General features: G+C 43.9%; 1 protein-coding gene and 3 long non-coding RNA genes across 5 annotated transcripts; 3 read left to right on the top strand and 1 right to left on the bottom strand.

The window, feature by feature from the left end:
* Window positions 1-17,880: 17,880 nt before the first annotated feature.
* LOC143273959 (uncharacterized) lies at window positions 17,881-25,745 on the top strand. The gene is made up of 3 exons (XR_013052318.1): window positions 17,881-18,021; window positions 23,596-23,686; window positions 25,378-25,745. It is a non-coding gene; the product is annotated as an uncharacterized LOC143273959 (long non-coding RNA).
* A 2,500-nt stretch (window positions 25,746-28,245) lies between these two features.
* On the bottom strand, window positions 28,246-31,055 carry LOC121830503 (uncharacterized). The gene is made up of 3 exons (XR_006073722.2): window positions 30,655-31,055; window positions 29,649-29,867; window positions 28,246-28,507 (listed from the first exon to the last, which is right to left on the bottom strand). It is a non-coding gene; the product is annotated as an uncharacterized LOC121830503 (long non-coding RNA).
* Window positions 31,056-33,387: 2,332 nt separating this feature from the next.
* LOC143273960 (uncharacterized) lies at window positions 33,388-36,465 on the top strand. Its single transcript, XR_013052319.1, has 2 exons — window positions 33,388-34,226; window positions 35,611-36,465. It is a non-coding gene; the product is annotated as an uncharacterized LOC143273960 (long non-coding RNA).
* An 8,393-nt stretch (window positions 36,466-44,858) lies between these two features.
* S1pr1 (sphingosine-1-phosphate receptor 1) lies at window positions 44,859-50,796 on the top strand. Of its 2 annotated transcripts, none has more exons than XM_006977815.4 (2): window positions 44,859-46,197; window positions 47,915-50,796. In XM_006977815.4, the coding sequence occupies exon 2, from the start codon at window positions 48,077-48,079 to the stop codon at window positions 49,223-49,225; it is 1,149 nt and encodes a 382-aa protein (XP_006977877.1). In that variant the 5' UTR covers window positions 44,859-46,197; window positions 47,915-48,076; the 3' UTR covers window positions 49,226-50,796. The 2 variants fall into 2 exon arrangements, with proteins under 2 accessions (XP_006977877.1, XP_042135719.1); XM_042279785.2 differs by lacking the exon at window positions 44,859-46,197 and adding an exon at window positions 47,327-47,348.
* The last annotated feature ends 20,998 nt before the right edge of the window (window positions 50,797-71,794 follow it).

Raw genomic sequence — 71,794 nt, 5'->3', positions numbered from 1 at the left:
GGATGCTGGGAACTGAACCAGAGTCCTCTGCGAGAACGGTAAGTGCTCTTAACCGATGAGGCATCTTTCCAGACCCCACTGCCCAACTTTTAAAGGATACTTATTCATTGTGTCTCAGACTGAAACTTCACTTTTACAACCAAAACAAAATTTTCTTCTGTAACTATAAATCTTTGATAAATCAGAGAAACCCTATCACAAAAAACAAAACAAACAAACAAAAAAAATCCCTGATAAGTGATCTATGACCCCCTCTGCTAAACCTTGTTTTTAAGAGAACACCAAAGATTTAATAGGACACTGTCCTCTCACCAAAACCTGTGCCTAATAATGGAGAAAAGTCAATGCTAAAGAGTGGCTGAATAGGTGTCTGTATAGAAGCCAGAGCAGTATGTGGTGACAACACCTGTGAGCCCAGCACCAGCGAGACCAAGGAAGGAGGCTGTGAACTTCAGGCTGGCCTGAGGTACAGAGCAAAATCCTTTCTCAAAATAATTTAATTGTAAAAAGTTTTTCTTAAAAAAAGGAAGTATAGACATTAGAAAACAAGAGCTAATATGCTCAGTGCTTTGAAACAACAGGTTAACATGGAAGCTGACCCGTTCAGCACACACATGTGACTGCTCATATTCTCCTTCCTGACTTTTATATCGATCTATCTATCTATCTATCTATCTATCTATCTATCTATCTATCTATCTATCTATCTATCTATCTATCTATCTCTAACACACACACACACACACACACACACACACACACACACACACACACACACCTCCCTTTCCTAAATTACTTTTGGCTGATACATATTCAATAATTGCTTTAACATTCCCATCCTATCTCTAAAAGGGTGGAAATCAAAGATGGTTTCCGGAATATTGCTGTTCAATCACGCCTATGAACATGCAAACTGGGGGCTGGAAATGCAAGTCAGTAGCAGGGTTTGTCTTGCATATGGGGTCAATGCCTTAGATTTGATCCCTAACACCAAAAGGGGAGGGGGAGAAGAAAAGGAATGAAGAAAAAAAATGATAGGAAAAAACCAAATGTCTTATAACCATGTGCATATGGTTCTACAAAGGCCAGAAGACAGTGTCAGATCCCCTAGAACTGGAGTTACACATGGTTGGTTGTGAGCAAACCTAAAGGTATTGAGAATCAAACCCATGTCCTCTGCAAGAGAGGCCGGTGCTCTTAACTGCTGAGCCATCTCTGCCCCATGTTATAACCTTTTAAAACTGCATACAGCACTGGAATAGGTATGTGAGAGGCCATCAGTACTTTTTTTTTGGTGACTTAGCGCTATCATTTTCAAGACAGCATACTTTTAGACTGATAGCAACTTCTGTGAAGTTTACTATTACATTTTAATGCATATGTTAGACTTTTTATTTTACTTGACATAATATAGAACTTTTCATATTCTTTTGGAGAAAGGATTGGGTGGGAGTTTTGTTTGGTTTGTTTTTTATGCTGCTTAAGTTTTAAAAATAGTTTATTTTTATGTGCATTGGTGTTTTGCCTGCATGTATGTCTGTGCGAGGGTGTCAGAAGCCCTGGAACTGGAGTTACAGACAGGTGTGAGCTGCCCTATGGATGCTGGGGATTGAACCCGGGTCCTCTGGAAGAGCAGCCAGTGTTCTTAACTCTTAATGGTTGAGCAGTCTTTCCTGCTTTCTCCCTACTTGCTTAACTTTTGACAAACTTGTTAGCCCAGTTAACACAATCTAGGAGGGGCATCTTAATCCTTTGATCCCATAGGATATAGGACAATGTATCTTACGGTTAATTCACAGTGGATGAAACCTGGCGAGCTATTTATCTGCTAGTGATGATGCAATGTGTAAATTTTCACACCTTGCCTTCACTAATCCCAATTTATTTCTGCATATTAACTCCCACATACCACACAGCAAGAACACAATCCTCTTGTCTTGGGGTGGCTGAGAATCTTGCGGCAGCTAGGAGTTTTGTGTGGATTATAGCTCAAGTTTTCTTTCTCTTCACAAAGGTTTTGTCTCATTTCACCCTTAGAACAATGTTTTCTAAGGTTCTTTCTATGTGTATTATCTTGTATCTAATAATTTTTCAGAGAATTAAAAAAATCTAAGCCTCAGAATAATTTGTGGTGTACTTCTGAATTTGTGTATCAGCATGCAAAACTTCTCATCTGCTGGAGAAATGTGCTGGGACTCTTCAAAACTTTAATGTGGAAAACAGCTATAGTGAAATGAATTCAGTTTCCACATTGCCATACAAAAATAGTGTCTGAGTAATGCTGATTTTCTTCTAGACACTTTAATATTAATGTTATTTGCATACAGAAAGTAAAAGAAAGAAAATAGAGAGGCAATTTCTTCCTGAGATTTCCTCACAGGTTGTAGTTAGGGAACAATAGAGCTTAGTATCATGGTATGGTGACGGCTGAGCATTGTGCTTAAGTACTAATTAGGTCGAGATAATGATACAGTTCATGCAGGTTACTCTTTCTTTTGGGTAGTTCAAAGAGCTATCTTGCCCAACTCTGTCATATCAACTATCACAAAGGTCCTAGGACACAATGCTGGTGGTTCTTCTCCACACTACAAAGGTGGACCACAGAGAACCCGCGTCCTTCTGTGATCTCTCACCCACCCACACCAAGCCCTTAGAGCTCCACTGAATTCTTTCTACCCTACCTTATGTGTATTAAACAATTCCTGACAGGAAAGCTGATAACTCAGTATTTTGTGTATGAACTGAATTTCCTAAGGTTGCTTAGGACGTAGTGCTCAACGGAGCAATAGAAAGTCAATTTAACACAATAAACAGGGAAGAAAGAGTAAACAAAACGTGGAAGGGTGAGGCTCGTCCTGATGAGGCAGCTTCCTGTCAGCCCCTTAAAGACCTGAGTTTTTGAAAAACCTCCCCTACTCATTTGGGTTTTTTCCACAGTCCATTACATAGTTATTTTTACACATTTACAGAAAAAAAAAAACTATGAAAAAAGATGTAACTAAAAATGAAATAATTCACAAGTGGAATACAAATTATTTCATTAATTGTGGTGTGTGTGTGTGTGTGTGTGTGTGTGTAAAAGTGTGTGTGTGTGTGTGTGTGTGGGTGTGTGTGTGTGTGAGAGAGAGAGAGAGAGAGAGAGAGAGAGAGAGAGAGAGAGAGAGAGAGAGAGAGAGAGAGAGAGAGAGCATGTGTGCCCTCTGTGGAGGACAGAGGAAAACTTGTGGGAATCAGTTCTTTCCTTCCACTATGTGGGTCCTAGGACCTAACTCAGGTCTTCATCTGAGCCATTTTGTCAACACCACGCAGACTATTTTAAAGCTTTTTGTTTGTTTTGAAACTGGGCCTCACACAATGCTCCTGCCTCAGCGTCTCAGAGTGCTGGGTTAAGTGTCTACACCACCACCCATAGCTGTTCAAGCTCTTTTAGGCTGAAACGAACCTCTAGGAAACATCCACCATAGTTTAAGGCTAACAAAACAGCAAATACAAATTGTGTTTAAAACTTCTGGTGTGACGTCTTCGGCAGTAGAATGAGAGTAATGGTTAGAAGAGCTTCAACAGCCCCATGTGGTGGTGCACACTTTTAATCCTGGCATGGAGGAGACTGTGGGGTGGAGCAGAAGCAGGTGGGTCTCTGTGAGTTCGAGGCCAGCCTGATCTACAGCCAGGGCTCCACAGAAAGACCCTTAAAAAGAGAAGAGAACTTCAACCAGACTTCATTAGCTTATGAAATCACAAACATAACTGTACCCATGATTATTTTAAGCTAAGGCGTCTGTCTCTTTTAGAAAAGTTAGATTGAAAAAATAGCTAACTCACGTTAAGTTCCTCTCCCTACGGCTTATACATATGTAACATTTAAACTGGGTGCCAAGGGACTTGATTTCATCATTGTTAGGGGGTCATAGGCAAATCCTGTTTTTAAAAGATACTTTTATTCTGAATTGACACATAGTATTTATCATTATTTCTGGTTCTTAACTGGAAAGCAGGCCAACTTGATTGGTGGAGACACTGGTGATTAAGTAAAGCACAAGCAGGCATGGTTTACTTTTAAAATGGAAAAGAAGCCATGTTCATTTCATCACCATACTCTCTGAACTCCAGCTTCTCTGATGGTTATGAAGGTAAGAAGCTTATATTCGTTCATATAAAGATAGATTCCTCATTTAAAAATTAGAACATTCAACCAGAGCCTTTGTGCGCTGAATAAAATACAAACTGATTTCTTTCATTAAGCATAATTTAAGTTTATAATAGAATAACATCTGAGCCATGCTAAGCTATCTAACATGCTTAATATCCAAGCGCCATCTGATAGACCATCCCCTGATCTATAGCCACCCTGTTTGCTAAGTTACAGGTATATTTCTTGAGCCACATTTCTCTTTTCTCTTTCTCCTATGGTCCCTGAATTAGTAGTAGATGTAAATGCTTGATGTACTCTTGGTTGACTTTTGGGAATGAGAGGTCATGGGCTGACAAACTACAGACTTTATATACATAAAAATTCAAACTCAATAGAAAGAAAGGGAGAAGAACACTGAACTAGAGCCCTTGCTTTGACTTTGTCTTAACAGATAACAAGTGAATAAGTTCCTTAAGTTTTTGGAAAGGTTAGAGATACACAACTTAACTTTTTAAAATTTAATTAAAGTAATTTCTTTATTTTTGAGACAAGGTCTCACTGTTTAATCCTGGCTGGCCTGGAACTCAAAGAGATGCACCTACCTCTGCCTTCCTAGTGCCTACCTCCACAATGGCTTGGAGGGCATTACCTCTTAATGGCTGAGCCATCTCTCCAGCCCCCTTTCTTATCTTGACAAACACCAAGTCCAAGCCAATTGTGTGAGTGCCTATAATCTCAGTGGCAAGAAGGATTATGAGCTCAAAGACTGCCTGAGCTACATATCAAGTTTTTACAAGCCAGCCTGGGCTACATGAGATCCTGTCTCTGGAACTCTCTGTAAGTTCCAGGCCAATCTTGTCTACAAAGAGAGTTTCAGGCCAGCCAGAGTGACAATGAGACCCAAATTTAAAAAAATCAAAAACAAAAACTGTAGGCAGTTTTCTTGTTCTGTAGCCACTCTCAAATAACTCAGAGGCTTGCTATTACCCCTAACTATGAACAATAGCAATTTGTAACCAACCTTCCTTCAATGATGACAAACATCCATAACCAATCTTTTAGAAACATGGATGTCCCTCTCCAGACTACTTCCTGTTGTTTGTGGGTGCTGTTATCTTTGGAACAACCTTGAGAAAATTGGAATAATAATGAAGTCCCAGCTGGAGGAGTTTGCGAGGCTGGACCATCCTAGTTAGAAGCCTTGAAGCTGGTTTGGATGTTGGATCACTTGGATCATTTGTCTTCATTGGTGTCTGGTCTCCTTGCTCTGAAAATACATAAACTTTTAAAGGTAATTATTATGTGAAAGCTGAGAGAGTCTGTTTAAGGGATATCAAAGATTTATTCAGATATGAAATGGGGAAAAATACACTCATGGATACAGAACCAAGTAAACAGCTGTTGCTGTCTCCATTCTGCCCAGGAGCTAATGGATCTGGCTGTCCTGTCTCTGATCACCCCAAGAGAGAGACCAAGCACCCCCGTAGCATGAATCTTAAAAGTCCTCATTAATAAAACAAATCCGAGCCAGGTATTGGGGTGAAATACTGGATAGTCAGAGAGACAGAACAAGCCACAGCTAACCTCACCTGGCCAACTTCTTAGCTGATCTTGTTTTCTCAGACTGGAAGCTTCTGTGTCCTCATCCCAATGGCTCGCAGCTGAACTGCTGCTAGAAGCTTGAAAGCTTAACCAGCCAAATGCTTCTAGTTTCTGGTCCTCACGCCTTATATACCTTTCTGCTTTCTACCATCACTCCCTGGGATTAAAGGCTCACTTTCTGAGATTAAAGGTGTGAGTCACCATGCTTGGCTCTATCCTTGAACACAAGGATTTCTGCCTCTGGAATGCTAGGATTAAAGGCGTGTGCTATCACTGCCTATCTTAAGTATCTAGTGGCTTTTCTGTTCTCTGACCCCAGATAAGTTTATTAAGGTACACAATATTTTGGGGAACAAAGTACCACCACACACCCCTCCTCAGATTTTAAGCAGTAACCCACCAAGAGGCCATGCCCTAAGGCTGGAACTCCAAAGCTATTCGCAGAATGAATACCCACAACGGGTAACATACATATCTGCATTAACACAAGTATAGACCGTGTATTGTACACAAGTCAGCCAAAGATGATTTCTTGTTTTATGTTTGAGCAGGTAAAATATACATCATGTGTCTTATAGTTCTTTTAGGTTTATTTCTTTGTGTTTGTAGTCAGATTTTTTAGGGGGTCTTCCTTGATCAAACCTGATTTTCCTTAACCTGTAATGAATCCATAGCATCTCATTTTCTTTGGAAATAAAAGCATAACCTCTTCTCCAAAGTAACATTTTTTTAACTTAAATTTTGAAGTCAATATATTTTTAAAATATATAGATTGGCTGAAACTAGCAGTTTTATAATCCAGTATCTCTTAGAAGCCAAAAAATTCAAAGGCAACACAGTAACATACAGGATCCAGACTCTCTGTATATTTCCCATTTTTATGCATCTTATTATATATTTTTATTACTCTATTCCTTTTTTAAGGACTTTCTCTACCTTTTTTTTTTCTGTCCTGAGCCTACATATATTTTTAAACACACTGTAACCTGTTTAGAGTTTTTTTTTTCTATTTAAATCTGTCTTTACTATGTATCTGTAAACTTTTCTGTCTGCATGAGCAAAAACCCCTAACCCACCACACAGCACCTGGCTCAGAGAAGCCTCTCTGTACTACAACCTGTGTGAGAGACTGCAGGAACCTGCCATGTGGCTTAGCTCATGGTGTGTTGGCAGCTACCAGGAGATGTGTCTCTGTACTGCAACAGATATGAGAGACACAACACTAGGAAGTTGCATCAAGCTCTGTTTCTGTGCATTTACAACCTTTTTTTTTTTTTTTTTTTTTTTTTTTGCTTTCTCAGGCTTTATGTGGAGGTATGTGGCCCTGAACATTGGGTGCCATTTGTAGGCATAAGTTTCTGTCCCAGCAGCAAAAATCCCAAAAAACACATTGAGGCTTATATTACTTATAAATGCTCAGCCAATAGCTCAGTCTTGTTACTAGCTAACTCCTACATTTTAAATTAACCCATACTTCTTATCTATGTTTTGTCATATGGTTTGGTACCTTTTCTCAGTACAGCATGCCTGTCTTGCTTCTCTGTGTCTGCTCGTGACTCCTCTGACTCCGCCCTTCTTCTTCCCATCATTCTCAGTTTGGCTCTCCAGCCTAACTTTATCCTGATCAGCTATTGGCCAGTCAGCTTCTTTATTAAACCAATCTGAGTGACAAATCTTCACAGTATACAAAAGGATTATTCCACAGGAAAAATCAGGGGGTGTAGAGGGGCTACGTATAGAAGGATATGAGTTTGGTTTAGTTCCCAGCACCTCTGTTAGGACACCTACCCATGTAACTCCAGTTCCAGGTGATAACATGCCCTTTTCTGGACTTTGGAGGCACCTGTATTCTCATGTGCACATGCCTTTCTACACACACACACACACAGACACACACACACACACAGACACTATATATATATAATTAAAAACAAATTGCTTTTAAAAACAGATTCAAATGGGGTGGGGAAGTGGCAAAAATGAAGACAGAGTAGTGTGACACAGCCCACAGTAAACCCTGAATGCATAAACCACACAAAAGAGTTGAGTTCACTTCACACGCTATAGCCAGATACCTTACCTGCCATTCCATTTTTATTCCATGTTAAAATTCTGATTATAGCCATCTCAGGGAAGGGGTTGGGTAGGTGCTGGGGTACATGGGACATTGACTAACGTGTGTGTGTGTGTGTGTGTGTGTGTGTGTGTGTGTGTGTGCATGTGTGTGCCTGTATGTGCATGTGTGTGCGTGTGCTTGCCATGGTATGTCTAGAGGTGTCAGGGCAGGCACAGCTGTAGCATCTTTCTTCTTCCACCATGTGGGTCCCAAGGATTAAGCACAGGTCATTAGACCTGCTGAGCTGTCCCGTTGGCCCTGATGTCTTTTCACAGTTATGATGCATACATAAACCACAGTAGGATGGAATGAACCTTGCATTTCCCCAGGCACCACATTTCACCTAAGTGTTGTTCACTTCTCCACTGGAGGCAGATATTCCCTTGAGTCACTGAAAATATGCAAGTCCTTTGACCTTCAGCAAAAAGGAAAAGCAGCACCCCCCCCCCCCCACATACATACACACACCCTCCATGTCTCTGTGTGGCTACTTACAATGGCCCTGCTAATCTGTGGTTTGTGGATATAAATTTCCTTGAAAAACTTCTTATGAACTGCATTAATTTGGCACCTCACTAAAGATGTCATAATGTGCATTTAGAGCAAATTTAAATTGAGAGACTGGTACAGTAATCCAGACAGGAGAGGGTGGTAGGTGTATTTAACCAAAGCAGGAGCAGTGGAGGAGACAGAAACACAATTATTATCGGGGAAGCAGACTTATCCCTGAGGTTGCTGGAAGGAAACAGAGCAAGGCTGTTTCCTGCTTGAATTTACCATTCATGGGGAGCACTGCAGGAAGGGAAATTCTGATGGACAGTGGACTCTACCTTGGGAATGAAAAGTGTGTGTTGCTCTGACACCTCAGAACGGAGGTGTTTGCAGTATGAGTTGGGATGAGTAAAGGAATACGGTCCCGTGGTGCAGTCCTGTAAGAAGGTAGACTGCAGCTGAGGTCATGGTCATAGATGACTTCGTGAGGGAGCAGTGGGGAAGGTGGGTCCAGAGTGGAACTCTAGGCCCTACAAGTGGGTAGAGGTGATTGCTACCAACACAGACGATCAGAGTTCAAGTCCCGGGACCCGTGTGGAGGAAGGAGAGAGACAACTGCTGAAAGTTGACTTTGACCACCACACATGCCATGGAACATACACACTGATACTCCCCCACACACACACATACACACTCACACTAAGTAAATAGAGTGAACCCCAGAAATGGCAGAAGGGGAGGGGGGAGCAAAGATCATGACCCCAGAAGGAGGAAGAGGAAGAGAAGATACTTTGAACACTATGCCTTCAACTCCTAGGTTTCATGACTAACACATCACCAATAGCACTGGGGTCCAGTGGTGTGTCAGCAATAGAAAGCGAGTGTTCTTGTGTCATTTGTGTCGCTGTGATAAAAACACTCTGACCAAAAACAACTTAAGGGGGAAAGGGTTGCTTCTGGCTCACAATTTCATGTTACATTGTGTATTCATCACTTCTCTATTGTTATGATAAACTGCCACGTCCAGAGGCAGCTGAAGAGAGTTTATTTTGGCCTATGGTTCCAGAGTTCGAGTTGGTAGCGTAGGGGACAATACAACAGCAAGTGACAGGCATGGTGGCGGGTGCAGAGAGCTGAGAGCTCACGTCTTGGCCTGTAAGAACGGAGCAGAGAGTGCAAACACTAAGTAGCCAATGCTTCTTACTCTCAAAGCCCTCCCCCAGGGATGTACTTCCTCCAGCGAGGTCATAGAACCTAAGCCTCCCCAAGAACTACTGTCAACCCCGGAACAAGGAAGAGTTCATGTGTTCAAGGCTATGAGAAATGTTTCTCATCCAAACCACCACATTTCCACCACTGTGGAGGTCAAGGCAAGAACTCAAAAGAGCTAGTCATGTGACATCAAAAAGCAGACTGGATAAATTCGAGCATACCTAGCATTCAGTCAGCCTCCCCTTATTATTATTATTTTTTAACTCGTATAATCCAAGGCTCCAAACCAGGGAGTGGTGTTGCCTACTTTCAGACTGGGTCTTCTTCTAGCAGTTAAGGTAACCAAAACAATCTCCCCCAGGCATGCCCATAGGGCAACTTGATCCAGACAGCCTCTCACTGACACGGTCTCACTGCAATGAGAGAAAACGAGATAACAGGGAACCTGGAACAAGTGTGAGAAGTAGTCCCAAGGTAACCTTCATCCCTAGGAAGATACTCATTCCCCTATGAAATGACGGTGTTGAGCTAAATGGTGAGTAAAGAATGACAGGTAGAGACTATGGGAAGGTATGAAAATTAACTCATTCATTCATTTCTGTAACACACACGGTTACTGTTGTTCAGTTACTGTTTTAGTCACAGGGGTAGGAGGATGAGCCAGTCTGTGAAAACAGTTGTCATGGTGATGGAAGCAGACCATAAGCATGTAAATTATTTAATTCATAGTGAATTTGGGGCTGATGAGGATTATTACAAAAAAAAGTACTCTGGGTAGGTAGAGAAAGAATAGGGTAATTTGGGCAGATTCCTTTCTGTATCCACGGGAGAGTCAGATGAAGGATGTTTAGCGCAATGGTTTTTCTGTAGAGCGTTCACGGGGAGATGGTCAATTAGCACAAAGGCATGACCAGGAATGACTTGGCCTGTCTAGGAAGCAATGAGGAGGGAAAAGTGAAGAGAATCCAGTGTGGAGCATAGAGTTGTTTAAGGTGAGTCATTGTGAAAACGAGACCTGCTTGAGCTTGTCGCTGAAGTAAGAATTTGAGGTTTGCTTTACAATAGGAAGGTAATGGAGGAATTTAAGCAGGTGAATGGCTTGATCCCAGCTATACTTTTTAAGAGTTCATATTGGTAGCTGAATGCACCATTTGAAGCAAAAGGAAAAGTAGGGTGAGCGTTGGTACAGGTCAGCTCTCTTAATAATGCAGGGGGGACACTGGGGAGGCACCCCAAGCCCCTTGATATCTACAACAGACAGTTCTGAATATAAAGTGGAATACACTGGACAGCTGTCAAGCTGGCATCAACATATGTGCCTTTTAACACAGCCTTAGCTAAAGGCAGTTTCAATATGCTAACATAGCAATAACCAAATATTCAAGTATCAGCCAAGATCTCACTTCTATCGGGTCATTCAGAGAACAAAGTCTTTAAAGAAGCTTCCAGAAGCCTTGGCACCTCAGACTTTGAGCAGGAGCCCCCATGAACATACAGCACTGAACTCTCTGCAGAATGAAAGCCGACTTTGATGTCAACCCCCTGTTGGCCAGCCACCTGCTTTTACTTGTAAACCACACAGGATTGCACAACCTCAAACCCAGTCTCACTTACAAAACACTGTCCTTTTGCCCCCGGTAACCCTGACTTCAATATCTGATGTTTTACTTCATCTGACTTCATCTACCTTTCTGCGGGCCTCAAACATGTAAGTTGCTTCCCTCTTTCTGCCGAACTACCTCTGCTCCTCAGCTGTTGGGGAGGAACTGAGAGCCTGTCCAGATACTGTGTGTGAAACCCTGCTGGTCATTGTCTTTACTGAGGTCACACAGATAAATGCTTTCCAACACGCGTCAAATTACACTCAGATGCTTTTATTAAACACATCCTAATTTTAAAAAAATGAATTAGGACACCTTAGTTTTTAAAAAGTCATATTTTTAGTGACAGAATTCACAAGCCACTCAACGTTCCTATATTCCTTAACTCTGCTATTTTGATTAATGTGGCTTTTTTTTTTTTTTAAGTCTCCCCTTCCTCTGGTATTTACTTACTTATTTGCTTATGTATTTAAGACAGTGTCCGGCCATCTGGCCTTAGCTGGCCTGGTACCTACTATGTAGCCCAGTCTGTCTTCAAGCTCCTGTCCATCTTCCTACCTCAGCCCCCTGAGTGCTGAGATTGCCAGCATGCCCTCTGCTCCCAGCTTCCCACGGATCCTTTAAGGGCATGACCCTGGCTCTGCCCTTGCTTTTCCAGGTGACTTTCTCTGTCTCTCAGTAGTTTTTCTAAACTTCCAGCAGTCTCAAGATGTTCATCTCCTCTGTTTCCTAATTTCCCATCAGGCAATCATATCCATATGTACTTTTTTTTTTATTTTGGTTTTTTAACACAAGGTGTCTCTGTATAGTCCTGCCTGTCTTGGATCTTGCTTTGTAGACCAAGCTGACCTCGAATTCACAGAGATCTGCCTGTCTCTGCCTCTCAAGTGCTTTAAAGACTTACATTTGTTTTGTTCAGAAGCCTGCCTAGAAATTCAGTTCTGGAATATCGTAAAACAAATCCATTATTTTTGTTAGGTAACTTTTCTTAGTGATTTCAAACGGTTACATCACTGTTTTCTAAAAATTTACTTTTGAAAAACATTGAAGTAGTCAGTCATCTTTTTATCTACACTCCTTCCTCCTCCACCTTGTCCTTTCACTTATTTATTTGCTATTATTATTATGTATGCATGTGGGGGGGGGCTGGTGCACCCTATGGTGCGTGTGTGGAGTTGGTTCTCCTTCTACCTTTAGGTAAGTTCCAAGGATCAAATTTAGGTTTCCCACCTGCTCAGCCACCTCATCACCTCCCCTACTCCTCCTTTTCCTTCTTCTTGTCCTCCTCCTCTTCCTCCTACCCCCTCCCCTAAGGAGACAGGGCTTTGTTAGGTAACCCCAGCTGGCCTGGAATTCATGATGTAGACGAGGCTAGCCTTAAACTTGCAGCAAACATCCTGCCCTCTGCCTTCTAAATGCTAGGATTACAGCTATGAACCATCATACCAAGCCTTGCCAATCTTCTGACCTTTGTCTATGAAATTAACATGGAGTTCTACCTATTATTCCCCATCTATAAGACCCCCTCATCTCCCTCCTCTCTCTTGGATCAAGTCTTTAGCCTTCCTTCTGATAACAATTTAAGTCTAATTCACAATCCTCAAAGTCTATCCCTGGCTGCCCCGGACAGTTCCCATACTTTCCTATCGTGTCCCCTTTGGCTCACTCTATCCATCACGGTTATCTATTCCAATCAAAACCCCGCCCATAGCCCTAGATCTTGTCAAAACTCAAGTCATAGTAGCCAGAAATGAAGGAGGGACTGAGCTGACAGAAAAAAAAAAAAAGGCCCGAAATCAAGCATTGACTGGACCGTGTCCATTCTTCCCTGAGAGCAAGGGTGTCTTTTTTGCCCATCATCCTATTGCTGCGCATGGCACACAGAAAGCAGAAATGCAGCGTGAATTGAATGTGTACAGTTGATGAGTGAACTGTAGAGTCAGTCTGTTCCTCATTCCAATAGTTGAGAGTGGTGGAAGCCAGAGGGGAAGGACAGACTGAAGAGAAAAAGCTAAACTGTCTTTTTATTTTTCTAGTGCTTATTGAAGCTAGAACAGAAGAGCTTCTAATGAAAAGCAGAAACCCTTGCCCATCCCCATCCCCTCTCCCCCACTCCCACTGCAGCCGGCTCCTTCTCCGGGCACCATCACTTGAGACTTAGGTATTTTTAATGTATTCTCTACAAGAACTGAAATCACTGCCATGGCTGATGATCCCCTTTGGTTCCTTCAAGACAGGCTGAGCAACTTGAGGACAATAATTTGGTATCTACTTAAACATCCCCTAGACCTCCCCATGACTTCCAGGCTGCAGGCTGGCTCAGTGCGTCTGTTTACTGATTGGATCAATGACTAGCTTCTGTTGATAAGGTTAACCAAAAACTGCTATGTCATGAAACAGAAAGTGTGATTAATGACTGATCCAAGAATCAATAACCAACTGTTTTCAAGGTTGCTTGGCCAAGCCTTCCTGCCCAAACTTAATATTGCTAAACTGTCTGTTCCAAGAGTGGGTCAGCCTATATACTTTGTAAAAGAAATTGTTCCATTTCTTAATAAGAAATAAATAGTTGAATGTAAGCTCAATACTCCCTGTTCAGAAGCAGTTTAGGGTAACATAAATTACAGTAGGTTTATTATTACTGATTATTTACCCTAACTGAACTTTTCAAGGAAGCATCAAACACATTCTACTTTCAACAAATGTTTGAAAATACTAATTCCAGTAGCCAGACTGGCATCACATGCCTGTAATCCCAGTACTCAGGAAGTTGAAACAGGAGGATCATGAGTTCTAGGCCAGCCTGGGCTATACGGGGAAATCCAGCTCAAAGACAAAAATATGTTCATTTAAGTCTCTAGTTTGGACCTCAGAGTTAACAGGGCTGCTGTTAACTACTTTAGGAAGTGAACGTAGGTTCCTTACAGGTCTGGTCATTGTCTCTGCTTTCAACCACAGTAAATGGCATTCCCATTACCTAGGAAACCAAACCCCACTTTATTTCCTTTATTTGTCCTTCATTCCCCACATGCCCCTTAGTATCCATTAGAGAGCTGGTTGCAAAACCTTTCACAGCTACTAAAATCCAAGCTGCCCAAGCCAATGTAAATGCTACATAAACAGCGATAAGGGAAATGTCTACACAGGCCCAGCTCAGCTGTACCTTTGTTTAAACTATTTTGTCTCTGTAGCTGTTTGACTACTGTTCTGTACTGTAGAGGGTTAAACATCCATACGGAGGGTGATTACACTCCGTGCCCAGTTCCTGGGTTTTTCTTTGATATCTGTCTGCTATTGCTACACCACTGTAATTCTCTCCATTAAAGCAGCCCCTTCCTTTTTTCTAAGGCTCTGTGATAGAATCTCCACTTCGCCCCCGCCCTACATCAACAGCCCCTCCAGCATGTGCCACCGGAGTGGCCTTTCAAAACCACCAACCCTAGGCGTCTTAACTGTATCTAGGTTATTGGAGGCTCATCCCATAGCCTGGGATGCCTTCTGTTTGTTCTGGCCCGTCTCCTCCTGTCCTAGAACCCCAATTGACTTAACCACCTGCCCTGGGCTGTCCACTTGTGAGGTAACCTGTCATATCACTACATTGGACAGCAAGCCTTTGGTCAAGCTACAGTTTTCTGGTACTACTCTGCTAGAGTGGCTGGGACACAGTGCCGTGAAGTAGATGGCAAAACATGGAAATATATTTTCTCACACTTCCGGAGACCGGAAAATTCTGTTTCTCCCTGAGGCTTTCCTGGGGTTGCAGACATCTTCTTGTCGTAGCCTCGAATTGCCTGTTTTCTGAGCACGAGTTGCCTGACGTTCCTTCCTCTTCTTGGAGAGACAACAGTAATATTGCATTATGACTCCACCCTAATAGCCTGGTTTAAACTTAAATTTTTGTTTGAGAAATGTGTTTATTTACATGTTTATGATCTCTGTGTGTATACATACATGCATGTGCCACTGTGTGGGTATGGGGTTGGAAGACTTATGGGAGTTGATTTGATCCCTCCACCCCATGGATTCCTGTTACTGAACTCTGGTCATCAGGCTTGGCAGTGGGTTCCTATACTTTCTGAGCTACCTTAGTACCCCTAGCTCAATTTTTTTGATGGGGGGGTTGTTGTTGTTGTTGTTTTTCAAGACAGGGTTTCTCTGGGTAGCCTCAGCTGTCCTGGAACTGGCTTTGGAGACCAGGCTGGCCTTGAATTCAGAGATCTGCCTGCCTCTGCCTCCCAAGTGCTGGGATTAAAGGCATGTACCACCACTGCCTGGCTTCCCTACCTCAAATTATAATGTCTTTATCTACAAGCACGGTCAAATTCTGAAATACTGGTGGTCAGGGCTTCAACACATGAATTTTGTGGTGGCACATTTCCATCCACAACACTCAACTTGGGCAATCAATAGCATGAAGACACTCTGCTCTTCTTCACACCACTGTTCTACTTTCTGAAACTAGATTAATGCAGTTGAGGAGAAAGGCAGTTCTAAACGTGGGCTGGACCATGCCTCTCTGACAGTTTCTAATGGACCTCAATAGTCAAGGGCTAGAGAGAACAGGACAGGTAAGCGATAGGCAGCCTTAAGTTTCAGGTTCAGGATTGAACTCCATCATGGTGGTAAATGTTGGGGTAGCCAAGGAAAATGAGCACCTGGACCAGAATTCAGACGATGCAGCAATACAGCTGCACCCAGGATGAACTGCATCCCAGTACCCGGGATGAACCTCAGGCTCTCCTGGATGTGATAGTTCCAGGCTTCATTCCCATAGTGGAGTTGGTGCTTACCTCTTTCCAGCTCATTGATTCAGGAACAAAAATAGTCAGCACAATCAGAGATAACACTTAATTCTGAAAACTTCGCATCTATGAAATCCCGTATAACTATGAAGTGTTAGCTTCACTAACTGTACGGCTATTCCTCCTTGTCAGCTTGATTGGATTTAGGGTCACCAAGAAGCGCTCTTCTGAGTGTCTATAAGGATGCTTTTCAGAAAGGGGAAACTGAGAAGGGCAGACCTGTCCCGAGCGCAGGGGGCACTAGTCTGTGGGCTAGGCCTCAGACTGAATAAGGAGGAGAAAGCCAGCAGAGCCCAGCATTCATCTTTCCTTGGCTCCTGATTGCACACGCAGTGTGACCAGCCCCTGCCATCATGTCTTCTCTGCCCTGGGAACCCAAGGGGAACCTTCCCGGGCCAGCGAGAGAGACGGCTCATCCAGGAAAAGAGCTGGCTCCGCAAGCCTGGTGACCTCAGCTTTGTCTCCCGAACCCACACACAGGTGGAAAGATAAAAACAACCCGACAAAGTTGTTCTCTGACAACCACACGTGTGCCGCACATGTACCTTACCACCACATACATACACACTGTGCGTGTGCACAGATAGTAATAAAAAAAAATAGTCAACAAACCCTTCCTTAGGTATTTGTTTTTGACGGGAATGTTGCCATAGCAACAAGAAGAGTAACTAGTGCACTGTCACAGGAAGTAATTATTTATCTTGGGCTAAGGTACATTCGTCTCTTGCTTCCTACAGAGGAATGCTTCCCTCACTCCTCTTGCATACCAGAAGCCATGAATGAACTAGTCCCTTACCTCACATGGCTTGGGATCTCCCTGTGACCTATGAACACATTCCCATGCACTTCAAACCATCTCTGCACTACTAATAAATGCAGTTTAAAAGGCCTTGTAAATGCTCATTGTATGTTTCTGTGTAAGAAGAAAGTCTGTGCATGTTCAGCACATGTGTGATTTTTCTTCTTGAATATTTTTTCATCCTGGGAATAGTGTATTTGTGGATATAGAACCCATAGATACAGAATGCCTGCTGTGGATTCATGTGTAATAATTCACGAAGTCTGAACTATTGTGTGCTCTCATTTAAACATTTTATGTTATTGTGTGTGCTCGTGTGTGTGCTCGTGTGTGTGTGTGTGTGTGTGTGTGTGTGTGTGTGTGTGTGTGTGTGTGCTGACAGTTTTCAGGAACTGGTTCTTTCTGCTCTATGGGTCGTGGGGCTCAACTCAGGCCATTAGGCCTGGTGGTTAGCACCTTTACCCACTGAGCATCCCACCAGCTCTCTTTTGTCTGTATTTAGTTTAGTCAGCTTGTTTTTTGAGACAGGATCTCACTGTGTAGCCTTGGCTGATCTGGAACTTGATATGTAGACCAGACTGGCCTCAAACTCACCAAGACCCTCTTATCTCTGTCTCCCAAGTTCTGGGATTGAAGATGTTCACCCTCACACCTCCTTCTTCTCTGTTTTTGTCTCATTTTGTATGTTGGACTGGTCTGGAATGTGCTGTGTAGCCCAGAATGCCTTTGGTTTGCCACACTCTTACCACAGTTTCCCAGGTGCTAAGATGACAGGCACATGCACACCCTACTTTATAAAATACCACTTTCAAGATTTGCTAGAAATGAAAACACTAGGTGAGCAAAGTTTTGCTCAAAGAAAGAGAGCTGATTGCTTTATTCCTTGCACAGGATCTCCATCCATTATATGATTAGGTCCATCCATTCCAGAAGGTTCATTTGAGAGAAAAAGCAACACTAGACTTTATTTTCTTCCCACATTTGTAGTCCAGGCTGACCTTGAACTTTGACCTTGCACACCTGACCCTCTTTCTGGAAGTACACACATGTGCCACCATGGTCTTGCTAAACACTAGGCTTTGGCTCTTTAAAATCATTGTGTAAACTGGGTGCATTGACTCATACCTGTAATCCCAGGATTTGGGAAATCTGAGACAGACTGCCTACAAATTTGAGGCCAGTCTGAGCTACATAGTGAGTACCAAGGCAGCCTGGGATATAGCATGGGAACCTGCCTTAACCCAACATACAAACAAAGCAAGTGTGTAAGTCTTCAGTTTTATTGGGTTGATTGCATCAAATGCAACTTAAGCAGGTGCTGGGGTGGAGTGCAGTGAAGGATGCCTACCGTCTCAGTGCTCAGGAGGCTGCAGGAGGCAGAGGAATTGCAGATCCACAAGTTGGAAGGTACCCTGGGCTACATAGTTTTGGGAAAGCCTGAGCTATATAACAAGAGTCTGTTGGAGTAGAGAAAGGAAGAGATCGAGGGTTCTAGAAGCAGGAGGGAGTAGAAGGTAGGTGGGAAGGAGGGAGGAAAGGAAGGAAGGAGGGAGGGAGGGAAGGGGAGGAAGGAGGGAGGAAGGGAAGGAAGGGAGAGAGAGAGGCTTTTAACTGGGTAAGGTTTTGCTGTTGTTTTCCTTTTTTGTTGTTTTTTTAAGAATATGAAATAGTTATATTCAATGAGCAACAATATAAAAACCTATCCATCTTAGCTGTCCATGATAGAAAAGAAAAACAGAAAACTTTGTCTGGGCTTTACTGAAACCAGCTTCAGTAAACTAAGGACCATTTCCTACCAACTTGTTCTTTCCTTTCAAAGGACTGAAACCTCTCTTTCACGTGATCCATGTAGTGCTAAATGCCTTTCTCATCTGTATCTTTGTTATGCAGGATATTACATGTTATCAGGTTTAGTTTTTAGAATTAAAGAACTAAACCTATTTTCATTTAATTGCAATGAGATTATTTCAAGTATGAAAGGATTTATACATCTCTCTCTCTCTCTCTCTCTCTCTCTCTCTCTCTCTCTCTCTCTCTCTCTCCCCTCTCTCTCATATTTTATTTTAATGTTTTGTTCCTGGGTTCATCCCAAGACCTTGTACACAATAACTGTGTGCTCTTTGACCCTGTGATACCCCAGCCACAGAGCTTATTCTTAGCTTAGCTGCTCTAGGTAGGAAAAAAAAAAAACATTTTAGGGCCTAGGAATGTAGCTCAGTTGGTAGAGTACTTGCCTAGCATGACTGAAATACTGAGTTTGATCCCCAGTACCACACAAAACTGGCCTTGTTAGTATATGCCTATAATCCCAGCACTCTGGAGGTGGAGGCAGAAGGACCAGAAAGGTCAAGGTCATCCTTAGCTGCATAGCACATTAAAGGCTAGCCTGGATGATGAGAGACTCTATCTCAAAAACTAAAACAGAAGCAAAAATACTTTTTGAAGAGTCCCTTGTCTAACCATGGTTATGTGGAGATATGATTTTTTTAAATTTGTTTTTATTTATTGTTATTAGTGGTGTATTTTGTATATGGTTGTGTGTCTGTGTCTCTGTGCAAGCAGGCACGTGCATGACATCACACGCCTGTGAAGGTCAGGGGACAACGTTGGAGTTCTCTCTTTCTTCCTTTACCTGAGTTCTGGGACTCAAACTCATGTCAGGGTCAGGCTTGCTCAGCAAGAACCTTTACCCACGGAACCATCTCGTTGGTTTGGGAGATGTTTTACATTCAGTGACCCAACTGCTTTTGATATCAGATTGAAATCATCAATAGTGCAGGTTCTTTTGAGAGGGTTCTAGGAGTAAGGGAGAAAAACACCTTAGACAGACTGACTCTTTTGGTGGGTAGGATGATTGTGAAGAGAAATATATGGAAGGCATTCATTGTAGAAGCATTTCAAACTAGCTTACTATACATATATTTAAAAACATATTGTAAAAGATGTCTGCATGTCTCATAATGGTCAGTTCCATTGTTAGTGCAACTGGAAAGTTTGGGGAATCCCATCTGGGCTACCACAAACTCCTGGGGTGATCGGGGTCACCTCTCAGGGTCCTTAGTCTCATTAATAGAAGAATTTAAGAATGGACTCAGGAGAAAATTCTTTTTATTAGAGTATAAAGGAAAATCCCCAGGGAAGGCAGGACATAGATCTCAGTAGCTGCCCAGAGAAGGAGGATGGAACAGATAAAGAGAGAAAATCATGCCCTTTGAATGAAGGTGATATGTTTACAAGAAAAGGTCTCATGGAGATTCGCGGCTGCCATTCTGTATGTGACTTCAGGAGGGGCTGTCTCTGGGAAGGAAATTTACATTATCTCATTAAAGAGATAAGCATTTCTCCTATCTCCTTAGTGTTAGGATTTACTGAATTATTTTAAAATATATGATAGCTGGGCATAGTGGTGTTTGCTTTTATCGCCAGGACTTGGGAAATAGACACAGTTGGATTTCTGTGAGTTTCAGGTCAGCCTGGTCTACATGTAAGAAAATGTCTCAAAATCAGGAGTGGGGGAGGTTGAGGGGCCGGTGTTAAACAAAGCACTCAAGAATAAGAGCACTATCACAATTTCTGAGTCAAATTTGAAGTAAGCTTTAATTAAGTACTGCCCAGGATGATGGACTCTGGCCAGGACCATTCCTGGGTTCCCTGAAAATGATGATGAGTCACACTTTGCAGAAGCTTATAAAGATACACGCATAAGGCTTCCGTATTTCCCACGGAAGTAAGTTAAATCAAGGGCAAGCATATGTCCTGACATACTCCCCATCTACATGTGATTAAGCACGTCCAATGCAGTTGAGCCAAGCAAACTTGTGTAGGAGAGAGAAAATGCGTCAAGTCTTTTATATGTATATATGAAATTTACGTATTAACTTTGACTTTGTTTCTGTCTGTACACACTTGACCAGCTACGTTCTCTAGGCTGAACCATTGCAAAGAAATTTAATAACGTCAGGACCGTCAAAGTCAGGTGAAGGCTAAGCGGAGTGCATAATTTAACATTATCTTTTGCGTTCCTGTGGTATTTGGTAATAGATACCAGGAATCCTACTCTGTCTTTGTTCTTACTGTTGTTTGGTGTGGGTTTGAGACAGGGTCTTGTTGTATGACACTGTTATTGGCCTGTAGCCTTGTGTCACCCCGGCTGGCCTCGAACTTGCAGTTGTCCTCTTGGCTGTCTCTCCTGAGTGCTAGGATTACAGGTTGTCTTAGTTAGGGTTTCTATTGCTGTGAAGAGACACCATGATCACAACAATACTTCTTTTTTTTCTGTTTTTTGTTTTGTTTTGTTTTGAGACAGGGCTTCTTTGTGTAGTCCTGGCTGTCCTGGAACTTTGTAGACCAAGCTGGCCTCAAACTCACAGAGGTCTGCCTGCCTCTGCCTCCCAAGTACCATTTAGTTGGGCTGGCTTAGAGTTCAGGGGCTTAGTCCATTATCATCATGGTGGTGTGCAGGCAGACACGGTGCTGGAGAAGATGCTGAGAGTTCTACATCTTGATCTGTAGGCAGCAGAAGCAACTGTGTGTCACCCTGAGTGTAGCTTGAGCAAAGGAGACCTCAAAGCCCACAGTGATACACTTCCTTCAACAAGGCCACACCTACTCCATCAAAGCCACACCTGCTAATAATGCCATTCCCTTATGGGGGTCATTTTCTTTGGAACCACCACACTGGCAAATGCTATCATGTTGGGTTCAAGTTCTTATGTAAATGGAACTTTGGGGATAAAAGCCTAGGCTCTGGCAGCCCTAACAAATGACGCATTCTTGATACCAGTCGAAGAAACAATGTTAAAACACGGAGATTCTATTCAATGGAAAGAGGAAGAAATGAAGGGGTCTAGTGCCCCTCAAGTCTTTTGGGGGAGCTAACATGAGCTGTAGACTTCAATAGAGAGAGACTGGGCCAAGAAGCAGAAAGCATGCGCAGTTAAGCAGTCCTGCTCTAGGATGTGGTCTCCGCCATTATCGTCTCAGTTCTGGTCCAGGAAGGTGGACCAAACATGTCCTTATTGCTTGAGGGGCCAAGGTGGTTCTCAGGACCGAGTACTTCCATGCGGCCTCACCTTCACAAGTAATTGCCCTTGGGGCAGGGGGAGGGGACTTTGTCTTGTGGGGATTTTTTTTTTTTTGTTCCTGGAATCCAAAGCAACTTAGCAAGTAAGGTTAAGGACAAGACACGCTTCTGTGACTTCAGCCAAAGTAGAGGAGACAGCTAGCCCCTGACTAAAGACAGGGATGGCAATCCTTTATCCTGCTGTTGGTTAATGTGTGGACTTATAGGAAGAGTCAGTACTGCTTCACAAAAATAAAAATAGTAGCTTCCTGCTCCTGCCTGTTTCCTTTATCTTAATCACATGTGAAGCATGTGTAGAATCCTTTGGCAGGGAGCGGTCTACCATGCTCTTTTTGAATTTTATTTTATTTCACATTTAAGCATTTACTATGTGTGTGTACAAATGTATGTGTATTCAGGTGTATGTGGGTGGATGTGTGTATACATGCACACGTATGTACATGTGCCGAGGCCCGAGGTCATCCTCAGGCATTTTCTTCAGGAGTCCACCAACTTGTTTCTTTGAGACAGAGTCTCTCCATTTTACTTAGAGCTAACTAATTAGGCAATGATAGCTGGTCACTGAATCCCAGGGATTCCCCATCTCCACCTCTCCATCACCAGGAATACAATCACGCACCACTATACTTGTCTTTTTTACACAGATTCTGTGGATACAATGCAGGCCTTCACACTTGTGCACAATCACACACCACTAAGCTCTTTTGCACAGATTCTGTGGATACAATGCAGGCCTTCACACTTGTGCACAATCACTTTACTAACTGACCCTCTCCCTAGTCTCTATTATTGAATTAAAAATTTTTAATATAGATGTATTTTATTTATTTTTGCCATGAGTTGTAACGGACAATATACTTGGGATTTTCTTTAAAATCACTGCTTATGGAACAGCCATTGCCTTGTTCTGAGTCTGTTGAAGGAAGGGTTCAGATTCTTGCTACAGATGTTCAAGGGGCCAAATTGTGCATCTTCCCCTGCCCTGGCAAGGTGGCCCATGCTTACCTGACATCTTGGCTCAGACTGTGTGGGTTCCACCTCTCTGTCTCTAATACCCTTTTGCTGGTTTTTGGTAAAGTGACACAGAAAGGTCTGGGGCCTTATATCCACACGGGAAGGTCTGGGGCCTTATATCCACGCAGCATTTTGTCTAGGTTTCCTGCTGCCTGTCTCCCTCGGTTCCTACTGTTTCTGTACTGAGCCTGAGTTTCCAGCCTTCTCTTCTGAAAGCTTTCTATCTATCTATCTATCTATCTATCTATCTATCTATCTATCTATCTATCTATCCATCTATCATCTTTCATATGAATATAGTTTTTATTGCCTTTATTGGTACCACTTTCCTTCTCTTCAAATTATTTTTTAAATGATTGACTGTAGCCTGGGGGTTCTCATAATTATGTATCATTAACTGTGCATAAAAAATAAATCACAGGACCAGAGCAAGCATTTATTAATCCAGACTCTTAACCCCATGTACAGCTAGAGCCCAGCCAGTGACAAATGGTTCCCTAATGACAGTTGTGAGAGACTCACATTGTCTTTTGATCATCAAGGAGTGATTTATGTTTTGTTTGGGTAGTGAGGTTTTTTTTCTTAATTGATAGCACCAAATGTAGGTTTAACCCTCAAACAACCAAAACATTTGATGGACTGGAATGCTCTAGCCTTTAACCACAAAATAAATAGAAATACATTTGAACGTCTATCACATTTGCCCCATGTAAAACTATCATTTTTTTTTCTGATACAACAGATTTGGGTGTTGTTGCAAACCTTGGGAAAATATTGGGTTTGAAAACTCTTCATTATTCAAGGCAATACAGCGCTTGTGTTTCACCTCTTCAGTGAGTAATATTTTACCCGTAATACTTATTGAATGCCTGCCATGTGCTAGCCTCTTTACAAGGTGCTGGGTACAAGAATGAATAAGGATTCTGGCTCCTGTACAATGGCTGGCAGTGGCAAGAAGCACTCAATGAATGCTTTTTGAATTAATGACATAATCCCTGCCTCTAAAGAGCCCTATCCTGTGGGAAACACAGACACCTAATTGGGGCATATCATGTTCCCAAAATATCGAGTGAGCTCAAGTGAGGATGGATGGGAAGGGCTACTGCTGGCATGTTTTAGATGCCTTTGTAAGTTCCTAACATGGTGTCAAGGGCACACTATCCTGTTCAATGACACCTCCTGACTCTGTCTGAATGGTTACTCGGGCCTGTCCTCCCAGGACCTCACAGGGATGCTTGTGAAGTTGTGTTTGAACTCCTATTAATAGGCCTAGTCAGTCCGCAGCAGATTGCGTCTTAACATCAAACAACCAGAATCTCCAATGACTGCTTGGCACCAAGCCAACCATCAAGCATCAAAGCCATCTTCCTTGAAAATCAGCTCCATGTGATGATAAATAAAGGCATCGGGATTCCAAACCAATTATCTCATCCTGAAAGGCATATTCTTCAAGGGCACCCTGGGCTTTGTTTAAAAAAGAAAACAGTGGCATTGCTGATGCTAGCCCTGGAGTGTCAGCAACGACCACAGCAAAAGGACAGGAGGAATAACCAGGAAAACCAAAGAGGTAGAACTCATGCCTCACACATTGCACCACCTTGCAAAAGCTCAAGAAAAATATGCGCTTATTTCATTTTAAGTTCTTGGCTTGGGCTCCCACTAGCAAAACGGGAGTGACTCTTGTCAAACTCTTGTCCACACTGGGAAACTTCTCTGGCAGCCCCAGAGTCCACACTGGAGTGACTGTAGGAGGATAGGACAGTTACCACCACTGAACTTACCTGGTCTGTGTGACCCTATGTCTTAAGGGGCTGAATCCCACAGTAGACATGAAGCAAGTAGTCTCTTCTGAGATCCTCACTGGAATCCTCAGTGTGAAACCAAATTATATCTACTCAAGCAACATAGTACAATATTCAGCCGTTGGCAATTAAGCCCTTATCTAAAGCATAGTATGGTGGTAGGAGGAAAACCTGGCTCTGGAGAGCCTGGACACTTGTACTTCAATCCCAGGTCCCAGATCATGAGCTGTATAAATTGAATCAGGAATTTAATCTGTCTGGTATTCCAGGTTAATGTGTGTGGCTGGTTAGTGCCCATGTTTCTTGATACACACACACACACACACACACACACACACACACACACACACACACACACACACACACACCATGTGCTCTAAGGATCTACCTCCTAATAGCTGCATCCCCAGAACTCCTTAGCCATCTGGCTGCTAGCTGACTTAGCACACGCATGACCGGGTAGGAAAAGGAGGAGGTGAGTCTTGTTGTCCCCACCCCTTATCACTTCTGCATCAGGTCCTGGGCGGCAGCTGGCTGGCCTGGCCCCTGTCCCTTGACACTAGCTTTCCATGGGATCTGGGGAGCACTGCTTCCACCCCTTATCTCTCGGGAGCCTCAGCATCCTTTGTTTTCCCTTTAACCCACTCACCACCCCTGTAAGCAGCCCTTTATCAGTCCCATCATTGACACCTCCCCTACCTCCCCTTTTATTTCTCTCTCAGAACCTGGCTGGTGTGATGTACAAGACAGTTTCAAAACCACAAAGCACTAACTATAAAAAGGCAGGTCATCCGGCCACACTAGTTGAAGCCTATGAACTGTGGCTGTGGAGCCCCTATGGGACTGGACTAGGCCCTCTGGATATAGAAGATGGTTGTTTGGCTCAAACTGTTTCGGGGGCACCCAGGCAGGGGGATTGGGATCCATCCCTGGTGCATGGGCAGGCTTTTTTTGGGAGCTGGGTGCCTGCGGTGTGACACCTTGCACAGCCTTGGTGCAATGGGGAGGGACTTGGACCTGCCTAGGCTCAGTGTGCCGGGCTCTGCTGACTCCCCATGGGAGACCTTGATTTGGGGGATGTAGAGATGCGTGGTGGCTTGGGAGGGAGGGCTGGGGGGTGAGAGGAGGGAGGAGGGGCGATCTGTGGGTGGTATGTGGAGTGTGTAGAAAATTTCTTAATAAAGAAAAATGAAAAAATAATTCAGGTCATCAAATCAGTGTCATCTACTAGTATTTGGTCATATTTTTACCACCAAAACTATAGTCAGAAACTTATAACTGTCCTGTTTGTATCTAAGTATTGTGATGGCCCAGAAACAAATACAAAATGAAAGGCCAGTGAGGAAGCTGGTGTTGAATATTTCACTTGGATCTGGTTTGCCTCCTCTTGATTAATTAGGACCTGGTCAGAAAACTGGACACTTGTCAGAACAGATGGGTATCTAGTCACACTGCAACTCTTTACCCTCCAGAACGTGGGACCCGACCATAGAAAAGGAGAAATGGGGTTTGCTCAGATCTGAATAGATGTGCATATCCATCTGCACGTCCATTTCCATAGAGGGCCCCCTCCATGAAGAGATGGTGGTGTTGGACCCTTTCCTAAACAGCTGTCACGGTGACTCTTTCATTAGTGCTCCTCATGTCTCATTGTGGAGATAGGATTTATTCTCATTGTATGATTATTTGAACATTTATAGTCTTTCACAATGAAAGTCTTAGTCTATATATAATTTCTCCTTAAAATAATGGCCGTTATGAAGACATCTCTTTCTCAGCATATTAAGAAAAGTTGTTATGGTGACACATGCATGCAAACTGTTCTTTTGTGATGCCAATATTCATTTAACTAAAGTAGGAGGGTCTGAAGTTCAAAGCTAGTTAGGCTGCATGTCAGGACCCTGTCCACGTAGCTAAATATGTTTAAGAAACAAACTTAAGAATTTGTCTTGGGGAAGAAACAAAAGTAATTGCTTTGTTATTGTCAATACTTTATTTGTCTAGCCACAGTCTCATGTAACAGCAGCCTGGCCTCAAATTTGCTGTTAGTCTAGGATGGCTTTGAACTTCTGATCCTCTTCTTCCACTTCCTAAGTGCTGGGATTCTAATAGATGTGTGTCATAAAGCGTAGTATGGTGGTAAGTTTTTAGTTACTTTCCTATTGTTGTGCTAAGATACCATGACCAACACAACTTATAAAATAAAGGGTTTGATTTGGGGCTCATGGTTCCGGAGGGTTAGAGTCCATGACTGTCACAGGGGAGAATGACAGCAGGCAAACAGGAATGGTACTGGAGCAGTAGCTAAGAGTTTCCATGTTGAAACAGAGAAAGCTAACTGGGAATGGTACCAGCAGTTGTTGAAACCTCAAAGCCCATCCCCAGTGAAACACCTTCTCCAACAAGGATACACTTCCTAATCCTTCCCAAACAGTTCCACCAAATGGGAACTAAGTATTCAAATACATGAGCCTATGGGAGGAATTCTCACTCAAACCACCACACCATACCCTGTATATTTGGTGGTAGAAAATCAAACTCAGGGCCTGTGGTGGTTTGAATGAAAATGGCCCCCATAGGCTCATAAGGAATGGCACTATTAGGAGGTGCAGCCTTGTTGGAGTAGGTGTGGTCTTAGTAGAGGAAGCATGTCACTAGGGGTGGGCTTTGAGTTTACAGAAGCTCAAGCCAAGCCCAGTATGAATCTCTCTTCCTGCTGCCTTTGGATCCAGATGTAGAACTCTCAGTTACCTCTCCAGTACCATGTCTGCGTGCATGCCTCCATGCTTCCTGTCATGATGACAATGGACTAAACCTCTCAACTGTAAGCCAGCCTCCAGTTAAATGCTTTCCTTTATAAGAGTTGCCATGATCATAGTGTCTTTTCACAGTAATGGAAACCCTAACTAAGACAGAGTCCCTTTCATGCAAGCCAAACACTTGACCAACTGAGCCACATCTCTAGATATAGGCATACATTTAAAAGTCTAAGCTGGGAGGTGGTGACTCACACCTTTAATCCCAGCACTTGGGAGGCAGAGGCAGGTAGAACTCTGAGTTTGAGGCTAACCTGGTCTACAAAGTGAGTTCCAGGATAGGCAGGGCTACACAAAGAAACCTTGTCTTGAAAAACTGATAAAATAAAACAAATAAGAAAAGGAAGTCTAAAATTGGGCTCTATGACACACACTTGTAATTCTAGCATCAAGAGTTTGAGGTCAGCCTGGGATACATGATACCTTGGGTTTTTTTGTTTGTTTGTTTTAAGAAGAAGTCTAATAATGAATTATTGCATACTTCCACCTACTTACATAAAGTAGGCTTTATCACTTGCTGGCAACAGTAAATATTTCAGACATATTAAAATAAAAGGAATTTTATTGGCACAGTAGGTGGGATAGCTTAATTATACTTGAGGATCTAGTGGCTGAAATTAATCGACAATTTATTTGGGGTCCTGCCACCAGAAAGTTCTTTTTTGACCTAGAATCAGCCTGTTCAAGATTTACATCCCAGGAAAATCAGACTAGCCTGACTAGGTTCACAGACACTCCCTTTGGTAAAGAGACTTGGCTCATTTGATTGGCAGTTTTGGTATAGGGATGGGGAGTGCCAAAGGAAACGTGAGATACCAGGAACAGGGGAAGGAAAAAGAGATTTGGGACTGGAAGAAAGAAAAGACTCTACCACAAAAGTCCTTGAAACATTTTATGACACACTATTCAGGTATTCGCTGTGGGACTGTTGCAATGGCTCAGGAGGTAAGGGTGCCTGCTGACCTGAGTTTGATTCCCGGGACTCACACGATGGAAGTCATCCTCTAACCTCAGTCATCCCACTCTCCCAGGAACTCTGTAAAGTTGAAACAGTTTGAAAGAGGAAATAAAGCTTATTCTTGGAAAGCAATGAAATGGCCTACTTAAAGAGGAGAGAAAAATAAGATTCTTCTGGTTTCTGAATCAAGGATGGACTGGAGACAGTACACGGCTGGACACTGAAGGAAAGGAGGCCATCAGAGTGACTTAGAAGGGAGAGTGGCCTGGGTGGCAGTCAAGAACGACACATGGTGTGAATAGATGCGAGGTGTGTTTTAGGAATGAGAGAAGTTGCTGAGGGAGTGAATCTTCTGGTGCCTAGCAAGGACAATCGAGGATGACCCAGGGTGACTAATGATACTGAGTGTAAACAGGAAGATGGGGTGTAGGAGCTTGCCAAACACTCGGGTTTCTCACCAGGCATTATCATGAGTTCAGCCATCATGGTTGAGATGTCGGAGGTGTTTGAATGGCGTCTCTTTGTTTACTACAGGAAGCACTAGCAAACAGTGGACTCCTTAAAGCTTCACAAGGGAGATATCTCCTGATTTGGACTTATTTTTTCATGTGTATGACTGAAGGGCCCATCTAAATGGCTTCTCAACAAGAACAGAATAATCTAACTCAAAGATATATTTGAGTGTCTGGTTCTCCAGAAAATTGTTTGCAGTTTTGAAATGAACTTTTGCAGCTTCCCTTTGTGTCCCTACTTCAATAGCCTTGAGGCTGCATTTGAGACATCTTGACCTCAGATGCCTGCTCTCTCTCTCTCTCTCTCTCTCTCTCTCTCTCTCTCTCTCTCTCTCTCTCTCTCTCTCTCTCTCCCTCCCTCCTTCTCTGCTTCTGTAGAAAGCAGAGTCTCAGAACCCACATGGCCCAGAATGAAAGCTCTGCTGGGGACTAGACCTATGGGCTGGTTACATGACCAGATAACCACACGGTCTGGCAATTATTTGTGTACTCCTCAGCCATCCCTGGTGTGCTGTGGCAGGCTAAGGACTAGCATCTATGCAGTGCTGCTCCATACTTGAACTTCATAGAGTTTAAAATCTCCCTTAATATCAAACTCATAGCGCAGTGTGAAGTGCAAAGAGAGAAGATGGGAGGGAAACAGGAAAGTCAGAGAAGAAAGGGTAGCAGCCAAGTGAGTTTTCCTGTGAGACATTCAGAACTCTTACCTGAAGTCACGTCTGTGGTGAAATGTAACCAGGCAACTCACTGTTTTCCTCCACGACAAGGCAAACAGCCAGAGTGACTGATTTCTCACACTGACTTGACTGATTTTAGGACTTCAGAGACTGCTTAGTGGCATCCCCTTCTCTAGGGGCGATAGACTGCTGACAATAGGTAGATCTTGAAAATGTCCATAAACCTTCTGGTGACAGCTTTCTAGATGTCTGTAATGTAGAAATTTTTTTCTGGATGTTACTGGAAGGTTATGCCCCCTGTCTCTCTTTCTTTCCTTCTAGCCAAGGCTGGCCCTCAGCTTGAAGTCCTCCTGTTTCAGCCTCCCAAGTACTATTACTACAGGCGATTACTACAATGTCATCATGCCTAGCTGTGAATTTTGTTCTGTTCTGTTCTGTTTCTGGCTTTTTTTTTTTTTTTTTTTTTTTGAGGCAGGGTCTCTTTATATAGCCTATGTTAGAATTGCACATGACTATAATTGTAGTAGCCCTTGGGAGGTGGAGGCAGGAGGATCAGAAGTTGAAAGCCATCCTGGGCTACATCAGACTTTGAGGCTAGCCTGCTTCATGAGAGCCCCTCTCAACAAGTGAGACAAGCAGTGACAACAGGAGTAAAAATTTTTAGAATGGACGACAGGCAAGCATGAGGACTGTGTTCGGATCTCTAGCAGCCATAGAAACAGCCTGGTCCAATAGCACGTGTCAGGGCTGAGGGGGCCCAGACACATCTCCAGCTTACTGGCCAGCTAGCCCAGCTCAGTCTGTGAGCTGTGGGTTCAGTGAGAGGCTGTTTCAGAAAATAAGGGGCAAAATGATTGAGGAGCACACCCAACATCAACCTTTGGTCTCTACACATGCTCGCGGGCACACACACACACACACACACACACACACACACACACACACACACGCCTCGCTCACTGAGTGGAGAGGATGAAGTTTTACCTGCACATCGCTTATTTAGACACTCCTTAACTTAACATAACGAAGGCTGTACCTCTGCCGTGTGTCCTGGAGTTAGGTTAGCATGGTTAGCATCCGTAACACAGAAGGGTGCTCTTCAGAGTACTGGGGTCGAAGGATGGGAGTCAGACCGAAGGAGAGAGAGTACATACAGCTGCAGAAGAGCAGTGTGGAGGCTTTGGATGGGGCCCAGCCATGCCCAGCGCTCCCCAGCTCCCTCGGAACCAGTACCGCCTGTGTTGAATTAGCAAAGGCGGCCACGTGACGTCAGAGAGGGCAAGGCCTAGGTGAAGACAGTGACCTCTGCTCTGAGAGGGTGAAGTGAACACTTTCACTTTCCTCCACATTATCACTTTCGGTGGTGTCATGGTAACAGGATTCTTTCTTCGAAAACAGAGACGAGCAGCAGATGACAGGTGGCGGCAACAGAATTCTGGAGACTGAAGAGGAGACAGATGAATGCTAACCAGGGGAAGTAAGGAAACCAAAAGCTGGGGGTGCAAAAGAAGGGGTCCAGAAGCAAGTGGACCTGCTCAGAACACCACAGAGACCCCAGACTGTGATGAGGCACCTTTGAATAAAGGCTTTGAACGTTAAGGTGTGTGGCATGTGCCCATAGCCCAGCATTCAGGAAGGCAAAGCGGGAGCAGTGTCATGAGTTCGGGGCTAGCCTGGGCTGCATAGTGAATTCCAGATTAGCCAGGAGTGAAATTCTGTCCCCCAAAGGAAGTTAAGGTTGGAGGCAGAGTATCAAAAGTTTAAGGTCAGTCTTGTTACGCGTAAGTAAACCTTGTCTCAAAAACAAAAGTAGAACCTTGGGTCCTTCCTCCTGCCACACAAAGCTCTCCCAGCCCTGTGGGGAGGTGGACCGTGTCTACTGAACTGCAGAAGGCCGAGGGTAGAGGGGCTGAGCTAATGACGTTGGCTGTGGAAGGCCGAGGTGAAGGCAGAGGTTTGGGTGGAAGTCTGTAAGCTGAAGCGTGAAGGGACAGCAGACTCACTCCTCACGGTTTCCAGAATGCCCAAGTCAGCTTCGCATTTTCTGGAAAGGACGGAAGGGCTCTCTCTGGCTACGTAAATATGCCAGCAGAAAGAGTCTGAAGATAGCTATGGTTAGGAGTCTCCTGCACAGAGGCTCCCTCAGTCAGTTCACCATCCTGTGCTCGCTGCTTGGTACGCCCTTCATGCTCAGGCACGCAACTGTCTTGTCATTTGGGGGTGTGACTCAAAATCTTAACGGGGCAGACAAGTATCCCCCCTGAGCTCAGCTAACAGGAAAGGAACGAAAAGAAACAGTGCCTCGGTGGAAAGCAAGACAATGTTGGGTAAAGAAAACTTTAAAGAAGAATGAGAGAAATAGTAAACAGACTATTGACAGCAGCAGCAGCAACAACAGCAAAAAGAGAGTTGTTGAACTTAAATATTTGTTAGAACAAAGGGTTTTTTTTTCTTTTTCTTTTTCAATCCTAAAACTCAGGAGGCAGAGGTAAGGGGATCTCTGTGAGTTCAAAACCAGCCAGAGCTCCTTAATGAGACCCAGTCTAAAAAAAAAAAAAAGACAGATTCCTCAAATTGCTTGCTTTTTCTTGCTGCATTTAAACAAGAAGGGGCTTTAAGTAAATATTTTCTGATTGTGTGAACAAAAGTGGGTGAGATCAAGTTACCGACTCACTGCACACAGGAAAGTACTCGATTATCTGCGAATTCGTGTGTGTTCAATTCTTTTACTTGAAATTCGTGCCATTTGGATGGGGAACTCCAGAGTTGATAATTGAGGTTTTGCTCTTGGTATTGGGGATTAACCCAAACTTGCAGAAGTGAGGCACATATCTGCGTTCTTACCTGAGAGTGTTACGTTTCTAAGTTGAAGTGTCCGCTCAATGCCTTGGGAAAACGTATGGAAAAAAAAAATAGACAGGGTTTGACCAGGATAGCTCTTTGTGAACTTTCAGAAAATTCAAGACAAAGACAGGATCTTCAAAGCACTGGCAGTAGCCGGGACAGGGTGATAAGCGTCTCTTTGGCTGATTTTGGCTAGCTAACTGCAAACAAGCCCCTCAACTTCGTAGCTGCAGACAATAGCATACTTATCTCCTCCTGCCAATCCCGCGAGAGAGGAATGCAGAAGTGGCCCCTTTGCCTGCCTGGTTCTGACTCTGGGATCTCCCACTGAGGTTTCAGTTTAGTGATATGAGCTGGAGACATTTCAGAGTTCTCTTTTAATATCCTGGAACACTTGAGCAGCTGTGGCAGAAATAACTCCGGCCCTTTGGACGTCTCTGTCTCTCTTCGTATCACTGCTACAGTTGGAGTATCTGTTTAAATGACTTCTGTCATCATTGAAGGTAATGAATGGTAAAGAGGTAGTAGTCTGTCAGGAGAAGACACTGGGGACAAGCATGTTTTTAAAAAGTCAAGGTCTTTGGGATGATATCAGTCATGGGGGGAGTAGGTCTAATGTGTTTATTTTTTAAAAGCCACCCAATACTCCAACCACAACCATTTTGGGATTCCAACCCCTACCCTGTTATGGGCCCTTCTCTCCCAAGAAAGTCTCCAAGTCAGCCTTTTGCCACCAAGATTCTGTGCCTCCGCTTCCTGAGACCTCCAGTCTCTCCCAGAGATGCCCCAAAGCTCTATTTGTTGCCGTCTGGAACCCTTCCCCTCTTCCGACAACCCCTCTTCCCTAGAGACTCCCTAAAGTCTCTCCCATCCCTGTCAGTTGCTTGCTTGCAGGACCGTACACGTCAGGTAGAGACCTGCTGGCCTCTTCTGTTTAAGCTCAGCCCATAAAGCCACAGCAACCTTACCCCAGGGACCCCATCTGCTTCACATCTTACGCACAAAGTTAAGAGGCTTGGCTTCTACTCACACCCATCTATACTGTCTCAAACTCTTTCTAGGTGCCTAGCCTAAGTAACCTCCTGTGCCAGGTGAGAGACCCGGCTTCCCCCAATTAGGACCGTGCAAGTTGCCCTGGGAACTCCATTTAGACACTTGATCCCAGAAGCCACAGCCACCAGACAGTAGCTGACACTCAGAGGAAATTTTTGAATAGATCCCGTAGAACCAGCTACCACAGAGGAAAATGACATCTCAACCCTACTATGACTTAGCCCCTTCCTGAACATAGTCTCCTCCTGAACATTGTAAATGCCTCCACTGAAAGAAGAAAAGAACGTGGGAAAAAAAGAAAGACTCAACTAATTCCAGATGTAAGGTTATATAGCACAGAAACAAAACAACACAGAAAACCAAGACAATATGTCTCCTCCCCAAATGACTAACCTGTAGAAATGGCCCCCAGCAAGTATGGCCTAGAAGGACTTCCCGACAAAGAATCCAAGAGGATGATTGTAACTATGTTCAACCGACTCTTGGAAAGCAGGCGTGTACTCCAAGTGAATGAAGACAAAGAGCAGAATGAAATGAGTAAGTCAATATGAGATACGAAAGTCTCCGTCAACAGAGAAAGAAGGGCTGAAGAAGAGCAAAAGTGGAGAAGACTGTCATTGAGAAGCTCACTAAACCGACTGAAAAGCTCAGTGGCAAGTCTCCTCAGCGGACTCGATTGTGCAGAAAACAGAATTGGGACTGGAAGACAAGGTAAAAGAATTGGGTTACTCAGAACAGATCAGTAACAAACCTTCCAAAACACATGAATGGAGCACTAGAGAGTTTGGGAACACTGTGAAAAGATCTAACCTTCAAATTGTGAGCCTAGAAGGAAAAGAAGAATGCCATAACAAAGGCACAGAAAGTATTTTCAGTAAAATCATGAAAGAAAGATTTCCAAGTCTAGAGAAAGACATGCCCACTCAGGTACAAGAGGCCTATAGAATGCCAAATGAACAGGGCTGGAAGGGGAATTCCTATGACATATTACAGTCGAAACATTTAAAACCCATAAAAAAGGATATTAAAAGCTACAAGAGAAGCTTTAATGTTAGAGGCTTTGTCTCTTAGGGCTCTACTACTGTAAAGAGACCCCATGACGACCAAGGCAACTCCCATAAATGAAAACATTTAATTGGGGTGGCTTGCTTATAGTTCAGAGGTTCAGTCCATTATCATCATGGTGGCACACAGCGGTGCACAGGCAGATGTGGTGCTGGAACAGTAGCTGAGAGTCCTACATCTTTCAGGTAACAGGACCATGTCTGACTGCAGGCTGCCATGCCCCACCATGATGATAATGGACCAAACCTCTGAAAATGTAAGCCACTCCAATGAAATGTTTTTCCTTTATAAGAGTTGCTCTGGTCATGGTGTCTCTTCACAGCAACAGAAACCCTAACTAAGACAGTTGGCCTAGAGCTCACTACGTAGACCAGGTTGGCCTTAAACTCACAGAGATCCTTCTGATTCTCCCTCCTGAGTGCTGGGGTTAAAGTGTGAATTATCATGCCCAGCTAAATTTGGCTCTCTCTTGTTCTTGGACATCCCAGTGTGTAGAACTTGTATCCATTTGTGTTACTTATAAATTACTCAGTCTAAAGTATTTTCTTACATTATCAAGAGTAGACTAACAAAATCATGATATCAGCTCTAATGAAGTGAGAGAAAGGGGGCAGAGAAAAGAGAGAGATTGTTTTTCATGACCTACTCTGGAGGTGATCAGCATCGTTTCTACCTCACGCTGGTTAAAAAGGTCCAAGTTCAAGCAGAGGCCTGTAAAGTCAGGGTTCTCTAACATCACAGAACTTATGGAATGAATCTTTCTCTGTCTATAAAGGGAATTTATTGAAATGACTTATAGGCTGCAGTCCAACTAATGCAATAATGGTTAGCTGTGAACAGAAAGTCCGAGAGTCTAGTAGTTTCTCAGTCCTACAAGGCTGGATGTCTCAGCTGGTCTTCCGTATATGCTGGAATCCCAAAAAAGCAGGCTCCAATGTCAGTGAAGGAATGGATATGCTAGCAAGGTGAGGGCAAGCGGGCAAAGACAAAAAAAAAAAAAAAATCTTCCTTCTTCCATGTCCTTATATAGGCTTCTGGCAGAAGGTATGGCCCGGATTAAAGGTGTGTCTTCCCACCTCAAGATCCTAATCACAGATGTGTCTTCTCACCTCAATGGTCTGGACTACAAGGAGATTCGCTCACTTCAAACCAAGCAGAATAATCACTCACAGGTGTGCCCTCCACTTCTGGATTTTAGTTCATTCCAGATATAGTCTGTAACTCGAATCTTAAATCTTATTAAAAGAAAAACACGGAGGAGCCAGGTATTGGGGTGAATGCTGAAAGATCAGAGAAACAGAACAAGCCACATCCAATCTCACCTTGCCAACTTCTCAGCTGATCTTGTTTCCTCGAACTGAAAGCCTCTGAATCCTCATCCTAATGGATCTCAGCTGAACTGCTGCTAAAAGCTAAAAGCTTAAAAAGGCTCTAAGAGTTCCTGTTCCTCATGCCTTATATACCTTATATACCTTTCTCCACCCAGCCATCACTTCCTGGGATTAAAGGCATATGTCTTTCCCAAGCAAGACATGAGATCTCAAGTGCTGGGATGAAAGGCATGTGTGCCACCATTTTCTGGTCTCTATGTCTGTCTAGTGGCTGACCCCAGATAAGTTTATTAGGGTGCACAATATATTGGGGGACACAATATCACCACAATAGTCAAGTTGACAACCAAGAAGAGCCTTCCCAAGGCCCCGCAGCATCCAGCTCTGATGAGCAAGTATAACATTTATATGCAGGAAAAGAATGCAGGGAGAACGGGAATCACACAATCCCAGCTTCCGCACAAAGGCTGGGAATCCGAATGGTCCAGATCCTGAAGGAAAGTCACTTTCTCCTAGAATTCTCAGCTGAGCAATAAAGTGTGGCACTGGCTAAAGTCGCTCTTACACAAGTGATTTCTCGAGGAATTAAAAATTTCCATATTCCCTGAACTAGAAAGCTTCTAGGATGTCCCACCAGCAGTGAGACACAAGTAAGACGGTAAAGAGCAAGGGCATGAAACTCCAATGAGGAGAGAGGTGATGGGACCCCAGGTGACAGCCAGGCAGGAATGCAGATGACAAGGACTGCGGAGAGGTGTCTGCGTGATTTCGGTACGTTTTCTCAAGTCCTGGACTGAGTACTCTGAGTGTGTATTGATTGGTGGTAAGTATCCAGGAGATTGAGCAAATCAGAAAAGAAGACTCAGGGTCAGGGGGATGGCTCAGTGGGTCAAGCACTCTCTGCCAAGCCTTAACCACCTGGGACCCACACGGTGGAAGAATGCAGTCAACGTCCCCAGTTTATCACCTGAATTTCACACATTCTCCCTGTGACACACATAGGTACCCTCGCTTGCACACAGGCACACCCACAATAAACAAACAAACAAACAAACAAATGTAATTTTTTAAAGAAAAAAGAATATACATGAAGTTTATGTGGAAATTAGACATGGAGGCACACATCCATGTTCACAGCAATTGGTAGTCCGAGGCAGGAGGATTGTTGTAGGTATGATGCTGGCATGGGCTGAAAAATAAATATCAGGCCAGCTAGGGCTGTATAACGATTTCTTTTTGACAAAAATCAAAAAAAGTATGTGTCTTGCACATGCGTGTAAGACCAGCATTTGTGAGGGAGGGGCAGAAGATCAGAATGTCAACACAGGTGATCCACAACCTGAATACTGAGTGTTCTAGAAATGAGCAGAATAAAGAGAAGACCAAAATAGCAAAGGAATGATTTCAGATAATGTTCAGAACTGTACAGGGCTGAGGAAAAGTTTCGTTATTCTGGAACACTGAGAAGAGAAGATCTCAAAACCACCCATGGGCAGAAGCAAGGTGGATATGTCCCAGTTTGCATTCAGGAAGCTTTAAACTAGAAATTAAAAGACAAAGAGTAAAGCCTTCAATTCTCAGGGAAAATAACTCATATGTTTAAATATAGGTATATACCTATACACACATATACATAAAATACATAACATATATACATACATATGTAACACACACACATATACAACCTATAATATGCCAAAATATTAGCAAAGTGTACATTTAAAATTTTAAATACATCATATGCCTGGCTCAGCACTCAGGAGGCAGAGGTGAGTAGATTTCTGTGAGATCAAGGCCAGCCTGGTCTATATAGCGAGTTACAGGACCACCTGAGCTCTAAAATGAGCTCCATTTTAAAACAAACAAACAAAATTATTTGGGGCTGGAGAGATGACTCAGTAGTTAAGAGCACTTGTTGCTCTTCTAGAGGACTCAGGTTTGATTCCCAGCACCCACATGGCAGCTCACAATTGTCTGTATCTCCATTTCTAGGGAATCTGGTGCCCTCTTTTGGCCTCTTCAGACACCAGGCATGCACGTGGTGAACAGACACACATATGCAGGCAAACCACCTGTCATGGTGAGCGTTCCTAGTGCTGTGATAAAATATCATCACCAGAAAGCAACTGGGAGAGAAAAGTGTTCCTTTCTGCTTACAGTTCCACATCTGCTTATAGTTCCACACCACAGCCCATCACGGAGGTGCTTATTGTGGGACAGGAACTCAAACAGGGCAGGAACTGATGTAGAAGTCATGGAGAGGTGCTGCTTACTGGCTTGCTCCTTGTGGTTTTCTCAGCCTGTTCTCTTAGAGCACCCAGGACCCCCAGTGTATGCATGGCACTGCCCACAGTGAGCTGGCTCCCACACATCAAAAACCAGTCAAGAAAATGTACCACAGGCTTGCCGGCAGTGGACTGGAGTCACGTGGGATTGTCCTCTTAACTGAGGCTCCCTCTTTCAAAATGACTTTAGATATGTCAAGTTGACATAACATTATTTAGCACAACACCCGTACATATACAATTATATATATATGTATATATATATACATATATATATGTATATATATATACATATATATATGATGCAATTATATATACATATTTTTATGTAGATACATATATCAGACATGTAGGATCTGGAACACTGACAGCACAAACATCATCTTTAAGAGTAAGTCAAGCCGGGCTGTGGTAGCGCACACCTTTAATCCCAGCACTCGGGAGGCAGAGGCAGGCGGATCTCTGTGAGTTCAAGGCCAGCCTGGACTACCAAGTGAGTTCCAGGAAAGGCGCAAAGCTACACAGAGAAACCCTGTCTCTCTCGAAAAACCAAAAAAAAAAAAAAAAAAAAAAAAAAAAAAAAAAAAAAAAGAGTAAGTTAATCAACATTTCAGCATAAAAAGTTTTTTTTTTTTTAAAAAAAAAAACTCCAGCATGGCTGAAAATCTATAGATAACATTAAAGATTAACAATGAAGTATAGACATATAAACATAGGATTAAGGGATTTTCTAAATAGCCATTAGAATCATCAACAGGACTCTACCTATGGGACATGGGGAACTGAGGACCAGAGAGCACCAAGAAGTAACACTCTACAAGGTGAGTATTCTTGGATGTTTTCTAAATGATGTGCACATATTGGCTTGATCAAAACATGATTTTGTCAAGGCCAGAGACAAGACTCAATGAGTAAAAGTACTTCCCACTAAGTCTGTCCTGTGAGTTTCCTCCCCAGGACACTGTTGGAAGGAGACAACTGACTCCCCCAGGTTCACCTCTGACACCCACATGAATGCCATGGCATGAGTATCACACACACACACACACACACACACACACACACACACACACACACACACATGGGCATATAAGAAATGTAATAAAATGACTTTGTTTAAAAATCAGAAAGAAAATGGATGACAAGTTGGAAAGTGAGATTATGAAAGCGACAGTACTCTTGGAGTTGGAGCTGGAGGTGGTGAGAGGTGAAGAATTCTTTCTGTGAGTGGGGTTGCCACAGGAAACCCTTAATCTTCAAATGACTTAAAGAGAAGAAATTTTACCCTCCCTTTCTACAGATGAAGAAACAGACTCCAGAAAGTTAACAGGGGGCTGGGGCTACAGCTCACTGACAGAGCTCCTCTGACACCTGAGAAGCCCTAGGTTTAATCTCTCGCACTCTTCTTGCTACATTCAAAGGAAGACACAGGAAGCTAGAGGAAATTGTCCAAAGCCGTAGAGCTCAAACTGACAATACTGAGGCTGAACCCAACTCATCTGTTTGCAAGGCTCCACAATACTTATCTATGCAGTTTGGGCTGTTGGCAAGCAAGTGGAACATAGTGGAACCTCAAATGAGCAGAGGACATTGAGGTTTTCATAAAGGAAACACATTGATATAACTTGACAGTTAAAAGTCATCCGAAGCCAATTCAGACATGGTGGCACATTCCTACAACCACAGCACTCAGGAAGGAGGCAGGCAGCTCTGGAGTTGAGGCCAGCATAAGATTCTGTCTCAAAAGAAAATAAAAGAACAAAAGAAAGACACACAGAGAGAGATAGAGAGACAGAGACAGAGACAAGGACAGAAAAACTAACAATATCAGAAGCCAAGATGCACATGAGGGTCTGGAGAGCTGGCTCAGCAGTTAAGAGCACTAACTGCTCTTCCAGAGGACCCAAGTTCTGTTCCCAGCACCCACGTGGGGTGGCTCATGACATCCTGTAACTCTAGCTCCAAGATTATCTGATGCTCTCTTCTGGCCTCCGTGGGAACCCACACATACACATAAATAAAACCAAAAATAAATCTTTGGGGAAAAAAAAAGTAAAACTGTTTACAAGAGAGCAGAAACAATGGAGCCAAGTCTTAGAACGCTTGGGGGAAGCAGTGTGGTGATTGATATGAGAAAGCGTTTGTCTTTAAAGACTAAAACTCTTGTCCGAGCAGGTGGAAAGGACATGCTGGAGGTAACACAGGTGCTGAGCTGGAATGGGGGCAGTGAGGAAAGTGAGGGGTCATACACCCCCTACCCCCAAGGAGAGGCTGGCTATTTTCCTATCAATAAATGAGTAAGGAAGCTGTTGCTCTTCTGGGGGGCTTGAGAGGCAGGGTGAGCTAAAAATCAACTGGAGTAAATAGACAAGAGGGCAGTCAGATTCAGGAAAGATAGCGCTTACTCCATCACATCTGATTCCCAGATAAACAGGTATTTAGTTATTTATCTGTACTGTTGAGCTCAAAGATCGAGTGCTATTTTATCTCACAACTCTTAAGGGAAAACCCTGAAGGATAGGGAAGCTGCTTTAAAATCAGAACCCTGAAGAGGAGTCACCTTAACGGGCCCAGGACACAGCAGATATGCAGCCTCAGTATGGAATAGTAAGGTGGGACACAGGGCGTGACTTCCAGGCAGAAAAAGGGCTAGACTGCCAGCCAGGAATTAGCTGGAGGGCATAGTTCTTCGTGCTATCTTCAATATTATGGGTCTTGAAGGGTATGTGACTAGAGTCCTGGAATGCACCAGAAAGCTGTGGCTGGGAACAGCTTGTTGGACTTTCTCATTTGTCCATCCGTTCTATACATTTTACATCCCAGAGGTGTATGAGGGGGGTGACCATTACCAAATCGCCATCTAGAAAATAGCTATATTCTTTCCAACATTGGGCCAGGCCTGCATGTTGTCCTCAGCAATGGTATGTATGACAGAGAAGATTTCTCCTGAGCAATTCTTCCATATGCTTAAGGTTTATCTCAGTGGTTTGGTGTGGTGGCTGTGATTCTACAGTCTGTCTATGGCCATATCTCACATTAACCAACATGCTTAATATAGCTGGGGCCCATTTTCCTTGTTTGTAAAATTAGGATAATGGTAACTAACTTGTAGTGATTAAGCTGTAAGAATGAAAGGGATTGTGTGTGTGTGTGTGTGTGTGTGTGTGTGTGTACGTAAAACATTTAGAATCTGGTATATAATTACTGAAAGCACAGCTTTTCTTTGGGCCTATAAGAAGGGCCCTGAGAAGTTTCAGATAACATTCATTAGGAGGTAGTTAAGTTGGTAGAGTACTTGCCTAGCATGCATAAAGCCCAGGGTTCAATCCCCAGCACTGTTTCAACATAAAGCCAGATGTGGTGGTGCATGCCTATAATACCAACACTTGGGAAGTGAAAGCAGGAGGGTCAGAAATTGAGGCTGTCTTTGCTTGATATGATTGGATTTTGAGGCCATCATTGGCTACTTCAGATTCCAGTATTTATAGTTACAGAGATCTATAACTATATTTGTGTGGTAATTAATCTTGGTTGTCAGCTTGACATCAAGAATCAACTAAATCCCAAGCAGCTGGGCATGAGGGATTTTCTTCACAGAATCATTTGAGGTGGGAAGTCTCATCCCAAATTGGGGCCACACCTTCTGATGGCAGTTCACATAGAAGGACACAGAAGAAGGAAGCTTTTGCTTTTTACCTGCTTGCCCTCACTCTAGCTGACAAGTTCATCTCTCCAGCTGTGGAGGCATTCCTTCACTACTTTTAGAACCTACTTCTTCAGGATTTCAATGGAGTCTTGTAACACGAATCTTAAAAGGTCTTATTAATAAAAAAACGGTCTTATTAATAATATTGGGGTGAACGCTGCAAGATCAGAGAAACAGAACAAACCACAGCTAACCTCACCTTGCCAATTCCTCAGCTGATCTTGTTTCCTCAGACTGGAAGCCTCTGTGTCCTCATCTGAATGGATCTCAGCTGAACTTCTAAAAAGCCTAAAAGCTGAAAAAGGCTTTAGTTTCCGGTCCTTATACTTTATATACCTTTCTGCTTCCTGTCATCACTTCCTGGGATTAAAGGCATGTGTCACCATGCCTGGTTGTTTCCAGTGTGGCTTTGAACTCACAGAGATCTGGACAGATCTCTGACTCCAGAATGCTAGGATTAAGGGTGTGTGCTACCACTGCCTGACTTTTGTGTTAATGGCTTGCTATTTCCTCTGATCTCCAGGCAAACTTTATTTATTAATATACAAATAAAATATCACCACATTTCCTTTTTGTCTAATAAAAATAAAAAATAAATAATTATAACTAATATAAGAAAAACTATATACAATAAGTACAATAATTATATACATATATAGAAGCAATAAATACATCAACAATGTCTAGTCCATTTGCATTTGACAAATTTAGAGAAAATATTCCATTATCTATCCTTTTTTGGTGAGTCCAAAATGTACCTAATTCACTTTCTATCCTAACTTTTATTATGAACAGAAAACTATCCTATGATGTCTTTCTTTTTTTTTTTGTTTGTTTGTTTGGGTTTTTTTTTTTTGTTGTTGTTGTTTTTCGAGACAGGGTTTCTCTGTGTAGCTTTGCGCCTTTCCTGGAACTCGCTTTGGAGACCAGGCTGGCCTCGAACTCACAGAGATCCGCCTGCCTCTGCCTCCCGATTGCTGGGATTAAAGGTGTGCGCCACTACCGCCCGGCTCTAAGATGTCTTTCAAACTTTTACATTTTATACCTCCTTATGAGTTTCTTTTTTGAATTTCTTAACAAGGAAAACTGTAACTACAACTATCTAATCTTCAACTCCCTCAGAGACCCAGGAAAGAAATAATATTACTTAGTAAAACAGAAAGTGCAAACAAGCGACTTCCCCCCCCCAAAAAAAAAAAAAAAAAAAAAAAGTGAGTTGACAGAAATAGCCAGCTGCCTGGGCAGTCACCTGAGGTTTCTCTGCACGTTGGGGCATCATCTTTGGCCTATAGGCTTAGCGTATCTGACAGACTCATTTGTGAAGTAAGATGTACGCAAGGCCTACAGCTCGACATCACGTTTGGTTTGAGTATTCCATGTACCAGATAAACCTGAATTCCATCAGTGTCCTTTCATGATTCAGGATTTTAAATTCTGGAAATTACTGGTGTTTTTGGAATTCGGCTGCCTATTACTCTTGGCTTGTGGATGGCTTCATCTCAGTGTCCCATTCTTCTCCACATCCCATTCTTCTCGGCTTGTGGGTGGTTTCATCTCAGCAGACTCTGAAGACCAACAGATCCCTTGGAATTCTCCAGGATTAAGACCCCTGAGACATTCAGCCTCCTGGACTCATGGTTACTGGATTCTTGGCCTGTCAAGTGATAGCCATTGTTGGACTAGCCAGACCATAAGACGTTCTGTTCCTTCAGAGAACTCTGACTGTGAAATATGTGTATCTTTTCCTTTCTTTTCTTTTTTTCTTTTCCTTTTCATTTGAGACAGAGTCTCAGTTTATAGTCCTGGCAATGTAGACCAGGCTGGCTTCAAACTTACAAAGGTCTGCCTGCCTCTGCCTCTGGAATGCTGGAATTAAAGGCATTTGTCACCACTCATAGCCTATCTTTTCTTTTTCTCAGTACTGGGAAAAGAACCCAGGGTGTTGTATGTGCTAAGGAAACAGCCTACCACCGAACTATACCGTGTGTGTGTGTGTGTGTGTGTGTGTGTGTGTGTGTGTGTGTGTGTTTTGTGAGTGATAGTCTCAAATTGAGTCTCCCAAGGTGGCCTTCATCTCATGATATAGCAGAAGATAACCTTGAACTCCTGATCTTCCTGCCTTTACAAATTCTGAGATTACAGGCACTCACCACTGTTCCTGGCTGCGTGTATGCAGTTTAATGATACGGATATATAGCTAAGTGTGACGGGCCACAATTGAGATCGGAGGCAGCATGGGTTACTTATTGAAACACCACCTTTCCCCTCCACACTGTATACATTAGTAATTGTTTCATGCACATTTAGAGACAAATACAATCAGAAGTACAAAGTTGAAAAGTCTAAGTGTGGGAGTCTGCTCTGTTCAGGAAAAGTAACTGGAATTTTTAAAGCGATTGACAGTGTTTGAGCCAGCAGGCAAGACACCTTAGATCTGGGGACCCAGCTCTGCTGCATACTAACTGGACAATCTACAGGTCTCTCAGGCTGAGGATTTCCACCTTGGACAGAATGGTTCCCGGTGTTCCCTTGCGGCACAGTGTCCATCACAGCTTGATGCTGGACAGTTTCCCCTTAAAGACCGCATCAATCAGTGGGAAACCCACTCCTTGCCTCTGCTGTGCTGTGATAGACTTGAACCATTGTCTCCTCTTTCAAATAAACCAAGTCTCAAACTCATTCTTTTCCGGAGGAGACTGGACAGCTGTTATCTTGGTTTCCATATTGTTTTGCAAGTTCTGTAGTTTGTGGGTATGCACGGCACAAGGCTGTTGATGAGAGCTCCTAGACAGATGTGTGTTTTTTTTTTTTTTGTTTTGTTTTTTTTGCAAGCTCATAAAATCTCAGAAGGTAGGGGTCTCTTGTTTATTCATTCAGCCTTTTTTGAGTCATTCAGGTACAGGGTGTGTCTGTCAATTGAAACTGCACAGCGGAGGAAGTTTTGCGTTCACATCTGCTCAGGGTGGGAAGGCAGGGCGACCAGGGGACTTGGGTGGAACCTCTTTTTAACAGTAGGGCAAGACATAAAGGCCCTGAGTCTACTACTCAGACAAACCTAACCAAGGCCTCTTCAGCCTCAATCTCCTAAGTATTATCTACTAAGAGAAAAAACGTGGGCAAAGTGCGAGTCTTTTGATTTGGGAGTCTCTTAGTTGTCTCTCAAATAGGGAGGGAGGGAAGGGATCCCAGCTTTAGCCAGGCAGAGGGAGGTGCTGGCCTGTGAAAAGCCAGACAACCCTTTCCCCTGTGGAAATTCCTGAGCTGCCGGACTGTTTAGATCTCTGAGGTCGGAGTTAGCAGCAGCCCACCTCCTCAAAGGCCCCAGCGCTTCCCAGAATCTGGGGCACACCGCCTGGCTTTGCGCTCAGCTGAGCCAGGGGAACCCCCACGCATCACCGAGCCCGGCGCTGGCCCACTTCACCGCGCGCCCGGGGAAAGCCACTTTTTGCCCACCAGACCACAAGTTTCGAGGCTTCGCTAGGATCCGAGTGGAGGGGGGAGGAGGAGGAGGACAGAAGCATTTCGGTGCCTTCGGGCTGCTGGCCTGGGGCCTCTCTCGCGGTCGCTTCCCAGGATCTCCTCCCTGCGGCGCAGCGGCGACTCTCTCGGCTGAGGCTGGAGTTTCCCCTGACTGCGTGGAAGTGGCCCTAGGGCACCGGGCCACTCGGATCCTCAGGGCTGTGGGATCCGGGACCAGGAAGGTCCTCCAGGAGACGCAGGCTGTCCTCTGCTCTCTAAGATTTTACCGAAGAAAAGTTTTTCAAGGGATCCCCCCTCTTTAGTTTCTGAGTCCCCTCCAGCGCTGGGGACCTCGGATGGAAGGCGAGAGACGTGATTTGTGAATTAGAATTTAGGGGCTGCCAGGCTCCGCCCCTTTTCTTTCCCCTCTCTCTGCTGGTTGGGGCGGAGGGGCTGCTATTCATTTGGTTTGATTTTAGTCACTCTGCCCCAGATCTTTCTTAGAGGCTGCTTCTCAGCAGCAGCGTGGACCCGGAGGGGCCCCCTGCCGCTGGCAGAGGGCGGAGGAGTTAAAGGCGTTAACCCCTCCCCGTCCCTTCCTAGAAGAGCCACCCAGCCTCGGCGGGGCGCTCAGAGCCTTCGCTTTGCCGAGTGGCGCGGGCAGCCGCAGGCAGGGCTGGCCATTGGAGTGCACGGCCGCGGAGGGAGGGGACCCCAGCGCAGAGAACTTCGCGAGTGAGCTGGTCGCCGCCGTCATTCGAGGACAGCAGCAAGATGCGGATCGCGCGGTGTAGACCCAGAGCCCCGCGGACGCAGCTTCGTCCGGCTTGAGCGAGGTAGGGGGTTGCGAGCCTCTCAGGCTGCAGAGCCGGCTGCGGGGCGCCCAGGTGCCCACGAACTAAGCTTTAAAATCGAACGAAAGAAACAAAAACTTTGTTTTTTTTAAAAAAAAAGTGCATTACCAGGTTACTCTGGAGCCCATCTTGATTGGCTTCTTCTTGGGGGCACGGAGTTAGTGAAGTTCAGAAAAGGATTAATGCCAAAATTGTAGAAACGGCTGGGGGTGGGGATGGAGTGGGGGGACGCGGAGAAGCTGCTGTTCATTAGAACGGAGTAAGAGGGCGAAGCTTATTTTTGGAAATCCTATAGACAAAATTATTAGGCATCACGGCAGTGACTTCCACTACTTGAGAGTGGATTGTACGGTTAGGGTGGGGAAATGCGGGGTTTCGTGAACTTTTCTGTCGTAGAAATGATTTCAACGGTTCTAGTTTTTTGTTTTGTTTTGTTTTTTTTCATTATTATCACGTAGATCCATTACTAGGTAGTCTTTAAAATACTTAATTAGTGCTGTGTGTCCTTCCTCTAGAGGTTACTATTTAATGGGAGAGAAGGCAATGTTGGGGGTGTGGGGCAAGGGCGGGGATTAACAACGGCAACTAAAACCTGAGAGTTTAGCAGTGTGTGTTTCTGGAAAGTAGTGTGCCTGAAGCTAAAAGAAAGTGGCATGCTCGGTTATCCCAAGCAGTGTGACTTCTCCGTGCATGCGTGTGTTGGCTCAAGTCAAAATAGGCAATCAGTTCACGTAGAAACTGCGATTTGCTGCAATCTCGCAGGAGGGGTTCTCGATGAATACCTTTTACCTTAATAAGTTTACTTGTGTGGGAGGATAGGGTGGGGCGGAGGAGTAAAGCAAAAAAAAAAATAGAAGAAGAGGAAAAGAAGAAGAAGAAGAAGAAGAAGAAGAAGAAGAAGAAGAAGAAGAAGAAGAAGAAGAAGAAGGAGAGAAGAAAGACGAGGCAGTTGCTTCACGGAGGCGCCAAGCTTTCCTGTTTACTGCAGGGTCTGGAGGTCCACACCTCGATGCACCCTCTGACCCAACCCTTAGCACACCTGCTCCTAGAGAGTTATTAATAGGGCCCAGAAAACGACTTAGGTTGTCAAATGATCCTCCTGAAAATCTACTTTCTTGCATAGTAATTAGGAGGTGGGCTGATCTCTAGGAGCCGTGTGTGTGTGTGTGTGTGTGTGTGTGTGTGTGTGTGTGTGTGTTGGGGAGGGGGCAGGGGTGTGCATGTCTGCACGGCACTCGGAATGGGCAGTTGGGGCCTTCTGTGAGAAGAGGCCCTTGGGCTGGTGGTGAGCAAGCCGCCGAGCTGGTGACCACTTAAAGGAATCTCAGGGTTGGAAGCTGGAGGTGGCAATACCAGGGGAACTGGTGGGTTGAAAGCTAGAATAGGGAGCTGTTTCCCGTTCCCATTTTGGTGGACTTAGTGACCTGAGGGAAGGTTACCCTCCTGTCAGAGTGTTCATTCTGGATAATATTTCCCCCCTCTGTTCCTAAATTCATCTCTCTCTCGAGTTTGTTTATTTTTGTTTTGTTACTAGAAATGATAATTTGAGTTTAAAAAAAAAAAAAGTCCTGCCTGTGCTCTGGCCAAGTTTCTTTAAAACAAATCAACAAGAAACTGGAGCAGTGCCTTGGCCAGAATGAATTATGCTAGTGTGCTGGGCCTCTTCCCTGATTCTCTTTTCTTTGTAACTTGTTTTAAGGCTGCTGTTTCGGAGGCCCTCTCCAGCCAAGGCAAAGCTACACAAAAAGCGTTGGATTGCTCACTGACCCGGCCCTGCTGTAACTGAAGGACCGCTCAACCTCGCCCTCTAGCGTTCGTCTGGAGAAGGACCACCCCAGGCTCCTGGCGACACATTGCGGCTATGGTGTCCACCAGCGTCCCGGTGGTTAAGGCCCTCCGCAGCTCAGTCTCCGACTATGGCAACTATGATATCATAGTCCGGCATTACAACTACACAGGCAAGTTGAACATCGGGGTGGAGAAGGACCATGGCATTAAGCTGACTTCAGTGGTCTTCATTCTCATCTGCTGCTTCATCATCCTAGAGAATATATTTGTCTTGCTAACTATCTGGAAAACCAAGAAGTTCCATCGGCCCATGTACTATTTCATCGGCAACCTGGCCCTCTCGGACCTGTTAGCAGGAGTGGCTTACACAGCTAACCTGCTGTTGTCTGGGGCCACCACCTACAAGCTCACCCCCGCCCAGTGGTTTCTGCGGGAAGGGAGTATGTTTGTGGCGCTGTCTGCCTCGGTGTTCAGCCTCCTTGCCATTGCCATCGAGCGCTACATCACCATGCTGAAGATGAAACTACACAACGGGAGCAACAGCTCGCGCTCTTTCCTGCTGATCAGCGCCTGCTGGGTCATCTCCCTTATCCTGGGGGGCCTGCCCATCATGGGTTGGAACTGTATCAGCTCGCTGTCCAGCTGCTCCACCGTGCTCCCGCTCTACCACAAGCACTATATTCTCTTCTGTACCACGGTCTTCACTCTGCTCCTGCTCTCCATCGTCATCCTCTACTGCAGGATCTACTCCTTGGTCAGGACTCGAAGCCGCCGCCTGACCTTCCGGAAGAACATTTCCAAGGCCAGCCGCAGTTCTGAGAAGTCGCTGGCCTTACTGAAGACCGTGATCATTGTCCTGAGTGTCTTCATTGCCTGCTGGGCCCCTCTCTTCATCCTCCTGTTGTTGGATGTGGGCTGCAAGGCGAAGACCTGCAACATCCTGTACAAAGCAGAGTACTTCCTGGTTCTGGCTGTGCTGAACTCAGGTACCAACCCCATCATTTACACTCTGACCAACAAGGAGATGCGCAGGGCCTTCATCCGGATCATATCCTGCTGCAAATGCCCCAACGGAGACTCCACTGGCAAATTCAAGCGGCCCATCATCCCAGGCATGGAATTTAGCCGCAGCAAATCAGACAACTCCTCCCACCCCCAGAAAGACGATGGGGACAACCCAGAGACCATTATGTCTTCTGGAAATGTCAACTCTTCCTCTTAAAACCGGAAGCCGTTGATACTGGGGAAGCATTTTGACTCGGTCACCCACTACCCCAGAATTTAAAAAAATATCTCTTATTCTCCATTGCTGCCGGGAAGGAACTACTGGGAGCCGGAGAGAGGGAGGGAAGGGAGAATGTGCGGCCTGGTGATGCCATGATGTAGGTAGGTAGTTCTTGTGAACAATGCACTGGAAAGGGTGGAGATAAGGTCTGGCCTGCAGTGGGTTTCCTGCCCTCCCCCATACCCTGGAGCTTTGATTTTGCACTGAGCCAAAGGTCTAGCATTGTCAAGCTCCCGAAGGGCTCATCCGACCCCTTCTCAAAGACTAAGGTCCCATGAGAAAGTGTCCCTGGAGTTTTGAGATGTGATCTTTCACTGTAAAGGCCAAGTGAGTATGTGCCCTTTAGCTTGTAGGGTGGTGTGCATGTCCCTCTCCGCCTCTCCCCCTCTCCCCCTCTCTCCCCTTCCTACCCCTTCTCCATAGTCTTTGACTTTATATCTTAACTGTCTGTCTGTTTGTCTGGCATTTGTTCATCAGAATGGAGTTGTTCAGGAGTCCGTGTCTTGATTGTCTGAAAATGGCAGGCTGTTGATAGGAAAGGCTATTTGCTGAGGCCAAAGTTGCCATGTAAGCTCCGTCAAGTTGTGGGGGATTTGGTAGGCTGTCTTCAAGATGAAAGTGTGTTCCTTAGTCCTCGTGCATTCCTTATTCCCATTACAACCACGATGGACATGTGTTTGCAATGGGAATAACGAAGTCTACTTTGATTTATAGCAACCAGAATCTTAGATGTGTCCTTTAGTCCGCGTGCATTCCTTATTCCCATTACAACCACATGGAATGTGTTTGTGATGGGAATAACGAAGTTTACTTTATTTGAATTATATCAGTCATGATCTTAAATGTGTCCTTTAGTCTGTGTGCATTCCTTATTCCCATTACAACCACAATGGACATGTGTTTGTGATGGGAATAACGAAGTCTACTTCATTTGAATTATAGCAACCAGGATCTTAGATGAACCAGGGGAAAAACAGCAGAATGCAGTGATGAATGGTGTTAACTTTTGCAAACCAAGAGTCATTTATTGATTTCTTTCTCTAACAAGTACAATGTTTCTGGCACTTTTATTGATTATTTCAGACTGTTTTGTGATCCATTTCAAACAACCGGGGGAAGGTTATGGCTTGTTTAAAATACAGTTTATGATTTTTGAATGTATTTGTTCCTTTGAGGTCATCTTAATGAGTTTTTTCCTAACCTGTGTTAACATCATGGAATGTGTAGTTCTTAGGAAAGTGCTACCCTCTTGTACCCGAAAAAGCATTACTTTAACTGACAGGGAACATCAGGAATTCTTCATTTCAACTGTCATTAGCTAGGAATGGGGGTGTAAATGTTACAGAGAATAAAAATATATTACTGTTTCTTTAGTATGGTTTTTCAGTGCAATTAAACCAAGAAATGTCTTTTAAAAAATAGTATTTAATAGGTTCCTGACTTTTGTGGATCATTTTGCACATAGCTTTATCAACTTTTAAACATTAATAAACTGATTTTTTTAAAGATCCTTTTGTGAAGAGAACTTTTTAAAAATCATTCACTGAGGTATCTGTTGATTGTGTAGCTCTTTCGAATTAGAGTTAAGAGCAAATTTGTGGTACTCTTTAAAAGCTTTTACCTTGATAAGCTGGGGTATGGAAAAAATGTGGTTTGTTTAGAAACCACTCTAGCTTTTTCAGGAAGAGAAACTTCAATAAACTAGCATTAAAGACATGTAGAGAATAAGAGAAAAACCATCAACTTTCTAAAGACCACAGCAAATAAATGTAACTATTTGGATTTCAAAGTGCATTGGGGTGAAACAAAATTAAGTGTAATAATTCCACTTTAAAATACAACAATGAATTCTTAAATCTATTTTAAATTATGATTTAGATAATCAATTCAAACACAACTACAAAAGCATACAACTTTCTGAGTCTTTTAGCAATCTGCTGGTGAAGAGAAAACCTGGTTAACAGGAGGTAATACTAAGTTACTCAGTGCCTTGTACTTTTTTGGTTTGTCTGTTTTTAAGTCAAGGTCTAGTGGATTCCAGGCTTGCCTCGTGCTCACTCTGAAGATGAATGTCAACTTTTTTTTTTTTTTTTTTTTTTTTTGGTTTTTCGAGACAGGGTTTCTCTGTGTAGCTTTGCGCCTTTCCTGGAACTCACTTGGTAGCCCAGGCTGGCCTCGAACTCACAGAGATCCGCCTGCCTCTGCCTCCCGAGTGCTGGGATTAAAGGCGTGCACCACCACCGCCCAGTGAATGTCAACTTTTAATTCCTCTGCTTTTGCCTCTTCCTCAGTACTGGGCCCAGGTTCATGCTGGGTTGGGGATTGAACCCAGGTCCTTACACATGCTAAGCAAGCACTCTACCAGCTGAGCTACATGTCCAGCCTCCAAGTCATCCCATTTTCTAGGACACCATCTTGGTTCTTATGAGAACAATATGGGACTATGCAGTATAAATTAAAACAAGTAGAATACAAAGTGGGTGATCACCTCCTCCCAACACACACACACACACACACACACACCTTTTAAATTTTTCTCAGTATTCCTGGCCCTGTAAATATTTCTACTAAAATGAAGGCAACTGGGAAATGAAAGCATACAACACAAAATGATTACAACAGTCAACTCTTGGAGTTCTTGTCATCTTTACTGCAGTTGAAATGGGAGTACTTTGGCGTGTTTGGCTTTCCAGCCTATGGTTACTTTTCAGAATTTGTGTTCTCAAGTGTCATTGAACATGCACAGGACAGGACACAGTTGGGACATGGAGATAAACCTCACCTACTAGAGTAGATGTCATTTCTGGGTGAGGTTAACTGTGGGAAACAGAGTGTGTTCACTAAGGAAACCTTAGGTCATAACCTCCAGCTTCCTGAAGGAAATGCCAAAAGTGCTCGGAAGACAAAGGGCTGGGAACAAATGAGAATGTCTCTATCCATCTGTCTGCCGAGGCGGAAGGGGTGACTTCATGTTCCACTCACTTCCTCGAGCTCTCGTTACAGGCTCAGGCATAATGGAAAAGTGTGTCCATTTTGTTTCTTTCGGTGGATGATAAAACTGTACTTTTGGTCTTATCTCCAAGCACAGGATGACTCATGATATCAGAACAGATGGGAGCTCCTTGATGACAGGTCAATATTCTTGCCCACCTCTGAGCACAGCATCCTGTGGACGTGCTTTCTTCCAGCGCCACCAGGCAGTGAATCTCATTTGGAGAAAGCTGGGCAGCTGTAGATGTGTGGAAGTTCCAGTTCTGGTCAAGATGCAAAGGCAGAGAGGAAGGAATCTGGGGTTGTATTCTACCATGTATATCCGATTTTAATTGAGTGTACTCTAAGGAGTGAGATGAGAAAGTCCCTTAGTGATTGACTACATATATATAAATAAATACACACACACACACACACACACACACACACGAACACACGCACATATGTATACACACACACACACACACACACACACACATATATATATATACATATATATTAAAATACATGCATACGTGGCTGGGGGTGTGGCTCTGTTGGTAGAGAGCTTGTCTAGCATGCAAAAGGCTGTGGGGTCCATCCCCCATAACACAGAAACCTCCTGTGGGTGTGGCAGCAATCCCAGGAAGGAGAAGTAGGAAGGTGTTCAGTTAAATATTGAGCTTGAAGCCGTCCTAGGATATGTGAGACCATGTCTTAAAAAAAACAAAATGTAGTCTTGTTCAAGAGCAGTGAGCGGCCTGCGGAACTACTTCATGTTTTTGTGTAAACATTCAACTAGTTCTAAATATCAGGAAAGTGACAAAATGACATTACATAGTATTTGATCCTCAACATTCAACATTATCCACATCACAGAGCATTGCCCAGGGCTGTTGAGATGGCGTAGGAGGTAAAGACTTGCCACGCAAACAGAGGGCCTTGAGTTTGGTTTGGGAAGCCCTTTAATGGTGAGAATTGGAGCAGGGAGTGGTGGTTCGTGCTTACAGTGTCAGTAAATGAGAGGCGGAGGCAGGAGGATGAGGAATTTGAGACCAGCTTCGGCCAAGTGACAAATCAGAGACTCCACCTTAGAAAACAAAAACTGCTGCCACCAAACACTGTGATGCTGTTAGGAATTTAGAAACCCAAGTGCAAGCTTTGAATTCATGCGTCTGTGCTCATTGCATACTAGACTCCATGGCGTGATATTGACACGTCATCTGTAATGTCCAGAATCCCCTGCTTATAAAAAGGTAAAAAGTCTGCTTATAAAGATCATCATTTTAGTCCTTTGGAAACTGTGCTGGCTTCTGCTCTGGACACTGCCTGTGTTAAGAAACTGCAGCGCACATCTTTTCGGTACTTCCCGGACAGCGCTTCTCTTAGACTTTGGACCCCTTTGTCCCCATGCTCTCTCTATCACCGAGATGACTCACTTGTAAGCATCTGTTTAGAGCTGCTACTCAGAAAGGAAGGCTTCAGATGAATGATGGGTGCTTCTGGAAAATGCTACAATATGAGGACTGGAGGATCCAGTCACTCTCAGTGGTCGCAGTCCCATGTCTCATGGGAAACCAGGCCATAGTGCTAGGGCAGTCCATTTTAAAGCATTCTATGTACAGAATTGCTAAAGAGGTTCTTAATAGTCACTGGCTCAGCAGCTAGGGCACATCTATAATCCTAGTACTCAGGAGGCTTAGACAGGAGGATTGCTAGGAGTTCCCATTTCCATTAAGAAAACACTAACAAAAAGTCGCTGGTTCAAAAACTAATCTCTTTATTTATTTATTTATTTATTTATTTATTTATTTTTATTTTTTTTTTGGTTTTTTCGAGACAGGGTTTCTCTGTGTAGCTTTGCGCCTTTCCTGGGACTCACTTGGTAGCCCAGGCTGGCCTCAAACTCACAGAGATCTGCCTGTCTCTGCCTCCCAAGTGCTGGGATTAAAGGCGTGCGCCACCACCGCCCGGCCAAAAAACTAATCTCTAACTAAAAACTGTTCTAATATGTATGGTATTTGTAAGGAGTTATTGTAGTTTCTCTGTAATGGTGTTATTCTTTTTATATAACTAACTAATTAATTTATTTTATTTTTTTGAGACAGGAACTTGTATAGCCCAAGCTGGCAACAAACTTATTCTGAATCTGAGGCATGCACCATCACGCCTGGCTCTAAAATTTTGTTTTTGAGGCGCAGGGTACAATATAGTCCAGGATGGCCTCAAAATACTTGAAGATGGGCATGAACTTATGACTTTGCCTTGACTGATCAAGTTCCAAGATTACCGGTGAGTGCTACCACACCCAGTGTATGCAATGCTAAGATGCAGAACACAGAACTTCCTGCGTGCTAGACAGACTCAGACACTGTACCAGACACTCTACCAACTGAACTGTATTCTTTTTTGTTTTTTAGATGACTCATTCCATTCTTCTGATCGTGGTGTTTTTTCAAAGGCACCTAACTAATTTTATCAAACTAAATTTGATCTCATTTATTTTTAGAGTTGATTTGTTTGCATTTTTCCATGAATAGTTTCTAAACATATTGAGGGAGGACTTATAATGAACCTAAAACAAAAGAAAGCTTTACAGACTGGAAATATCTTTTCCCTGTGAACACTGTAAGTAGGGTTGGCAGAGGGCTCTTGTGTGTGTGTGTGTGTGTGTGTGTGTGTGTGTGTGTGTGTGTGTGTGTGTGTGTGTGTAGGTATGTGTGAGGGGGTGGGGGTGGGGAGACAGGTATGTACATGTGTCTTTTGAGATAGGGTCTCATTCTGCAGTCCAGGCTGTCCTTGAATTTACTGTAGTCCCCCTGCCTCAGCTTCCTGAGTACTGGGTGACAGGTGAGGGTTACCCTGCCCAGCACAGTAAGTTCCTGAAGATGAGAAATCATAACAAATTGCATCATTTCCCCCACACTTCCTTTGTACCTCTTTCATGTGCTTCTCGTCATACAAGGAAAAGGACTCAACCGAGTCATCTACACACACCTTTGTCTTTAATTCTGTGCTAGCTGAATCTAGACTCATTTTTTCAGAACATTACAGGAAATAAGACAGGTGCAGGTAAAAACTTTCAGAGTGTCTATGTACACACACGAGAGAGTTTTTCCTGGGCATGCAGGTGCATGTTCAGAGCAGCTAAAGTAGGAGGGTTATGATTGATCATATCTCAAAAAAAGGCTTTTTTTCTGGAGGGAGGGGTGGTCAGGGAATAAGCTCAGCGTACAGTAAATGTATGTCCAAAATTTTTAAAAAAGAAAAATGCTTGTAAAAAGACACCAAAGCAAAACCCAAAAGAGGGGAAAGAAAGCAAGTCAAAAGAGCTGGGAAGACAAGAGGGAGGCGGTATTAGAAATAGAGTTCGTTCGGTCAGTTCAGTCTTGTCCTCTTCTCAATCCTTGATGAAAGCTAGAACCCAGAGCCAGGCTGGTCCATGAGGGAAATCTGTCCCAATGCACCCTAGCCTTGATCCCTGTGCTTGCTTCTGGCCTTTGGATTCCCAGGGTTCCTATTTTCCCCATGTTCTCCTCTCTCATTCCTTTGAGATCTCAAAGATTAACACTCAGACTTAGCTCTGTGTGTAGGCGTAAGCAATAGGCCAAGGTGAGTCGTGGATCTGAGGGTTTGGGAACGAACGGCTCTGTTGTGTCCCGCTGAAGCTTCTCCACACTCCCAGCCAGCAGCCTCCTTGTTGATAGCCGCCCACACAGAATACTACTCAGTTACTACTAATTCTTTCTGTTTTTTTTGTTTTAAGATTTATTTATTTATTATGTGTACGATGTTCTGCCTGCATGTATGCCTGCAGGCCAGAAGAGGGCACCGGATCTCATTAGGGATGGTTGTGAGTCACCATGTGGTTGCTGGGAATTGAACTCAGGACCTCTGGAAGAGCAGTCAGTGCTCTGAACCTCTGAACCATCTCTCCAACCCCACTACTAACAATCTGTACAATCTCAAAACCATTATGCTGAACAACAACAAAAAAAACAACAACAAAACAAAACAAAAACAGTCTCCTGCTGCATAAGCCCCTGAGGTGAAGTCCAGAAAAATGCAAGACTGGGACTAGAGAGATTAGTCCGTGAGGAAGGGTGCTGCTCCCCATTCTTGCCAAGGATCTGAATTCGGTTCCCAGCACCCATGTCAGGTGGTCCGCAACCCTCTTTAATTCCAGTTTCAGGGGATCCAACACTTCCCTGCCTCTGCCAGACTTACACTCATATGCACTCATATAATTAAAGATAATAGATAGATACCTTTTTTAAGAAGGAAAGGAAAACAAATGTATAGAGATCAAAAAGAGCATGAGCAGGGGACCCAAGAAAAGGGAGAGGAAGGATTTCTAGGTTGTTAAGAATGCTCTATATTGTATCTTTTTCCTTAAGGAGCATTGGTTATTCGGATATATATATATATATATATCTGCCTAAAATTATCCAACCATATTCTAAAGACAAAAGTTTTAAAAATCCAAGATGGCTGGCTTCTGTTTCTAAGTACAAGTTCTGTACAGGATCTCCTCTTAGAATTCTGGAAAGATTCCATGAAGTTCAAGAGAATGTGGCAAATGTCCCAGAACAGTCCGTAGAAGAGCATGTGATCTCTTTGTATTTATCTCATGCCCCAGGAACAAGCCATTCAAATACTAAATAATCATGACCCGATGGTGCTCTCTTACTTCCATAGGATGAGAAATTGGCTTAGCCTCACTGTGCGTAATCCTTGGAGAATCTGAGTGTGTATTAGAAGAGTCTAGGGGTACAATGAAAGTTTCACACACAAAAAAATGCATTGATGTTCAGATTCCACTCTTATGAATTTACAGAGGGCTATAAACAATCTTAAGAACACAATTTATAGACTGGTAAGGATGCTGAATTATACTAGCATTGGAAACATGTACAGAAGTATCCCAAACCATGGCCACACAAGCAAACCTATAAAAAGCATTCAGTCAGATAAGAGTAGCTCCCTGGGTGTATGCTCTACATGGATAGAAGTATTGGGCAGAGATTTAAAGGGTAGAGAAGGCTACACAGAACCCAGGTATGTTGTCTGCCTGTTCTCAGCCAGCTCTAGGTGTAGTGGAACAGAAGTGACATGTTTCAGGTGTTCCACAAGTCCTGTGACAGGCTGATTAGATATTGATCAGGACCAGAAACAGGAAAGAAGGGGAAATGCTGCCTGGATCTACAAGGGGATGGAGAAGGCAGTAAGCTGCCTGCTTATCTGCTTCCTGTAGGGGAATCAAAGCCATGGTGTGGTTGACCTTCCTGCCCCCACCTCCTCCAGCTCTACTGTCCACTCTCCCACCCATTCAGCGGGAATGCCTGGCCTGGTTGTGTGTTGTGATATGGGAAAAATGATTGGCAGGGATCTTGGCTTTCTAGAATGTGCAATATCTATTGTTTCTGTTCTAGTGCTTCTGTGGCCTCTTCCCTTTGAGCAAGGGATGATGACATGGCAAGAAATACTTCTTTTTTTTTTCTTTCTTTCAGGAATCTATTCACTGTCCTATACTTCCTCCAATATTTTTAGTTCTGCAGTATTTCACTTAGACAGGCCTGGAGACTTATGCTGTAATCCCAGCGCTCGGGAAACCAGAGCAGAAGGAAGCCTGGGCTGCATAATGAATTCTTCAGGCCGGTCTGGACTACTGAGGAAGAACCCGTCTTTAAAAACCAAAGGGAATACTGGCTATATGGTTCAGCAGGTAAAGGTTCTTGCCAGGGGAGCCTGGGTTGGATCCCAGGCTCCTCTGTAAAAGTGGAAAGTTCTCTCCACTGACTCCAGTACAGCATTGTTCTCCAACCTCCACACACACACACACACACACACACACACACACACACACACACACATACACACACACACACACACACACAATGCACGTGCATGCACTAGTAAACAAAGTGTGCGTGATGCTGACAGCTTCCATCCCCGACTCGATGTGACGTCTCTCGGTCACTTTACATCAGCTGGAATTATGTCATCTGGAAGAGGGAGTTACCGGACACTGTTGTAAAAATCAGTACGGAGATTTTCGGGTTGTTCGTGGTCTGTGTGATGAAAAGCATCTGGTTTCTGTTAGATCAAAGCGTTTTGCATGGTTGCCAGTTTCTGCCTCACCTGAGTGTGTGCTTTTCTTCCTGTGCTGCTGCTGCTGCTGCTGCTGCTGCTGCTGTGAACTAGAACCATGTGGGTTGTAATGGGCAAATCAGGTCCAATTAAGTCATTTGAACAGCTTAGGTGGGATCCTTATTCAACTTGGATATAAAATATAGGAGGTAAATGTGTAACTTTTAAAAAAATGATTTTATTCGTGTGTGTGTGCGCGAGTGTGTGTGTGTGTCTTGTGTCTTGTGTCTGTGCGTGCACACGCTCAGGCCAGAAGAGCAGAAGAGGGCGTTGTATCCTCTAAAGCTGGAGTTACAGGTGGCTGTGAGCCGCCTGACATGGGTGTGAGGATTGGAACTCACATCCTTTGGGAGAGCAAGAAGCTCTTAACCACTGAGCCATCTCATCAGCCACTAAAATTCACAGCTTTTCAGGAGAGGAAGCATGGCATGTGATCAGAATTATGATGACGTGACTCATGGAATGGAAAGTCATCGAAGACTTTCAGAGATGTGCCTCAGTAGGTCTCTTGTATGCTTCCTGCTCAACCCCACCAGCACCCCAGGAGCTGTGAGCCCCAGTAACCGGAATGAATGACCGAGTCACACCTGTTAGACTTGGTGTTTGTAGGTAGGATCCTACCGTGTATTGAAGGCTTGAAAGGCTTCTGCCTCTGCTGCTCCTAAGAGCCGGGATTACAAGATGCATCACTAGGCCTGACTCCATTTGCTGCTTTTATCTGTTTATTTCTTAATTTCGAAACAGAGTCTTGTGTGTCCCGGGCCAGTTTACAACTTGCTATACAGCTGCAGATGACCAGATGACCTTGAACTTCTGATTGGCACTGCCCCCTTCCCCGCTTCATCTCCCAAGTGTTAGGCTTGCAGGAGAGCGCCATCACACCTGGTTTATGTGGGGCTGGCATTGAACCCCAGGCTTCCTGAATGCTAAGCAAGTGCTCTATCAACTGAGCTGCAACCCAGGACCACTTGCCATTTTTATGATTTTTATTTTTTCTTTCTTTTTTTTTTTTTTTTTGAGACAGGGTTTCTCTGTGTAGCTTTGTGCCTTTCCTGGATCTCACTCTGTAGATCAGGCTGGCCTCGAACTCACAAAGATCTGCCGGCTTCTGCCTCCTGAGTGCTGGGATTAAAGGCGTGAGCCACCACCGCCTGGGCCTATTTTTATGATTTTTTTAAGAATGCTAATCACTCAGGTGTCTGCACCTCTGTGACCAGCCCAGCCCCTCAAAGTGAACCATTTCCTTGGAGGTGGAGTGTCTTCACAGCTTTGTACAAATGAGAAAATATTTATTTCTAATTTCAGAGTTTCTCTCTCTCCTGTCTAGACACTTCAGATAAAAACAAATTTAGATCGCCAGTAAAGTTATGTTCTAAAATAAGAAAATATTTGTGAGAAATCACTTGTAAAAACATGAGCTATCAGACGCCTGGAGACTCCACTCACCCCGCTTCTGTGGTACCAAAAATAGAGGTTGGTTAGCTCACATGCTGTTCTGCCTCAGCAAGCTGCATGTGGCCACCTGCAGAGAGAGCCCTTGGTTTCTCTTCCTTGTCTAGATGCCAGTCAAGGCAGCTTTGAGAAAAACATAGATTGTCATACGCTTTTCTCATGTGGAAGTGAACTAGGGTATCAAAGAAGTTTCCCTAGGTTGTTCAACCTGAGAAACGTTTTGTCACAGGCTCAACAAGATGGTTTGGAGGGCGAAAGTGCTGGCCATGCAAACCCAGTGCCCCGAGTTCAACACCTGGAACCCGAGTTCAACAACTGGACTCGGTGGCATTCGTCATCGTCCCAGCACACCTACGCAAGATGGGAAATAGAGGCAGGAGAATTGCCCTCGGGCTTGTGGGCCAGCTCATCTGAGGAACTCGTATAGCAGCAACAAGAGACCCTGCCTCGATGAGGAAGCAGGAAAGAACGGATTCCCAAAAGCCTTTCTGACTTCATGTGTGCTCTGTAGTACAGGTGCACCTGCACACACACCAATAATAATAATCAATTTTTTTAAAAAGTAAGTAGCAGTTTGCAACAGTTAACTGGATATTTTTATGTCATTACCTTTTGTAGTTGGCGAGAGAGGGGGGCTATGCATAAGTCTGTGCAGGGCACATGTATGTATGCATTCACACATCTGTGTGCCTAGGCATATGAAAGCTGCAGGTCAATGCAGGGGTCTTCTCCAATTGCTTTCTACCTTATCTTTTAAGACAGGTTCTCTCACTGAACCTGGGGCTTGGTGATTCACTAAGTATACATAAGAGCAGAACACAGTGGCGCTTTCCTGTGACCCCAGTGCTGTGGGGGTTGAATCACTGAGCCCCAGGTTCAGTGAGAGATCCTGTCTTAAAGGAGAAGGTGAGAAGCAATTGGAGAAGGCACCTGCATTGGCCTCTGCCTAGGACATATGAACACACACAGAGCAAATTCAAAGCGAGCTTGAACAACTGAGCGATAGTCTGTCTCAAAAATAAAAAAGACCTATAAGATGTCTCAGTGACAGGGGAGCTGGTAGCCAAGAGTCACAACTGAGTTTGAGCCCCAGGTCCTACATGGCAGGAAGAGAAAAGAGTCCTGTAGGCTAGCCTCTGATTTCCACACATTAGCTGTGGCAAGAGTGCGTGTGGTCCCCACAGAAATAAATAATACATGTAGATAAATTTCTAAACAGTCTTATTAAATAAGAAACACAGAGCCAAATACAGAGGTAGTAGCTGAAGAGATCAGAGAAATAGCAAGTAGCCACAACTAGCCTTAGCTTACCACCATGCAGTAGTTTGTCCAGAGAGAGCGTCCTGTCTAATATGCGCTTTTATTGCCTTCCTGTTCTGCCTTCTGATTGGCTCTAAGACCAGCCACATGACTTCCTCGTTACTGCCTGTCTATACAGAACTCCAGGTCTCTATGGTTGGTACTGGGATTAAAGGCTCGGGTCCTTGACCACACAGAGACTCTGCTTGGCATGTGATCCGGATTAAGGGCGTGTGCTACCACCGCCTGACTTCTGTTTTATGACTCCCTATGACCTCTGATCTCCAGGCAAACTTTATTTATTAACATACAAATAAAATATCACATTTCAGCACAAATAAAGTATCACCACAGATACATACATACACACATCTTTAAAAAGAGTATTTTGCTTGGGTGTATGTCTGTGCACCACATGTGTGCTGGTGCCTTCGAAGGCCAGAAGAGGGCATCAGATCCCCTGGAGCTATGGATGGTTGGGAGCTGCCACTCGGGTGCTGAGAACTGAATCTGAGTCCTCTGCAGGAGCAGCAAGTGCTCTAGACTGCTGAGTCGTCTCAGCAGCATCTAGGTGAGAACACTAAACATAGATAAATAAAAATAAAAGACACCTTCTGATTTTTTTTTCTAGCCCAGGGAGGTGCTCCCTGTCTGTATATTGCAAGGACACAGAGAACTGGCTTACTGAAAGTCTCCCCACAGGAAATACTCCCTCTGGAAAGACCAAATAGTCTTAGTCGATACAGGTTGTGAGTCAGTTAAAAACTGCACTTAGTAGTCAGATACCATGGCACTGGCCTTTAATCTCAACACTGGGAGGCAGAGGCAGGCAGATCTCTGTGGGTTTGAGACCAGCCTGGTCTACAGTGAGTTCCAAGACAAGCAGGGCTACCTAGTGAGACCCCGTTCTAAAACAAGCACAAACAACCAAACATGTGCTTCAGATAAATGGCTGGTGATAACTGTCACGAGTGGGCTTTGTTGCTATTGAAACTCTTCCTCATCGACACAGTTAATGGCTTTTTTTAAAAAGACAGATTCTTGCTATGTAGTCTAGGCTGGTCTCAAACTCATGATTCCCCAACCCCCACATGCATACCTACACATACCTAAATCATAAATAAACATATGGGTAGATGGATAGCCATAGGTAGATATAGAGACACATAGATAGGAGCTGATGTAGTAATCGTAACAGCAGTGTCCATGTGACAGAGATCCCTGGATTTTACTGCCCCCCCAACATTAAATTCACTTATTTTTTTCTTTTTATTCTTTTGAGGCATGGTTTCCTCGTAGTACAAACTCTAAACTGTCTTTTAATAAAAAACCCGGACCAGATATTGGGGTAAATGCTGAAAGATCAGAGAGACAAAGGAACAAGCCACAGCCACCACCTCTCACCTCACCCACTCCTCAGCCTGAAAAAGCCACCGCAGCTGAAAGGCTTCAGCCACAAAGAGGCTCCCAGCCAAAAAGCCTCTAGCTGAAAGGGACATTTCTGCTGAAAAGCCTTTGGTTCCTGTCTCCTCATGCCTTATATACCTTTCTCTGCCCAGCTACCACTTCCTGGGATTAAAAGCATCTGTGGTTCCCAGTACTGGGATTAAAGGTATGCACCACCACTGCTTGGCTGTTTCCTCTCCTACACTGAGTCAACCTCATGTAGTCCAGGGTGGCTTTGAACTCACAGAGATCCAGACGGATCTCTGCCTCCCAAGTGCTAGGAATAAAGGTGTGTGCCACCACTGCCTGGCCTCTGTGTTTAACCTAGTGGTTTGTTCTGTTCTCTGATCTTGAGGTAAACTTTATTAGGGTACACATTATATCACCACATTTCCTTATGTATCTCAGACTGGGTTTGAACTAATGATCATTCAACCTCAGCCTTCCAGATTCTGGTGCTGGGATTATTGAACCATGTGCCACCATATCATATAAATTAAAAATTATCTATGCAATGAACAAAAATGTCTTCAGTCACAGTTCTGAAGGTTTCAAGTGTAGCTTTAAAAATACACATTTTTTATTTGTGGTATGTGTGTGTGTTTGTATATGCACGTAGGTGCCCTTGAAGACCAAAAGAGGGCATTTGACTCCTTGGAGCTGGAGTTATATGCAGATGTGAGCAGTCTGCTGTGGACTTTAGGAAGTGTCTCCAGGTTCTCTGTGAGAACAGCAAGCGCTCTTCACTGCTGAGCCCCAGCATAAGATCAGTTTTCAGGGACATTTCCTTTCCTCATAATGTGGTAGAAGCAGAGAGGGAGAAAAGGCGGAGTAAAGAGAGGGCAAGAGAGTAGACAGACTTTTTAAAAACCTTTTGTGATTTTGTAGTTCTCAAATTTCCTTCTCAGAAACAATTCTTTCTACATAATTTTTGTCTAGCAAACATAATAAACTTATAGGGAATATGGAAGAATTTAATACATATTAAAGAAAAAAATAGCTACAGAAATGGCTTTCATTTGACCATCCTGCTGTACAGTTGGGTGTGGTTGTTCAAACCTGTTCTCTTGTCAATCTGGAAGCTGAGGCAGGAGGACCACCACCAGTGAGAGATTAGGCTGAATTTTATAGTGTATTCCAAACCAGCCTGGTCTACAGAATGAGGCTTTCTATCAAAAAATTCAAAACCCAAAGCAAAACAAAAAGCCACTATGTGATCAAATATTGTGATGTGTTCCCTGGAGGGGGTGGTTTTCAGGCCACCACAACTGCTTCTGGTCACGTTGAGACTGAGTCCTGGGACCATGGCTGGAGTTCCTTGTGCTTTGTGGAAGTCTGACTCACCGAACTGTGTGTGTTGTTATCACAGTAAGTTTACATTAGACTTTGCGTCTCACTATCAATTAAGAATGCACTGCTGGGGAATTCATATTTGGAGCTAAGTCAATCATAATAATGTACTGTTTTTGTTTTAAGTTCTTTCCTTCCATGCAGCTTTTATTCAAATCTACCTACAGGAAGAAGAAGACTTGCCATATAAAGGAAGTTTCCTACATCAGGGGTCACTATAGTTTCTCTGTGCTCTAAGCTACTCACATTTGTTATATCTGACTGTATGGATTCTTCTGGAATTTGGAGGAAATCCATGGCATTCACTCTTATTACAGAGGCTATAATACCATCCTAGATAAAATAAACAAACTTGGTAAGCATGGTTTCTCCTCTCCCAATTCCTTTTTTGGTAAAGCACAAATTGAGGGTGTATCTCTGGTTCCCATATTTTGGAGGCAGCAGGGTGTCCAGTGGACTTGTGGCCGTCCCTTGGAGTAATCTCTCAGATCAAGGTCATTCACATTCCAGGGCTCTCAGTAGGCACCACTGACAGCCCAAGGCAGAGTTTTGCTTTCCACTTGTGAGAGAATGAAGAGGCCCTGCCAAGGTTCAGAAGCAGAAACAAAGCTTAAGCCCCTTAATGTGATGAACTGATATGAACGTGTGAGCACACAGCTCTTTCCCACAGAAGTCCCCAATGCAGGGGCCTGGCATGCAGGCTGACAACCTATGTCCACCAGGAATCAGAGACAGGGAGAAAGAACAAGAATTCTGAAAGGAGCCAAGTTACCAACTTTAGGGAAAATAAGAATCTATTCTGATTAGCTTTGTTAAGACAGGAGTCTCTATGGTTATATTTCTTATGGCACTGGATATATTGTCACTGAAGAGAATTGAAATAGAAAACATGTACTCTAGCCAGGCTCTGTCTACCCTCTGCTTTAAGTAGGCTGAACTATTCCCCTAGACTGTGAAAATGGTTCCAGAGATTTTTTTTGGTTAATTAACACACCTTAGAAAAGGGCATTTATAGAACACACAGGACACAGGAGGAACTGAAAGGCAATGGTGGAATTGAACGAGGCCTCTGGCATGCCCTGATTCCTTCTGGAATGCACCGGCCTCCCAGACAGTGTGAGGCCACTGTTGTTTTGTCCCAGCGTCCCTAAGGGCAGAACAGACAGTGAGATCAGCTTCCTGAATAAACCTGCAGGCCCTTGCAACCAGTGGAAGAACCTTCAGGAGGTTCCTTAGTCTGTTTAGATGTGACTTTTCTCTGCTTATTTATCTAGTATAACAGGATTTGGAGCAGCGGTTCTCAACCGGGGAGTCACAACCCCTCTGGGGGTCAGATGAACCTTTCCCAGGGGTTGCATATCAGATATCCCGCACATTTACTATATCAGATATTGACATACGATTCACAAAAGTAGTAACAATTACAGTTATAAAGTAGCACCAAAAAGAATTTATGATTGGCGGTCACCACAACATGAGGAACTGTATTAAAGGGTCGAAGCATTAGGAAGGTTGAGAGCCACTGATTTGTAGTTTCATTTGGACCTAACAATTCTGAACCACAGCTACCTTCAAATACCTCTTAGAACCAGGCAGAGAACTCACTGGAATGATGCAGGGAGCAATGAATTTGAGAATAAATGCCTAGCCCAGTGGAGAAATCTGTTATACACCTCCACCTCTTATCCCCCCAAGCCAGGCCTTTGTGGTCAGTGAAGAATGTAAATCCAATATTTCTAGGTATGTCAAAGGGAGCTGAAGTTTGGTGCGTTATATTCAGATTTTTGTTTATTTTGTATTTTGTTCATGTGCTTGGGTTTTTGAGATAGGGTCTCATATAAAATAGCCTGGTTTCAAACTCAAAATACAGCCAAGGACGAACTTGAACTCATGGTCCTCCTGAATGAAGTGTCGTGAACAGTAGCCAGAAAGGTCCACAGGGATCCTACTTTGCCATCAATAGAAATTGGTGCAGCTGAATGAGCTCTCAGACCTGATTTATCCACCCAGGATTCCACTCTGGATACCAAGTCAGTCCCACATAGGAGTAGGTTTTTTCCTAGAGTGTAACAAGCATGGTGTGTTGGGAAAACAGACTAGCTCAGGTTCTGGGGCTCTGTGGATGAGGATTCTTTTTTGCAGGTATATACAATCATCAGAGGTTACTGCATATCCCCATAGGGGGCTCCAGTGCCTAGATTTCCACTGGGTGGTGGTAACAGGCACATTAAAAAGCAGTCCATGTACCTCTTGAAAAGATGCTGTCCTAATGTAGTAGCATGATGGAAAAACAACACAGGTGAAGGCATGATGCATGTGATAACACTTTCCAAGTGTGAATCTCCCTCCCACATTCCTTTTTAAAATTTCTTTAAAAGCTTAGAAAATATGTTGGCGAAGATTTCATAGTGCCGGAGGGTACTACATAGGCTGGTGGAGAAGAAAGGTCATCACTGATCTTGACTGAGATGTGGGCCCTGTGTGTTAGAGTACTAACCGTACAGGTAAGATGTGCCCACTTGCAATAGTGGGCTGACTGTTATGGGGCTAACCACATACTTTCTGAATGGATATAAGTCCTATTCTCTAGCAGACAGATCACGCCTTGCACTGACAATTTGTTCAAAAGCTTCACGGACATGCCAAATGGCCTTCTAAATATTTATGTTCATACCTAGGTCAGTGCAGGTCTCAGACTTGCTAAGAGACGCCTTTGTTTGCAGTGGACAGTGGCTAATGACAAGACTCATAGCTGGTCAACGTGCTGTATGCTCAGCTTGAAACGGGACATCTTTATCAACCTTTCTTCCCTCCCCACAGTGGTCAGTGGCCATCATTGGAAGAGGGCATGAAGAAGTGCTGGGGGAATGGGTGGGGAGGAGTGTTGTGAAATGCTGTCTTCTGGACACGACATAGCCATTGCACTCAAGAACCCACAGCAGCTGTGGTTAACATGCACAAGACCTGTACAAGCTCAATAGGCCATCACGGGTCGGGGAGGGGCTTGGGAGACTCCACCCCTCCACCAGGAGCTATTGCCAGTTAATGGTTGTTGGTGAGGGATGAGGGTGAGGGTCGGGAGGAGTCCTTGTCTTCAGAGGAACAGCTACTGGTTATTTGCCCATGCTCTAGTAAAGAACCCCCACACCAACGCTGATCCAAGTGGCCCTAATTAAACCCAGGAACTCCCTCCTCCCATCCCACAAGACTCGAAAGTAGGAGAGAAACTTGTATGGAAGAAGGGTTCAGCGTGAGTGGGAGGAGGGATGGGAGCTGGTAATGGGTGAGTATGATCAAAATACATCACACGCATGTAAAAAATTCTAAAAACTATTTAAAGGAAGCATGCCATCGGGTCTGATTTTCCCATTCCAACTAGCTACATACCATGCTTCTGTGGCGGGCATGTTACTGTCTGTCTCCTGAGCATGCACAGTCAGGGACTGAAGAGGTTAAATAACTTCCCCTTAGAAACAAGACCAAGATGACCAGTGAAGCTGAGGGCTTGACTTTTTCTTCCATGAGGAAGTTGGACATTTTTCCTTGTCTTGGACTCACAGAATGTTGATGTTAGAAGGGACCTCAGAGATCTACATATCCAGCAGTCTCATTGTAGAGATAAGCAGCTTTCACTAACTTAAACTCTTCCTCTTTCCCTGCACGACTTTGCAACCAGTCATATTAACAAAAGCAGTGATCAAAAATGAACTGTTTTGTTTGTGTTGTGGACGACACTTCCGTTATCATGCTTCTGGCTGGTCTGCTCAGATTCAGCCAGATTTTCTTTGGAACCTTGGGGCCCATGGCATGCAAGTCTTGGGACTGACAATGATTCTGCCCTGGCTGCAGTGTGACTGAGTTTAGAGAGAGCAGGAGATCAAAGCTGAGGGGTGTGGTGGGCACTGTTGTAGATGAGCAGATGGTGGTTTCTGACCCAGCATGCTCACCAGAGGCTGGAAGAGAAGGCTGTAATTTGAATAGATGGAGAAGTCTTGTGGCTTCTGACATCACTGGAAATCTAAGAAGGGACTTATTTTTATGCAATTTGGCCCATTTTGTTTTCTTAAGCCTTGATTGCACAAAGTTCTTTTGACCTTAAAAAGTGCTTATTTCAGTTAAAGTACTGATTAGGGTTATGACTTCCCTTTTCCAGAGTCCCCCTCCCCTTTCCGGGATTGCATTTTGATTCTCCACAGAGTTCTTTCTATGGCTCCTGTGACTTCTTTCTATCCAGGCAATTATTGGCATTTGAATCTAGATATACAGTAAGTATAGCATCAATGTTGCCTTCCTAGTAAGATCAGGGCAGCAGGAAGGGTCTTTCTTTTTTCTCTTTGTTTGAGGCAGACCTTGAACCAGCACTAGGTAGTTCAGGCTATCCTGAAGCTCATAACAATTCTGTCTCAGCTTTGCAAATGCTCCAATTGTACTACACCTAGGGAACACTCTTTTGTTTTTCCTTTATATATATATATATATATATATATATATATATATATATATATATATATATATATATATATAGAGAGAGAGAGAGAGAGAGAGACTTTGCATACACACACACACACACACATATATATATGTGATATATATATATATCATATATATGACATTTTGTGCATGAGTACGTGTGTGTGTGTGTGTGTGTGTGTGTGTGTGTGTGTGTGTGTGTGTATTAGGAATCTGGTTACCACAGAAAACATAAAACTCTTTCCTGTAAAATAAAGTGAAAGACAGAAATATTATTAGAGTTTCTTTCATATGAAGATTTTATCTACTTAAGAGAAAAATACATAAAAACAGCAAGAAATCACAAAGGACCATCTTTTTCTAAATCTTGTTTTTGAGTCTTGAAAGCCTATTTAAATTTGAAAGCCTATTTTTGAATCCTGTTTCCAGCATACGCTTACTAAATGTGGCCCAGGAGAAATTATTAAACCTTTCTAAATTCATGTCTTCCTTCCTTTCTTTCTTAAGATTTATTTTTATTTTTGTAATCAGTACCTGAGTGTGTGTCTGTGTGGCTGGTACATGCACAGTACAGTTGCCTTTAGAGGTCAGGGGAGAATGCCCGGTCCCATGGGATTACAGGTAGTTGTAGGCTGTGCAACGTGGATGTTGTCAATTGAACTCTAATCCTCTGAAGAGTAGCAAGCACTCTTACCAACTAACCCACCTCTCCCGCCTCTCCCTTTCGTCCTGCTTTCCTTTTTTTCTCAATATTTTTGTTGATATTTATTTGTTTGTAGGTGTGTATGTGCTCCATGGCGTACATGTGGGGCTGGAGGACTACCCGCAGGAGTTGGTTCTCTCCACAATGTGGGTCATCAGCTTGGATGTAAACGTACTTACTTACCCACTGAGCCATCTCACTGCACGCCCCACTACCCCTTTTTGGAAATAGAGTCTTATGCAGCTCAAGCTGACTTTGAACTCTCCATGTAGCTATGTGTCTTAGTTAGGGTTTCTATTGTTGTAAAGAGTCACTATGGCTGTGGCAGCTCTTATAAAGGAAAACATTTAAGGGGATGACTTACAGTTTCAGATGTTTAGTCCATTTATCATTATGGTGGGACATGACAGAGCATACGCAGACATGGTGCTGGAGCTAAGAGTCCTACATCTTGATCGGCAGGCAACAGGAAGTGGTCGGAGACACTGGGTGTGGCTTGAGCATATATGAGGCCTCACAGCCCACCTCTACAATGGCACACTTCCTCCAAGGTCATTTCTACTCCAACAAAGCCACACCTCCTAATAGTACCACTCCCTATGAGCTTTTGGGGGCCAACATTCAAACCACATTATGCATGACTTTGAACTTCTGATCCTCCTGCTTTTGCCTCCTAAGTGCTAGGATTATAGGCATGAACCACCACATGTAATTTTATGTGGTGCTGGAGATCAAATCCAGGGTTTTGTGCGTGCTAGGCAAGCACTCTACCAACTGTGCTATATCCCCTGCCCTGCATCCACGTTCTTATCTACAAACTAGTGATAAAGGTACCAACTTCAAAGGCTGTTAAAAGAATTAAATAGGATCATGCTTTTCAATGTCTGAAACAAGACCGAGGCTGAAATGCTCATCACTCATTCTTTTCCCTTATGTTTATAGGATATTTACTATTCTGCACACAGTCATGAAGAAAATAGACTAAACCCTTGCCACAACCATTTCCTTGTCTCCTCCTCTCCTTCCTCAGATGAGCAGCACTAAAGCCAGACCACATAGGAAGACTATTCTTGGTCTTTCAAAGAGCTCATTCCTTTGGAGGTTCTGCCAGTCGACAATGACGTTTTGTGCTTAGACTGTCTTTTTCATGAAAGCCGAGTGTTGGGACTGCAACTTTTATCTATGTTGCAATTTGGAGGTGCAAAAATATGAATGTTATTTAGTCTAAAGTATTCTGGATTCCCTCCCAAGCCCTTCCTTCCCGTTTAGGGGTGGAGGGAAATACTATGATGTAAACAGCCTGGTTAGACTCATCCTTTGTGGTGGTGCAGGCCTATAATCCCAGAGCCCTGGAAGCTAAGACAGGAGGAATTGTAAGTTCTGGACTAGCTTTGGTTACATATAAAAAATTGCCTGAAAAAAACAAACAAACAAAAACCCAACATAAAATACAATCCAGCTGAGGGATACAGGTCAGTGACCAAAGCCATGATTAGCAAGGAAAGAGGCCCTGGGTTCAATCCTCAGCACACAATAAAAAGAAACGCTGTCCTATCCAGGAACTGCTGATGTAATCTTCTGGAGAAAATGTTCCTCTGCCACCCTTTTCCCTCCAAGAGCCTAGAGCATGGGGAAAGGGTTGTGCTTTATGCAAAGCCCTGGTGGGAAGGAGAAGTTGAAGTCCTTAGGCTGTGCCCTGCCTGCCTGGGCTGGTGGCCCTTGTCTACTTGCTGCTACTTGCCCTGCAGGCGTTTGTGGCTTCTTTTGTGTAAATGTGACTTGGGTTCCCTGGCTGGGTTTGGTCAAAATCCAGCAAATGGGCCCTGGCTGACACAACCTCTTTCCTGTCTTCCCTGGGCTGGAGATATCAGAAGTCTGGCTGGCTTCTGATGCAGCCCAGCTACTGTTGCCTCCGATAATTCATGCCTTCGAGGATTGCTCCTTTCTTATCCTCTGATGTTTTGCTTTGTGTTAAGGACAAGGAAGAAAGCAAAGTTTATTGAGAGGTAAAGAGACAGTTCCCTATAACCAGGAGGAGTTTCTCAGTCCCTAGGTTTGTAAAGGAGCCTGTTGCACACTGGGCCACTCCTGTTCAGTGTCTTCAGGGAGATTTTTCTAGTTGTAACTGCTGTTGTGCCTTCGAAGTAAAGCTTTCCTTAACTGGGCCAACCTTAGAAGGGCTAGGGAGGGACCATTAGTCAGCCTTCACCATTTGTGTCTGTGGTGGTTTGAAAGAAAATGGCCCCCAAAGGGAGCGGCACCATCAGGAGGTGCGGTCTCATTGGAGGAAGTGTGTCACTGTGGGGGCGGGCTCTGAGGTCTCTTTTCTCAAGCTTCACTCAGTGTGACAGTCAGTCGACTTCCTATTGTCTGCAAGATGTAGGATTCTCAGCTTCAGCACCACATCAGCCTGCATACTGCCATGCTCCCTGCCATGATGACAGTGGACTGAACCTCTGAAACTGTAAGGAAGCCACCTCAATTGAATGTTTTATTTATAAGAGTTGCCGTGGTCATGGTGTCTCTTCACAGCAATAAAAAACCCTAAGACAGTGTCTCATTCACAATAACAATCCCCCCAACAATTATTTTATTAACAAAGGCAAGTTTAGTCTGCCTTAGCTCATTTCCCTCTTTTCCTTCCCCTTTCTTCCCTTGTGTGTGTA

Source organism: Peromyscus maniculatus, chromosome 6 (genome assembly GCF_049852395.1).
Source record: "Peromyscus maniculatus bairdii isolate BWxNUB_F1_BW_parent chromosome 6, HU_Pman_BW_mat_3.1, whole genome shotgun sequence".
Classification (NCBI taxonomy): Eukaryota; Metazoa; Chordata; class Mammalia; order Rodentia; family Cricetidae; genus Peromyscus; species Peromyscus maniculatus.
The sequence above is the reverse complement of the archived record's forward strand: the minus strand, read 5'-3'. Positions and strand labels throughout refer to the sequence as shown.

Bases quoted from the DNA above. Each gene is read 5' to 3' on its own strand.
- S1pr1 (XM_006977815.4), top strand. From the start codon at position 48,077: ATGGTGTCCACCAGCGTCCCGGTGGTTAAGGCCCTCCGCAGCTCAGTC.